The following is a 72,089-nucleotide window of genomic DNA, read 5'->3' on the forward strand; positions in this document are numbered from 1 at the left end:
AGGGCACTAATACCATCAGAAAGGCTCCACCCTCATGGCCTCATCTAAATCTAATTACCTCCCTAAGTTCCCACCTTAGGAACTTAGGGCTTCAACATATGAATTTTGTTGGGTGAGGGGACACAAACATTCAGTCATGGCAGGGTCACAGAATTTTTTAAAAATCTAATGATTACAAATTTTGGCAGGGGGCTTCTTGTTTCCTTTTCTTTCAGACATGCTCACCATGTTCAGTGAGATGTAGGCCTTTGAACAAGAACAAAATATAAATGCTCATATTTAGCTTTTAAATATTGGAGAAGCACACACAAGTTATACCAGAAAACTACAGAAAATGCATTTAAAATGAAAAAAGGTAGAGTTATTTCTTAAACAGGAAGGTGAATATACTTGGGTAGGCAGAAATATGCATGATGCATTTTCTAAGGCTGACATGGTGGCACTGTAATTAGAAACAGGTGCATATAAATTAGAAAAGAGAGAAGACTAATTGTTACTAATGAACCTTTTAAAGTAAAAATGTTACTTAATGAAATGCATAATTAAGCATTAATGGCCAAAAAGATGGGTAATCTTTCACTTGCACTAAATATTGACTTAAGGTGAAGCCTAACTTGTTATAAGCGATAAGAGCATCACTGCTCTTATATGTTTATAAAGACAAGCAAAACAATGACATAATTTTAGAATGCTGATTTTAATATGCATTGGAAAAGGTGACCATTTCTTGATTTGAAAGTGATAGAGGGGAATATTAAGAACATTACACCCAAGCTATAGAGTCAGACAGCAATTACAGGATTTCTATAAGCAAAAAGGACATTCCTCTATCTTAGAGCTAAAAAGATCTATTTACACAGGGTTCAAATCTTTTTCGATAGTTCCAGTTATTGCAATGCTTGTCAGCCTTGGATTCACATTGAATTACCTGGGGAGCTTTAAAAAATTCGTATGCCCAGGCTCGCCCCAGGCTAATTAATCTGAGTGTTCATTTGTAGGGGGTAGGGTGGCACCCAGACCTGAATATTTTTAAAGCTGCTAGAGATACTGAGTTCTGGGAAAGGTCTTTTGCAGAGTTTTCTAATGGATAATGTAGTATTCTTTGCTTTTCCCTTTGCCAGGGGTTCCTTTGCTCATCTTCCACTGAGAGTTATTTATCCTTCACAGCCCAGTCCAGCTGTCATTTTGCTGGGGAGCTCTCCCATGAATTAATCACCTGAACTTCACCTCTGTGCTACCTCCACTGTAGTTTGTAAAATAATTATTGTCCTTAGCACACTCTTCCAGAATTTGTAAATTAAGCCTGTCTTTTGTCAACCCTTTAAAAAATTCACAGGTTAGTAGAAAAGTTAGACTTAGGAAGCCAATTCAGCTTTGTATTCCCAGTGGCTAGTGGAGTGCTTGACCTACTATGTGACTGGGTACAATAGGGACCCAATATATGATTGTTGACTTGTTTGACGGAATATCCTTGATAACTCCTGCCTTGGCAACAACTTCACTTGATATATTCTTGTGATGTGTTTATGTATTCAGTAATTTTGCATACATGAATTGAAAATTTATGCCAGTTCTGTGTTGGCAGAGGTAAGGGAGATGTGTTATGAAAAATGTGAACTTGTTTGACTCAACACTTTTATTTTTCAAATTTGTGATGCATTTTAGAAAGTTATTTTCATCATCAAAATTTATAAGGAATGGTTAGTGCTTATGACCTTAAACCAATAAGTTATTCCTTATTTTCTTGTGTTCTATAACCCACAGAATAAAAGCTATACTTCAATCCGTGTCAAAGGAGAAACATTAACCACAAATTTCACTTTTTTAAAGAAGAGTGTAATTCATTTTTTTCCATTGTGGACGTATACATTTTCATATGAGAGTCAGCCATTTTGTGCTTGAAAGAGGAATGTTTCAAAAAAGTACGGTGTTAACTTTATTTCAATGAGAAATAAGGTGTCATAGGCTAAAAATTAAAAAAATCTCTTTAGGAATAATGAACTACTTGCAAAATTATTAGAAAATTATTTTTAAAGTTATTTAAAAAAGATATTAAAAGTAGCCTTCCAGTATACAATGATGGTACATCTGTTAAATAGAGTAGGTTTCTAAAAATGTTTGGAGTGGCCCCTGACCCCAGGCGGGCACCGGGGCTGGAGCCGGGGTTCCGGCCGCGATCGGCTGCAGCTCTGCCGGGAGATGGTGCAATTCGGCGGTGGGGCCACCCGCGAGTCCAGCGCTGCCACAACCCCCCAATGCGGCCGCGAGAAGCAGCAAGGGGGGCAGGCGACTGAAGATCTTACATGTGAAATCATTTTAAAGAATTGATCTAGGGACATGTTCAAGATATATATGCACCAATTTGGGGGAACGAATCATCCACCCATTCATTCAATGAACAGTTATTGCATGCCTACTGCATATAAGCGACTGTGCCCTGTGATAGGGAACTAAAGGGGAAGAAATCACCGGCAGAGCCAACCGTCTGTTCCCTAACTCAGACTGGCTTCTTAAACTCCACTAGACTCATCATCTCCTAGAAGACCAGAATTCTCGTGATCATGGAGGCCTCTCTGTCCTTTCTGTGACTGGAGCAATGCTGACCTCGGTTTCCTGGACCCATGCTGACTCAGATCCATCCTTTTGAGCAACAAAGGCAATGTCTACAATGTGCAGATCTGACCTGGGAGAGCCTCCTGGATGCCGCCCAGCAATATCCCCGCTCCCAGGCAGAGCTCAGAGTAACCAGAAGCAAGAAGAGAAGCCCATTCACTATCCACTCTGACAAACCACTCTTTCACCATGAAGTGCCTGTGTTTGCATATCACTGACATTTGTTGTACACAAAGAAATGAGGTATTGGATGCTATTTAGATGTTTCCTTCAATTTGAACAGGGAGAGTGATGCCTGTTGATTACTGGATCCACACAGATTAAACAGCACCCACCCACCAAAAAAGAATATGCACAGTTAATCAAAACGTCTACGGCTTCCCTGGTGGTGCAGTGGTTAAGAATCCGCCTGCCAATGCAGGAGACACGGGTTCGAGCCCTGGTCCGGGAGGATACCACATGCCATGGAGCAACTAAGCCCGTGCGCCACAACTACTGAGCCTGCGCTCTAGAGCCCGTGAGCCACAATTCCTGAGCCTGTGTGCCACAACTACTGAAGCCCACATGCCTTGAACCCATGCTCCAGAACAAGAGAAGACACCGCAATGAAAAGCCCGTGCACCGCAACAAAGAGTAGCTTCCGCTTGCCACAACTAGAGAAAGCCCGTGTGCAGCAATGAAGACCCAATGCAGCCTAAATAAATAAATAAATTAAATAAATTTATAAATAAATAAAATGTTTGGAGTAATCTCAGAATATACTATTAATTAAAAATACAAGGTGCAGAAGAATGTACACTGTAAGTTTCTTCTCAAGCAAGAAGTATTGGCTTGTATGGGTGAATAAATATGTGTCTCTGTGTGTTTATTGCTAATATTTTCAAAAAGGAACAGTGCCCCAAACTAATAAAATCATTCTTTATAAGGATGTGGAAGAAAGTGGGGAAGAGATAGTGATGGAAGCGAGATTTGTTTTATAGTTTTGGCTTGGGAATCATGTAAGTATTTCATGTAGTTAAAAGCAGAGATAATTTAAAAAGAAAACAGCAAATCAATCTGTAAAATAGAAAACAAACAGAAATTAATGAACTTAATTCTATGTCACAGAAAACGATGCAAAGAAGAATAATGTTCCGTAGTTTTAAAACATAGTATTTTGACTTTACATGACTAGTGGGATATATTGTAAAAACAAAAGAACCACAAAGAAATATTAAACTGCATTCACTGGTACTGCTGCTGGTGATATCGGCATTGTTAAAACTATTATTAATAGATACATAGATTAATAGATAGCATAAGGTGAATAAGTAATGATGTTAATGTTAGGAACCAGGATATTCAGAGTAAGAGAAAAAAAATTATAAAATAAAAAAGTTAAGTAAAAATTCTGTAGTTGTTAACTTGAATTGGAGATGCATGTATTTATTTATTTTTCTTTCCCTGAAAATATATGTTTTTATCATTTTTTTTACTTCCTCTTTTCCAATTTGTATTCTTTTATTTCTTTTTCTTCTCTGATTGCCATAGCTAGGACTTCCAAAACTATGTTGAATAATAGTGATGAGAGTGGACATCCTTGTCTTGTTCCTGATCTTAGAGGAAATGCTTTCAGTTTTTCACCATTGAGAATGATATTTGCTGTGGGTTTGTCATATATGGCCTTTATTATGTTGAGGTAGGTTCACTCTATGCCCATGTTCTGGAGAGTTTTTTATCATAAATAGGCGTTGAATTTTGTCAAAAGCTTTTTCTGCATCTATTAAGATGACCATATGGATTTTATTCTTCAATTTGTTAATATGGTGTATCACATTGATTGATTTGCATATATTGAAGGATCCTTGCATCCCTGGGATAAATCCCACTTGATCATGGTGTATGATCCTTTTAATGTGTTGGATTCTGTTTGCTAGTATTTTGTTGAGAATTTTTGCATTTATATTCATCAGTGATATTAGTCTGTAATTTTCTTTTTTTGTAGTATCTTTGTCTGGTTTTGACATCAGGGTGATGGTGGCCTCATAGAATGAGTTTGGGAGTGTTCCTTCCTCTGAAATTTCTTGGAAGAGTTTGAGAAGGATGGGTGTTAGCTCTTCTCTAAATGTTTGATAGAATTCACCTGTGAAGCCATCTGGTCCTGGGCTTTTGTTTGTTGGAAGATTTTTAATCACAGTTTCCATTTCATTACTGGTGATTGGTCTGTTCATATTTTCCATGTATTCCTGGTTCAGTCTTGGAAGGTTATACCTTTCTAAGAATTTGTCCATTTCTTCCAGGTTGTCCATTTTATTGGCATAGAGTTGCTTGTCGTAGTCTCTTAGGATGCTTTGTATTTCTGTGGTGTCTGTTGTAACTTCTCCTTTTTCATTTCTAATTTTATTTGAGTCTTCTCCCTCTTTTTCTTGATGAGTCTGGCTAATGGTTTATCACTTTTGTTTATCTTCTCAAAGAACCAGCTTTTAGTTTTATTGACCTTTGCTATTGTTTTTTTTGTTTCTATTTCATTTATTTCTTCTCTGATCTTTATGATTTCTTTCCTTTTGCTAACTTTGGGTTTTGTTTGTTCTTCTTTCTCTAGTTCCTTTAGGTATAAGGTTAGATTGTTTATTTGAGATTTTTCTTGTTTCTTTAGGTAGGCTTGTATAGCTATAAAGTTCCCTCTTAGAGCTGCTTTTGCTGCATCCCATAGGTTTTGGATCATCGTGTTTTCATTGTCATTTTTCTCTAGGTATTTTTTTATTTCCTCTTTGATTTCTTCAGTGATTTCTTGGTTATTTAGTAACGTATTGTTTAGCTTCCGTGTGTTTGTGTCTTTTATGTTTTTTTCCCTGTAATTCATTTCTAATCTCATAACGTTGTGGTCAGAAAAGATGCTTGATATGATTTCAATTTTCTTAAGTTTATTGAGGCTTGATTTGTGACCCAAGATGTGATTTATCCTGGAGAATGTTTCGTGCACACTTGAGAAGAAAGTATCTGCTGTTTTTGGATGGAATGTCCTATAAATATCAATTAATTCTATCTAGTATATTGTGTCATTTAAAGCTTCTGTTTCCTTATTTATTTTCATTTTGGATGATCTGTCCATTGTTGTATGTGAGGTGTTAAAGTCCCCCACTATTATTGTGTTACTGTGGATTTCCTCTTTTATAACTGTTAGCAGTTGCCTTATGTATTGAAGTGCTCCTGTGTTGGGTGCATATGTATTTATAATTGTTATATCTTCTTCTTGGATTGATCCCTTGATCATTATGTAGTGTCCTTCCTTGTCTCTTGTAACATTCTTCATTTTAAAGTCTATTTTATCTGATATGAGTATTGTTACTCCAGCTTTCTTTTGATTTCCATTTACATGGAATATCTTTTTCCATCCCCTCACTTTCAGTCTGAATGTGTCCCTAGGTCTGAAGTGGGTCTCTTGTAGACAACATATATATGGGTCTTGTTTTTGGATCCATTCAGCAAGCCTGTGTCTTTTGGTTGGAGCATTTCATGCATTCACGTTTAAGGTAATTATTGATATGTATGTTCCTAAGACCATTTTCTGAATTTGGGTTTGTTTTTGTAGGTCCTTTTCTTCTCTTGTGTTTCCCACTTAGAGAAGTTCCCTTAGCATTTGTTGTAGAGCTGGTTTGGTGGTGCTGAATTCTCTTAGCTTTTGCTTGTCTATAAAGCTTTTGATTTCTCCATTGAATCTGAATGAGATCCTTGCCGGGTAGAGTAATCTTAGTTGTAGGTTCTTTCCTTTCATCACTTTAAGTATATCATGCCACTCTCTTTTGGCTTGTAGAGTTTCTGCTGAGAAATCAGCTGTTAACCTTATGGGAGTTCCCTTGTATGTTATTTGTCATTTTTCCCTTGCTTTTAATAATTTTTCTTTGTCTTTACTTTTTGCCAATTTGATTACTATGTGTCTCAGAGTGTTTCTCCTTGGGTTTGTCCTGTATGGGAGTCTCTGCACTTCGTGGACTTGGGTGGCTATTTCCTTTCCCATGTTAGGGAAGTTTTTGACTATAATCTCTTCAAATATTTTCTTGGGTCCTTTCTCTCTCCCTTCTCCTTCTGGGACACCTATAATGCAAATGTTGTTGCATTTAATGTTGTCCCAGAGGTCTCTTAGGCTGTCTTCATTTCTTTTCATTCTTTTTTCTTTATTCTGTTCCATAGCAGTGAATTCCACCACTCTTTCAGGTCACTTATCCATTCTTCTGCCTCAGTTATTCTCCTATTGATTCCTTCTAGTGTAGTTTTCATTTCAGTTATTGTATTGTTCATCTCTGTTTGTTTGTTCTTTAATTCTTCTAGGTCTTTGTTAAACATTTCTTGCATCTTCTCGATCTTTGCCTCCATTCTTTTTCCGAGGTCCTGGATCATCTTCACTATCATTATTCTGAATTCTTTTTCTGGAAGATTGCCTATCTCCTCTTCATTTAATTGCTTTTCTGGTGTTTTATCTTGTTCTTTCATCTGGTACATAGCCCTTTGCCTTTTCATCTTGTCTATCTTTCTGTGAATGTGGTTTTTGTTCCACAGGCTGCAGGATTGTAGTTCTTATTGATTCTGCTGTCGCCCTCTGGTGGATGAGCAATATATGTTTTCTAGGTTTGTACACTGAGAAGCCATAGTGGCAATGACCACATAGTCACAGTGACTATTCCAGAAATCAGATAGAAGCTTCTAAATCCCGTTTCCCACTAAAAGAAACCAAGGCTCTTTAGAGAAATGACTGATTGCAAGTCAGGGCAGGAACGAGCCTGGGACATCTTGTCAGGCAGATAAAAGAAAGCTATTCAAGTGTATTATGATCATGTCAAAATTACACAGGAGTCAACCTGAAGGGCTCTCACTGGTCAAAGATGGGACAAAAGAATAACGACCACAATGCAGTGAAACACTTAATGATCCTCAAAGCAGTCAAAAAAGCATAAAAGCAAAAACACAAATCATTTTGAACACCTTTGGAAGTAGCTAGGGTAACAACTCATATTTTTGAAAATTGATAAAAGGGGGGATTCAATTATTTCTTCTGCCTTTTCTGTACAGACTATATTTCAGAATACCTAATAGTTTACAAGAGAGAGTTTATTTATGGAAAAATCATTGCTATTGAATGCATCCAAAATGCTAAATATTACCATTTTGTAAGTCTTAATAAAATAATGGATTAAGACAACAATCATAAATGGCTACTAGAATCATTACATGAAAGGTTGATGGGGAACTTGATAATGGATGGGCTGTTCTTAATACCACAATAAGTGATATTGAGGCATGTGCTTCCTGAAGTAAAACAATAATGAACATCTCCATGGATGAAATATTCTTGCCAAAAGGAAAAAAAAACTAATTAATTAAGTAAGCCAAAATCAATAAGGCCTCTATTTCTAATCCAACTTTTAGGAGATATAGAAGATAGCAGAACATATTAAATACCATTATAAGGATCCAATTAGCTAATACAGAGTGGAAAAATTCTATAGACAATAACCAGTTTCTTCAGCAAAGAGCATGAAAAAAAATAAGAGATGGGATTAAAAGGTATCTTATGAGACTTATCATCCAGTTGAATCTTGATTCCTGCTTTGTACCAAAAAATTCATAAAGACATTTTCAGACAATTGGGGACAATTAAACATGTGGTGGTTATTTGTTGACATTAAGGAATTATTTTAAATTATTGCAAAAAAATTTTTTTGTTGAGTGTGGTAATGATATTGTGATATGTTTTAGAAAGTTCTTTTCTGATAGAGATACATATTGAGGTATTTATATGTAAAATTACATGCTTTCTAGAATTTGCCTTAAAATAGAATAAAAGGGCAAAGGGTGAGGTAAAATTAGACCAGCAGAAAGTTAATAATTGTTGGAGAGAGTTGCATGGCATGTACATAAGAGTTCTATTTTTTTTTTAATATTTGAAAGTTTCCATAATAAAAAGTTAAAATATATAGCACTCAGCATGATCAGTTTGCATACTACTTAAAAAGATCAGTAATCTATTTTAGACAGACAGCAATAGGCCATTAGCAACATAACATCATTTATTGTCTATTTTGACCCTTACACAAAAACTTTTTTCAATTAAAAAACTAAAATATTTTAATTGAGGAATTATTATCATTCAATTATTTTATTAACTAACATGAGAAGAAAATGAGTTGGATTGAGCGTTTTATAAAATATAAGTTTAACCACAGCTCTTATCATTTAATAGAATTGTATATAAAATCTCTGGATGGATTCAGTGAAAAAGAGCAGCATGATTAATTATGTTTGCTCTGGGTGTAGGATGGTGGTAGCACATGTAGTGTATTTTTGCCTTCCCTGGTTTATAGCTTTTTCTCTGCTTCCAGATACCTTCAACACTCTCATGATCTCATGATGGAACATGTGATCTGTGACCATAAACCAGGAGGCTGGAATGGCAAAGATGAATGAGGTTCTAGAATTTATAATGTCATTTTTAATGCTGTCCTTGTTTATAGTTTTAGGCAAATTTACTTCTCCATTAACCACAACATATTTGAGATAATTTTTTTTCTGGTGACTTGTACTGCCACCTCATCTCAGGTTTTTTTTTTTTTTTCATATATATAAAACGCTAATGAGATCCATGCGTACAGCTCATTGCCATGGGGGAAGAATGAAACTAATTGGAAATAATAGGACTCAAAGCGACCATTTTGGACTTACTATGATTGAGCCTTACTCTAATTTAAATCAAATGTCTGTATGCACTCATGAATTGATCATTTAAAATCACCAAATTATGTAACATAATACAATTATAGAGCTTAAGAACTTTCAAAGAATGAAATAAAAACACTAAGAAACCACAAGAGATTATATTGAGGAAGTGACAACTTTGTTGTAAGACAAGACTTCTCAATTCTTCCAAAATCATAAAGTCTTAAATAATTTACAGGTTGTGGTGTAGAGATGATTATTTCTATTTATTAAAAAATATAATCAGTTTGATTGACATAACGTACATCAACTTTGGAGGAATGAAACCTAAAAAGAGGCAAATTAAGATAGAGTTTAGAGGCAAGGCCATTTTATTTCTAATTTCAACCCTGCCAATTCCATAACCTGTAATTGTCTCCAGAATGTTTCATGCATAAGAAAGTGCTTTCAAGTACCTTCACTTTTTGGGGTTGTGGTGAAAATTATATACCTTTAAAGTTAACCACCTCAAAAATAAATGATGGATTAAGTGTGACCTGTAGGTGTTTCTAGGCATGTGTGCCTCTCGAGGCCCACTTAACTTTGATAGGCTGTGGTATCACTCTTTTAGATAATGTTTATTTTTGATGCAATGTGTAAAATGATATCTGCATCTTTTTCTGAACATTTCTCTCATTTTGAATAAACATGACTGGAATTTCTTAAAGTGATTGGGGTGTAATCTACACATTTCTTACCTTCTACAGAACACAGAAAAACAATTCAATTTCAATCATCTCTAAATTATAGCTACCTCTTGGATTTTAAATAATTAAAAACAATAGATAATAACTCTTTAATCATTTTTCCTTTACTTGTGAAATAATTCAAATATCAACTCATTGATTGTCTAAATTAGTCCCAAAGGATAATATCTTCATATTGTGTCATGTTTCTAATGAAAGCTATATTTTACACATCAGAGATTTTAAGAGAGTTTGTAGAATATGTAATTCATGAGTTGATTCCCCACAGCTAAAATTCCTTAATTCTAGAGTGTGATAATTGTAGGCCTAATCCTAGAAGACCAAATGATGATGTAGTAGGTGAAAGAAGAAGGGAACCAGTGTTTTGAGTACTCACTCAGTGCCAGGAATTTCCAACATTGCTTATTTCAAATAATCTTTGTGAGAACCCTGTGAGAAGGATATTAATATCCCTACTTTCTACTTCACATGAGCAGAAATGGGGACTTGTGAGATGAAGCCACTTCTTGAAGTTTATACAGCTAACATGAAGGGATGTCTAAGCTTAGCTCTGATTCCAAAACTGACATCTCCTCAACTCTATCCAGTTCCTTACATGACCATTGACACTATGTTTTCTACTTTCCCATGGCCAATATTCACAGGCTCTCTTCCTCATTTCAGTTTTCTAAATGAAATACTGTTAGATGTATCCTTCAGAGACTTCTCATATAAGATATTTTGGGAAATTTGTACTCAGCTGGAGATGTTTGATTTGGTTGAGGATATATTTTTCATAGACAATAGTATGAGTTTTCACCATTCCTCAATTTTATCCTAGAGGAGGTTTCTTTATTTTGATTTTAAATACCCAAAATTATTTAAGTACTTGCTCATGACTCTCCTAGTTCGCCATGTTCTTAATAATTTGTATCACATACTAGTCTAGTTTTTTTCACATCCTGAACATAATTTTTTAAATAGTATAAAATATCAAGCATAATATATTGACTATATTGTTTTCTTTCTCCATTCCAGAAATAACACAATGCTTAAGATCATACTTAGGATTATTCTGTAGGCAATAACTACTATTTTATCTAATGAGAAAAAAATAATGAAAGAGGTGGAAATAAAGGAATGCTTCTTATAACGACTATCTCCCTTATCAACACCTGATTCCCCCATAGTCTACAGCATGTTAACAGAGCTCATTGAATAATTTCTGAGTGAGTTAAGCACTACCATTCACCAAATGCTTGTTCAAGTCACTTGGAAAAGGCAGAAAGAGGTCAAGCGATTTCCAGTGACTGCTTCATAAATAATATGGTACCTAGATGGATATTTTAAATTTTAGACCACTTGAGTATTTCATTTATAAAATTTATAATGGTCTATTTAGGGGAAAATAATAATATTTTTCACTTTGAAGGGATTAATGTCTTTTTAGAAATATAAATATCTGATATTTATTTTAGTTTGGGTTAGAAGGGTGTTAACACCCTTCATAGGAGTCACGTTATGAAGGAATTTTCCTAGGATCTAGAAATGTAGCTAAGGTGAGTTCTAAATATCCAGTTCAGTGTTTTGGTTGTCATGGTCTGATTACTCACTAACTTAGTGAGTCACCATGACACACTGATATATGCAAACCACTACAATTACTTTACAAATGAATTCCTTCAGAACCTTGAGACTAACTAATTTCACCATGCTTCTCAACTCTGTCAGCCTTCACATTCACATGCCATTCACATTCTATTTTCTCACATACTTTAAGCTTTGCACTGCCTTGTCCATCCTCTCCTCTTGGCTTACCCTCTTACTACTGATTTCTTTCGCAACACTTTCCACTGTGACCTGTGGAACTCTGTTTTCTAAACAAATTTCCTTGAATGTTGCTTATACATTTAACTCAGAAAAGTCAGTTTTAGGCCTTCTAGGACAAAGCCTACAAGAATCAGTTAGCCTAATAACCGGTATCTCATCTTGCCTTTCTCTCCTTCTAATAAACACTAAATACTGAATTTTAAGCTTACTAGAGATGTACATTAATAATCTAATTTCTCCAATTAAAAGTCTCCATGGGCTACACAATAATTTTCACACTCTATGGCATATACCATGCTTATTTTTTATCTCCTCTTAAATTCTCCCATTCTATGTGCACCATATAGTAAACTCATTTCAGAAAAACTGCTCTTCAAAGAAGCGGCCCTGTTCTGCTACTGAGTGTTTGTTAACACAGTTTGCCCACACTAGAATGTAGTTCTCCACCTTTCCTTACTTTTGAAGTCCTAACATTATTTAAGATCCAGTGAAAATTTCACCTTCTTCAAGAAGCCTTCTTAGATACAACTAATTTGAATCAGACATTCTTTCCATGGTACCTTGATTGTACTTTGTACTCTTTTACACAGTCTGTCTTGTATTATATGTGATATGTTTCTGTACTTGTTTTCCACCTGGTTGCAAGATTTTTAGGAGCAGGACTCTCCTTAAGTCATCTTTGAACCCTTGGAATGATAAAGAGTTTGGAGCTGGAGTCACAGCAGGCAACTTAGGCAAGAATATCTTTCTGGCAGGGAACAGAAAAGCCTTGAAAAGCACTCAACAAGAAGGTTATTGTAAGGACAACTAGTGAAATCACACAGACATCTAAATACCGGCACCAGAGTATGTACAAGACTCTTGGGAAATGGAACTGGGAAAACATTAGAAACTAAGGATTTTGTTTTTATCTCTTTCTCTCTCTCCCTCAGGGGGTGCATGCCCTCTCTCATTTCTGCCTCATGTTCTCCCTGTCAGATCAGCTTCCTCTAAATCTGATGGCACAATGCCCACACTGTTTTAGCATGGACTGTACATGACGTCGACTTTCAGCTTTCATCACTATCTAGCAATTTTCTCCATAGTCTCTTAGGTCAAATTTCCAAGGGAGGATTCTTATAGTTCTTGTTTTAGAGCCAGGCCATAATTTATTGTGGGCTCCTGGGAAGACTAAAGATTGGCTACTCTTGAGCCAGGTGTGCAACCTGATCTAAAGACCTGTGCAAGGAGAGGAAGGGGGTGGGGGCGAACAAGTAGAAAATATGACCATTAGTGTCACAGGGTCTGGTAGAGGGACTGATTCTTCCAAAGCCTCTGGAAAATGCTTAGCACAGTAGGTCTTCTAAGAAGTTATTGAATCAAATAGATACAAACCTAATGTGAACAAAATTTGGTTCAACTCTCACACCACAATATTTTTTTCTCCTCAAAGAGCATGCTTAGAGTAAGACACTTCATTAAGTACTTACCCATTCAAAGTTAATTCACTATTTAATCATTTTCTATTTATGAAATCAATTTATTCATATACAGCTTTGAGATTGCATGTTAGATGCATCAAGATTTGTGAATGACAGTTTTTCTTAAATCGTGCATAATTAGATATTTTAAGCTCTAGATTTTAAAAATTGAATAATTTTTGTCTAGAATTTCTTTCTGAAGATCACTGTCAGGCTGGAAAACATAAACACAAAAGAAGGTCTTTCTACTGGTTCCCATTATGTGGGTGGGTATCGTTTAGTTTATTGCTTTGTATCTAGATTTAGAGAAGTGCTATGGGATTTCCATATCCAGAGAAGCATTGCTGTCAGAGCAAGAGAAATGATAATAATAATAATAACAATAATAATGATTATTTTCCAAAAGTATGAAGGTTGAATGAGATAGTGTTTATCTGGAACATAGTGTTTCAATAAATGGCATTATTTTCAAACACATAGTTATCATATCAGTTTCCCTATCCTACCACTTTCTTCATTTTGCTCTCTTGAGGCTCTTTTCCTGTTCCCATATTTTCTAACTGATTTTCTGCAAAATTTTCTGCTTGTCTCCACCATCTCTTTATTATATCCTTCCAAGACATTCCAGTTTACTTCTGTGCCTTTGTTGTTTATTTTCTACCTCTTTTAAAATGCTCTGCATTCTCTTTGATAAATTCTATACTTGTTTAAGGGCCTGTTCAAATCCTACCATTTTCAGGGGAGATAATTCAGTGTAGTGGAGTGAGTCTCCACTATTCTTATCCCAGAACACTTGGGTTTGAATTCTCACCTACAAGTTATATGACCTTGAACAAGTTGTATAATCTCACTTTACTCATCTGTGAAATGGGGATAAAAAATGTTATAATAAAAGCTTTCACATATACACTAGCCCACGGGGATATTTTCCTTTCTGATTTTTTTCCCCTTGGTCTGTACACGTAATGGTATGATATCTTATGTTTTTCTTTTCTTGTCTTTAGGCTGGCCCAGGCTCTTATGAAAACTATGGCTCTAGATTTTTTTTTTTTTTTTTTGCGGTACGCGGACCTCTCCCTGTTGTGGCACACAGGCTCCGCACATGCATGCTCAGTGGCCATGGTTCATGGGTCTAGCTGCTCCACGGCACGTGGGATCTTCCCGGACCGGAGCACGAACCCACGTCCTCTGTATCGGCAGGCGGACTCTCAACCACTGTGCCACCAGGGAAGTCCGGCTCTAGGTTTTCAAAGAACGTATTAAGATAAAAATGTTCTGTTTTTTAGAAGATTAGATTTTAACCGTTGGAGTTAGCAGCAACCAGGTGACTATTGTTTAGTAGTTAGGGAGGCTTGGTTAAATTGTAGGACTTGCAGGGAATTGTTCCCATTCTGTGATCATGTATCCTTAAAGTAGTTTCAACTTCCCCAGAGAGGCATTATTCTGTTTCATGGCAAGTCCACCTTGGATAACTGCCATGATCTTCTCTTTGAGTTTAGTTTGAGGAAAACAGTGGGAGGGAAAAGACCAAAAGTGGCCTTTGCTCCCACTGTTGTAGCATGAATTATTTGCCTGGATAACTAGGGTCTAGGTGCTGTCATTATAGAGATTAAAGGCTGCTATAACACTTGCTGAGTCTCCCTCCTAGTTTAGGTACCAGCTGCCTCCAAGAATAGTGAGGCAAACTGCTGAAGATAGTGGTGTTGTGGGCTTCCAAGTGGCTTCCAAGTGAGGGTAGGAAACGCTGCTTGATTTAAATAATAGCAACTGAAACAAAGTCTATTTAGTCTGTGGGAATGCCATAAATGTGCATGCATTCTTGTGGGGACAAAATCTTGATCTTTATCACGGCATTGTTGTTTAAAGTTAATGTTTCTTTCATATGCCTAAAAAGGTTTTTTCTCTTTTTCTTATAGGTGGTTGAATAGAATATTAATTGCTCTATATCCCATTTCCTTAAAGAGATTCTGGTTTTTCATGTATGTGTCCTAATAAAAAGCTTACCATCTACTTAATGACTTCTTTATGTTGTAGCCAGGTGTCCCACAGGTGTGACTAAGCATCTACTACATCACCTGCCTCTGGCCACCTTCCAACTTTGGCTACCATTTATGAAAGGCAGAAGGGCACCGTGACTAAGGGTGTAGACTCTGGGGTTAGATCTCAACTCCACCATCTATTAGGTGTGACGTTGAGTCTGGTATAAAATCTCTCTCTCAGTTTCTCAGTTTTCTAATCTGTAACTCCTCATAGGGTTCCTAAGAGAAGTAAATGAGCTAATACTTTAAAAAGTGCATAGCAGATAGCAGACACTCAATACTTGTTACTTTTAATATTCTTATTACTATTGAGTACATAAAGCACCTGGCTTTTAATTCATGTAAAAAGTCTCTGGGAAGTAGGCTTGTCCTGCTTAAATAGATATGGAAATTCTGGTTTAGCAACATTAAGACACAGACACAAAGACATAGCTAGTAAATGGTAAAGCCAGAATTCAAATGCTAGGCTGACTCTGAAAGCTGCTCTCTAACCACTGTGCTTTATTGCCTAGGGTCTGTTTACAAATACTTCTTGACTGTGTACTATATGTTGGTCTTTTAAAATATTAATTAGTGCCATTTATGACACTCTCTCCAACTAAGATGTAACAAGTCCATATATTCTACTTCTGTCTTTCACTGTATGCCTGTAGTAGTGCTGAGCTAAAAATTGGCACTTGCTAATTCCTTTCAATGTACCTAAAGTTCTGACTCCAGAGAAGTCACTTCACAATGTCATAGCATCAGTCACAGATTTCCACCTCTCTGTTCTCTGGAAATAATGGTCAGTGAGTAAAAGGGGATAAAAACTGGCTCAGGCATTGGCTGGGGCTTCCCCTGACCTCCTTTCTTTGCAATTCTTCTTCCAGGTGTCATTTGGAGCAACTTGGAAGAGTTTATTCCCATGGTCTCTTCACTCATCTCTCTGTTGAGCTTGTAATAGCGTGTGGACAAAAGGTACAAAACTATTGATACCTAAGATTTAATTGAGTAAATATATAATCTGCTTTGAGATTGTATTTCCAGATTTTGAACCCCAGAACATACATGGAGTGGAGGTACAACCACCACTGTATTTAGTGCCGATGACCTAGTGAGTTGCAAGCAACTCTGAACACCTTAAAAGCTGTGGCAGGCTATTTACAATAAGCCAAGATGTGGAAGCAACCTAAATGTCCATCAACAGATGAATGGATAAAGAAGATATAGTATATATATATATATATATATATATATATATGTGTGTGTGTGTGTGTGTGTGTGTGTGTGTGTGTATATTATATATATACTTACAATATGCATATACATATGTATACACACAATGGAATATTACTCAGCCATAAAAAGGATGAAATAATGCCATTGGTAGCAACATGGATAGACCTAGAGATTATCATACTAAGTGAAGTAAGTCAGACAGAGAGAAAGATGTATATCATATTATCATATGATTTATATGTGGAACCTAAAAGAATGATACAAATGAACGTATTTACAAAATAGAAACAGAAACAGACTCACAGAAACAGAAAACAAACTTATGACTACCAAAGGGGAAGAGGGGGAGGGATAAATTAGGAGTTTGGGATTGGTAGATACAAAATATTATATATGAATATAAAATAGATAAACAACCAGGTTCTACTCTATAGCACAGGGAGCTATATTAAATATCCTGTAATAAACTATAATGGAAAAGAATCTGAAAAAGAATATATCTGTGTGTGTATGTGTGTGTGTATATATATATATATATATATATATATATATATATATATATATATAGCTGAATCACTTTACTGTACATCAGAAATTAACACAACATTGTAAATCAATGATACTTCATTAAAAAAAATGCTGTGGCAGAAGTTTCAGAATGTACCTCTGAACTCTCCAGTAGTTAAGTGGTCTTGACAGCTGCTGCAGCTTTGGAATTATTACCATATCTATATAGTGTAGGTCCACAGCTCAGTGAAATAATTTGGGATGACAATGAGGCAGTCACTTAAATGCTAAGCTTTTTATTTTCCCACTGTGAAAGTTTTTCTTTGTAACATATGGATGGTTTCATAGTCATATTTTGAATGATACCCTCTTAGCTAACCAAAAATTATAAACTCTAATGAATTCAAAATTATCCACGATGTGTTCTAAACACTGAAGTCCAGAAAAAAATTAGAAAAAATCATTTCATAAAAATTATGACAAATGTTCTGGACCAGAAAAAAATATTTGGACTTTACATGTATGGTAACTAGGAAATAATTATTTTTTCTGGCTTTAATCTATAAACACACAGTTAGGAAAATAAATTAGTTTCAGAGACTTTGAATTTAAAATTTAAAAGCCTTATATTTCCTTTATCCAAATTATAACAAAAAATTATATTGAGTAATAGAGCTTTAAATGGCTGGTAAACAGGAGTCTGGATTAAAAGAGAAAAAGGGAGAAAAGTCCATGTGGATTTTGCTTAAAAGATAATATCCTGGAACATCATTGATTCAGCATTTCTACTGTAATGAATACCCAAGGTGTTTCTGATATGGGTATTTTGGTGATTAATCTTTGAGAAAACTGAATTGAGAGCATATTATATACCTTAAATATACTAATGAATATTTGCCTCATTTTGTGTTGATTTCAGTGATATAAACCCTGATCTCAATTATGACAATGATAATGATAGATGATAATAATGAGTCTTTCAACAAATTTATTGAGCACCTACTATTTTCCAGACATTGTTCTAAATATTGGGAATGCAGCAGTGGAGAAAATGACAAGTCCTTGACCTCACCTCAAGGAGTTAACATCCTGGACGGGAGTGACAGAAAATAAACAAATTGATATATTATATGTCAGATTTGACAAGTGTTGTGAAGCAAAATATAGCAGAGTAAATGAATGGAAATGGGGCATTGCTCTATGATGATGAAGTGGAGTAGGGAGGGAAATGATGTTTATTGAGTACACGGTATTCATTAGGTGTTTGTTTGTTTGTTTGTTTGTTTGTTTATGTTAATCCTCAGAACCCAGAAAGTCAGGGTGTATTATCCGTATTTTATAGATGCCAACACTAAGATCCATGAAGGTTAAATGATTTGCCCAAGGTCTCAGAGGTAGCGACTGTTCAAGTCAGAATCAAGCCCAGGTCTTTTTGACTCTGCTCTACCATGCTGTTCTTCTTGATTTCTCCCTGAATATCTAATGAGTAAATATTTTTATTAACACTTTTCAAGATACAAAGTGTATTTTTATACACAATATTGTTTAATATTCATAATAATTTTAATGAAATAGTATTATCAGACCGATTTTAAAGAGGAGAAAACTGAGACTCATAGAGATTAAATGATTTCCCCAAATTAGCAAGTCATATCCACAAGTCTTTGACTCCAAAGCCTCTGCCCTTTCTATAAGCTAGAGGCCATACAGAAGTGATGTTACTTGGTTTTATGAAACATGACCTGTAGAGCTGAAAGACTGGAATTTGAATCCCAGTTCCACCACTTAAAAGCTATTTGACCTTGGGATTTTAAGTACTCTGTCTCAGTTTTCTCCTCTGTAAAATGGGGATAATGATAATATTTAACTTATTATGAGGATTAAATGAGCCAACAAGTCTAAATCACTTAGAACAATGCCTGGCACACAGTCAGTGTTATATAAAAGTTAGCTGTTAACATAATGTTGGGGAGAAGAAAGTAACCTATAATTATAAGTCACAAGTGGTACCCTATAATTAAGTGTTAAGTGATGAGGTTTTGACAATAATTACAGCAGAAGTTCAGAGAAGAGGTATGACCTACACATGCCTGTGGACTTCTAGATTCCGAGGAATATGTCAGAGTTTTCAAAGCCCCCTAATGGATGTCTCCTTCCCCAGCTTTTCCTTTTAAACATTTTGGTTAGTCTATTACTTGCCCCAACTCTACTTCACCACCTCAGGCAACTGCTATGTTAAACAATTTCCTCTGATTATTCTTCACTAATGCTCTCAGGAAAAGACTGCACAGGGCAAGCTCTCAGTCAGATCAATAAAGCTTGTGAATGAGATCTTCCAGGGAACCACTAGATAGGTCAAATGCCCATTCTCTGGAAATAGGGCTTTGTAAGAGCTTCAACCCATTCTGCCTCATCTATTGGCTTCTAGGTTGCTGGTTTTCTTTTTTTCCTTCCATGATTATTAGGTGCTCTTGGCTTTGAAGGCTACTGCATAGCTGGGCTGGGGAGAGGAGAATACAGCAAGCTCAGGTTCAAATGCCACAAAACTTGTTCTTACTAAAATTCAACAATTAAAAAAAAATAAACACTCCTTGTACTGCTAAAAATGTTTAGTTGATTTTCAGAGTTCTGAAAAAGTTGATTCCAACAAATTTTTTCAGTGTTCTCATTTGCTTTGATAGAATATTTTTGAAGGGTTCTTACTCCACCATCAATACTATTTTCTTAAATAATATAATTATTACAATAATGGTTTGAGAGTAAATAGCAGATTTTGGGTAAACCTGTGATTCAATTGGTGGGAGCAGATATGCCCAGGATTATGTGAGAGAACTACAGACTTTGAATATTCAGCACACCATGGACAGATCAGTGTGCTCTAGGGAGGGACTGGATGGTTTCTGTTTTGTTTCGTTTTTGTGAGTAGCTAAATAGATACGTCAAGAAAGCTTCTACTGTACACACTTATAAAGAACTAAAATGTTTTACTGTGGATCCACTTTCTAAGCACAAATCATTTCTGACTTTATTGAACCGTTCTTAAGTTTGAGATCAGTCTATCATATTCTAATAACGTTTCAAGGGGTCATAATACTTTGGGTTTTATATGTTTAAAGGAGGGAAACAGTTGAATGGCAGGCTCTGCGGTCAATTTGTAACAGAGACTGAGCCTGGGAAGGTCATGAACACTTTAAAAGCACCTGGGGAAATTCCCTGGTGGTCCAGTGGTTAGGACTCCGAGCTTCCACTGCCGTGGACATGCGTTCAATCCCTGGTCAGGGAACTAAGATCCTGCAAGACGTGTGGTGTGGCCAAAAAAAAAAAAAGAAAACCACCTGGGAATGTTTTTGTTCTCAAGTCAGTCTCATCTAACATTCACTGTTGGAGTGTCTCCTTCCTTTTTCCTCTCGCACAGCCTTGACTATTTCTGGGTGAGCTGCAGGGTAAATTCAGTCTTCTACTTGTAACTCAGTATTTCCATTGCTGCTGTCATTTTATTGGAGTAAAAATCACATACTGAATCTCTTATGTAGTTATAATAGTGATCAGGTCACGGTCAGATGCTTTTTTCAGTTCGAAAGAACTTGTCTACATCTCAAGTTATTTGAAATATATTATGGAGCACAATGTAAAATACATTATCAGATATTCTTAACTGCTATCCCACCTACCTTCTTGTCAGTTAAAGATATATTTCCCTTCCTTCATTTTTAAAAACAACTGTATTGGCATATATGTTCCATATAATAACATTTACCCATTTCAAGCATACAGTTCAGTGATCTTTATAAATTTTACTGAGTGGTGCAACTATCACCATAAATCAATTTTAGGACACTTTCATCTGCCTGATGAGATCCCTCATGTCCATTTACGTGTCCTCTTTCTCACACTCAGACTAAAGCAATCACTGCTCTACTTTTTGTTTTTATAAATTTGCCCGTTTTGATACAATATGTGTCTTTTCATGTCTGACTTTTTTCACTTTGCACAATGTTTTTGAGGTTCATTCCTGATATAGCAGATGCCAGCAGTTGGTTCTTTTATATTGCTGAAGAGTATCCCATTGAATGGATTTTCACATTTTGCCTATCCTTTCCCCGGTTGATGGACATTTAAGACATCTCTAGTTTTTGACTATTATGAATAGTATTACTATGAACATTCACGTTCAGGCCTTTGTGGGGATGCAATAACCTAGTTGAACAGACTATCCTCTCCCCAGTGAATTGCCTTGACACTTTTTCAGAAATCAGTTAACTATAAATATGAGTTTATTTCTGGACTCTTAATTTTGCTTTGTTGATCTACATATGTCTATCCTTATGTTAGTATCACACTCTCTTGATGACCAAAACTTTACAGAAAGTTTCAAAATTGGAAAGTAAAAGACCTCCAACTTTGTCCTTCTTTTTCAAAATTGTTTTGACTATGCTAGTTTTCCATTCCCATATAAATTTAAGGATCTGTTTACCAAATTCTACAAAAATGCCTGCCTGAATTTTCATAGGGTTACATTAAATCTATAGGTCAATGTAGGGAGAATTGCAATCAATAATGAGTCTTCTAAACCACAAATGTGGAGTTCTCCATTTACTTTCAGCAAAGTTTTGTAACTTTCTCTATACAAGTATTGTACTTTTGTTAAATTCATTCCTAAACCTTTTTTTTTTTTGATGCTGTTGTGAATGGATTGTAGTCTTAATTTTACTATTAGGTTGTTCATTGCTCATATATAGAGCTCAATAGATTTCATTTATTTTGATGCCTACCAGAAAAATTTATGTGATAGCTGAGTCCTGGCTGATTTAAAGTGATACTATAAATTCTTTTTTTTTTTTTTTTTTTTGCGGTACGCGGGCCTCTCACTGCTGTGGCCTCTCCCGTTGCGGAGCACAGGCTCTGGACGCGCAGGCTCAGCGGCCATGGTTCACGGGCCCAGCCGCTCCGCGGCATGTGGTATCTTCCCGGACCGGGGCACGAACCCGTGTCCCCTGCATCGGCAGGCGGACTCTCAACCACTGCGCCACCAGGGAAGCCCATAAATTCTTAAGGTGATTATAAACCTCTCATAGATAAAATCATATCTTATTCATTAGGGTATACCTGAAGCCCTTAGAGTAGGTCTTGCACACAGTGGGAGTTTATCATATTACTATTGAATCAACACATGCACCTTGGAACATTATTTTTTTCAGTTTAAAACAACTTGGTTACGGATCTACATTAGTCAGTTGTGTTGATGGAATCCTTACCTATAAAAGTAATGTGAGTTGAAAATTTACCATAGGCTCTTATCAAGTTAGGAATTAAGGGTGTTATTACTGGTGAGAAATGAGGTTTTACAAAGCTACATTATGTATTCACATTGGGGGTTTTGTGACAAATGTCTTTGTTTTAATAGAATCTACACTGTTGTTGGGTTGTTGTTGTTGTTTTTACTTGAGAGATGGGAATTGTTGGGGTACACTTGCTCATTTAAAATGTTTTAGGAAATCTCTTTTAGGTTTCAAACTTAGAAGTATTGCCAAAAGATAATGTGATGATTTGATGTGTCAGTTGGTCAGTACATCTAGATAGTAGTTCCTGAGTTTCTGCGACTGTCTTTATCTTTACTTACTTCTACCTCCATAATATTGAGTTTGGGTCGGGGGTGTATTTCTTAAATTTCAGGGCAGAGTAAACCTTGGACTGTCATACTAAATGGCCTTGTTCAAATATTTACCTCTGTACATAAGAAAGCTTTTCCTCATAAAGTGAAGTCTTAATAACATTTGCAGGATGCATACGGAAACTTTTTCTATGGATTGAATAGTAGATATTATGGTAGGATCGTCACTTGCAGACTACCAAGCATATATGATAGGGCCCATGTAAGAATGCCAGTGCCAGTTTACATCTGTAGTATTCATGTCTTGACTGATTGTACTGGATGTTTTTATTTTTTAATAAGGTGTTATATTATTACTATTTTCATTAAAACAAACTGGGATGGGTTTGTGCATCCATTTTGTACTTTCAGCTTCTATCAAGGTCTTATGCAATACTTGTTCAATGCCAGAGTTCTCACTAATATGTATTATAGTTAAATCTGAAAGATAACCAGCAATAACCTGACCCTTTTTGGATGCAATGTATCCAACACCTCCCATTCAAAGACAGCAGGCAGGGCCCTTGTTGATAAAACAGGTTGCACTAAGCCATGAAGTGAGAACAGCTAAATCTTTTGGTGTCAGGTAGGGGTGGGAGGTAACCTCTTGAGGTACAAGCCGATTGTGCTATGGTCCATGCCATAGCTTGTGAAATTCATAAAGTTATTATTAGTCATTGGGATCAAAAGGGAATGGAGATTTTAGATTAAGTGGATATGAAAAAAACTGTATGGAAAAAAAGAGGCTGACCGGTCCTGCTCTATAGGGTATAGAGAGAGATCTAATTGCCCTCCCTACAGTGGTACTGCCATTTATTGTTAGGTTATAAATCTAAAGCTATTTGTACATTTTGGCATTTGGTAACACTTTTTAATGTTTAATAGCTTTCAAAGATAAAAAGTGCATTAAGGGCTTCCCTGGTGGCGCAGTAGTTGAGATTCCGCCTGCTGACGCACGGGACATGGGTTCGTGCCCCGCTACGGGAAGATCCCACATGCTATGGAGCGGCTGGGCCCGTGAGCCACGGCCAATGAACCTGTGCGTCCGGAGCCTGTGCTGCACAACGAGAGAGGCCACGACAGTGAGAGGCCCGCGTACCGCAAAAAAAAAAAAAGGGGGGGGCATTAAAAATGACAAATTAAGTAGTGAATTTCTGATTCTTAAGTGTAACTCATACAGGATGTTTGTGGACACTTACCAACCAACAAAGTTTATGGAGGCACATGCAGAGCAACATAACTGACCACATGAAAACCTGAAGGCAGAAAACTGAACTATCTACTTCAAATATTAATAGTTCCTTTAAGAACATTATGCCTGAAGACCACAATTTAACATGTGAGTCTGTGGAATGTGTCTTTATATATCACTCTGGGAGGCATGGCATTTAATTTGTATCTAATGACTACTCTTCTAAATTAGTTCTGCCCCTTTTCAATTAAATTTTATTGTACACCTATGACACAATTCTGTTTATATGTCAGTTCTACAAGTTTGCGATCAGTTAAATAATATCAGTTTTATATCCTGTCATCAGATACTTCAAATAAAAAACTGATATTTCTATGCAATTTATAGAAGTTAAAACAAAACTTTGGAAGTTTATTCTGTCAAAGCTGAAACAGTCGACGTTATTCTGAATATTACCATAAATTCAGTTAAAAAATTCAACATTGTTGGTAAAATCATTTGTTTTTCATGTAATATGCATATGAATTTTGGTGGAGCACAAGGTCATGGCAAAAACAATGTTCTCATTAAATTAAAATTTGACTACCGGATTTCTTGTAGTGCAACATTCTGTATAATAGAAGCTGAAATTCTACAAATTTATGTAATTGTTACACAGATTTACAAATATCTTAATATAAAAATAGGGAACTACAAATTTTTTGTGATGTAGCTAAATTCAAATTTTAAATAAATACTGTAACATGGGGTTATCTATTTTTTCTTTTTGCTGTCCATTATCAAATAGATTTTAAGAACATTTGAAGCTTTGAATAATTTCTTTGTAAATCAACTTAAGTTTAACTGTAATGATATAGAAATTTTATCTAAACAAGTTCTAAATTTTTATTGCATTTTTGTCAAAATGAGTGGAAAATTTTAATCAATGTAGTTAATGAACATAGTTCCCAAAATGTCAGCATTTAAAACTTTTAGCAAATTTCAATCATTGCAGAATTTTATGACATAGAACTTTTTCCAATGACAAAACTGAACTTATGATTTCAAATGGAGTATAAGATTTAAATTTGAAATTCTATAATTTCATATTGAAGTATTGAAGTATCTTGACTTGTAAGGAAACTCTTTTGATGAAGCTTCTATTTTTTTTTTTTTTTTTTTTTTTTTGCGGTACGTGGGCCTCTCACTGTTGTGGTCTCTCCCGTTGCGGAGCACAGGCTCCGGATGCACAGGCTCCGGATGCGCAGGCTCAGCGGCCATGTCTCACGGGCCCAGCCGCTCCGTGGCATGTGGGATCTTCCCGGACCGGGGCACGAACCCATGTCTCCTGCATCGGCAGGCGGACTCTCAACCACTGCTCCACCAGGGAAGCCCAAGCTTCTATTTTTAATTAGATAAATTGATATTCTGTGCTAGAACGAAATGAAACTGAGAAGGACTATGATTTTGCAGCATCCAAGTATGGCAAAGCAGTAAAGAGAATCATAAAAAGAGATGATTTATTTGATGAGATTTGTCTTGTAAAAATATTTGTTAAAAAAAACACTTTGAATGAAGCAAAAAAAGCTGTACTTATGCGGGCTTCCCTGGTGGCGCAGTGGTTGAGAGTCCGCCTGCCAATGCAGGGGACACGGGTTCGTGTCCCAGTCTGGGAAGATCCCACATGCCGCGGAGTGGCTGGGTCCGTGAGCCATGGCCGCTGAGCCTTGCGCGTCCGGAGCCTGTGCTCCGCAACGGGAGAGGCCACAACAGTGAGAGGCCCGCGTACCACAAAAAAAAAAAAGCTGTACTTATGAAAATATTTGGGTTGAAATTGATACATTTCAGTTCAAAATTATTATTGATAATATCCTTTTTTAGCAGAAATTGCTTGGAGTTTACCAAGCATCTCAGCACCCATACAGATATAATATTTTAAAATATTATAAGGAGTATCTATAAGGAGTATCAATTGAAGATGTCAATAATTATAAAATGTTTAAGAAAATTGCAGGCAGTTTTATGAAAACCATGGAAAGAGAATAAGATTATATAGAAAAATCAGTTCTTCAGAAAAGTACTAGGATACAGTATTAGAGAAAAATATTATTTAAAAATGGGTTAAAATGAGAATAATTTTTTGCTTTTGTTATTTGTTAATGTTCAGAATCTCAATATGGGTTTTTAAAATTTTGTTTAATGTGCTAGATATGTGTTACTTTTAGAAAAAATTTATTTTCAAAAATGGTATTTGGATAATACTATTTAAAGTATTAAACAATCCAGTAATATATTACAAATAATTTGTTGGTCAATAACATTTCAAAATATTATGTAATTTACAATAAATTATTTTTAGCGCCCTATTTTTCTTTGTCACTTTTTTTTTTTTTTTTTGCGGTACGCGGGCCTCTCACTATTGTGGCCTCTCCCGTTGCAGAGCACAGGCTCCGGATGCGCAGGCTCAGCGACCATGGCTCACGGGCCCAGCCGCTCTACGGCATGTGGGATCTTCCCGGATCGGGGCACGAACCCGTGTCCCCTGCATCGGCAGGCGGACTCTCAACCACTGAGCCACCAGGGAAGCCCTATATATCTCTTGATTCAATGTCTAGGCAGAAAAAGTGATATGATTCTTTTGTTTTGATCTTAGAAATCTTTCTTGACAATTCCTTTCTTGCAAGTCCCATTTAAGAATGTTTAAGAATCCTTTCTGCCTGTGCCTCAGTTCCAGACCTTTTGATTTCTGTATTGGGCAGTGTTTATTGTCAACCTTTAGTTTTCATCATTTTCACTTTTTAAATTTGTTTGTTTTATTTTTCCCTCCAAGAGAATGTATTCAGTATTTCAGAGACTCCTCCCTTAGTGACAAGGTTTACAAGGTTTAATTCACTTATATTTTACTCTGAATTATCTAAAACAGATAACCATATATTCAGATCAATGCCTACTAACAGGACTACTTATTTACATTTTAATTTATTAACTATTTTAAATCTTGAAACTGCTATCTCTTATTTTTCTGACCATCCTAATTTTAGGATGATCTCGTTATATAGGCAACTATTTGTTGAATTCAGCAAGACCATAATTGTACCAAGAAAGTTAATTAATTTGAGTTTTGTCATCCTTCTGGAATATCAGGGAGGTTTCAATCTATTAGAATATTCCACTAAAAATAATACCATCAGCAATTATGATAAGGTTCACCCATGGAAACTAATTTCTGATTATCCCACAACTAATAATCTTATCTATAAAAATTGTAACATCCAGGTTGATAATATACAGCTACTAGTTATGTGAAAAAAAACCCAAAACTAGTTATAATGGTAAAAATTTTTTTCCTAGTGTTATTTTAAACCTTATAAATATGACACGAATACCCCCTATAAAGGATAAAGGCTTTTCTGTAATCTGCAGAGTATAAAATATTCCTGATGGCACCACATCACAGGAAATAACTTATAACATGTTTTTACTCAACAAATCAATCAAGGAAAAATTGTTTTTTGCACTACTTGGGTTAATTATACTTTTTCTATTGTAACCTGAGATACCCAAGATGTATACTGACAAAACTTACCAAAATTTCAGGCTGTGTGCATGTGACTTGGTATATTTATGTGGTGGTAATATCAACTCACATTGGGAACCTTGAAGAGAGGTAGGAGGATGCCATCTGGGAAGGGTTTATATGTGATATTTCTATATTGGTAGTATCTAAGATAAATTATTCTCTCATGTAGCTATTGACATGCAGATCTACCGAGAGAGGGTGGAGATACTGGTTTCCATTGCTTTGAGCACAGGTTTCTCTCTTGGCTTTAGGTCCTTAAATGATGAATTTGAAACTAGTTTTACAATTGCAATAATGGCAAATGACACTGTATAGACTGTGTATGCTATACAAACACAACAAAAAAGCTTTAGACTTGCTTGTCTAGAGGTGCTAGACCACAGAATCACTTTAGGTATTTTACTCACTAAAAAGGTAACATTTGTGTGCTGGTTAATAACCCTATTGCATTTGGATCCTTAAGTGAAATTCAGTAATAAACCAGTTGGATGTCCAAGATGGGAAAAACCAACCCATAGGATATTGCTCTTGTTTTGGGCTGGTCCAAATAGAAACTTGTGTAAGAGTTGCTTTATAAACATTTGCTATGTCATTTCTACTTGTTGCCACTGTCAACTGTGTTGTTAATAGGGCCTTAAATTCTTTTGAGCAGCCATCATACTGTAGGTTCATATATAAGATAATTCTACATCAAAAAAACTTGAATAACCTGAGTAATTATAATGGAATTTTGTGAGAATGACACTCAAAACCAATATGGTGGTGTAGACTCTAAAATCTGAGGATTTACTTATCCTCTTTGTGCTCATCTTGCTGCATCAGGCTGAAGGAGCACAAGAAGAGGGACTGGAAAAAGATTTCTTTCTAACTTACAACAGCACTTTTCCAGGATATGTGAAAGCTGAATGATGGGCTTCATCACAGTTGACTCCAATTAACTAAAGCTGATAAATGACCATGAACTTTACAGGTCTTCAGTACACCAGACCCCATTAGATCTAAATGAAGACTTTTTCTTGATGAATGAGCAATGGGATTTTTCCTCTGACTGAAAATTTAATTTAATTTATTTTTTATTTTTTAATTTTTATTTATTTATTTATTTATTTTGGGCTGTGCTGGGTCTTCGTTTCTGCGCGAGGGCTTTCTCTAGTTGCGGCAAGGGGGGGGCACTCTTCATCGCGGTGCACGGGCCTCTCACTATCGCGGCCTCTCTTGTTGCAGAGCACAGGCTCCAGACGCACAGGCTCAGTAGTTGTGGCTCACGGGCCCAGTTGCTCCACGGCATGTGGGATCTTCCCAGACCAGGGCTCGAACCCGTGTCCCCTGCATTGGCAGGCAGATTCTCCACCACTGCACCACCAGGGAAGCCAAGATTTAATTTTATTTTAAAAATATTAACATGTCAAAATTCTTTTGTATGTGTATGTGTGTGCATATATATGTGTGTGGCTAGGTCTATGAGTTTTAACCCTTGTATAGATTCGTGCCATCACCACCATAACCAGGCCACAAAACAATTCCATCACACCCCAAATTCTCCTACTGCCCTTTTGTAGTCAAATATTCTCACCTCAACCCTCGCTGACCATTGATTTTTTCTCTGTTTCACAATTTTGCTTTTTATGGGATATTATATATACAGAATCATAGGCTATGGAGCCTTTGAAGCTAGCTTCTTTCACTCAGCACAATGCTTTGAGATCCATATTGTTGCACTTGTCATAATTTGTTTCTTTAATTGATGAACTGTGGTCCACTGTGTGAGTATAACAGTTTGTTACCCATTCACCTATTGAAGGATATTTGTTTTTTTCTTTCCAGTTTTTGGAGATTATAAATAAAGCCACTATAAGTATTTATGTACAGATATGTTGTGTGAAATAAGTTTTCATTTCCCTAGAATTAATACCTACGAGTGGGATTGTTGGGTCATATGATAGACATAGGTTTAATTATTTAAGAAACTACCAAACTGTTTTCCAAAACATCTGTACTATTTTGCATTCCCACCAACAATGTTTTGAGTTCTGGTTTCTCTGTGTATTCACCAGCAGTTGGTACTGTTAATTTTCTGAGTTTTAGCCACTCTAATATGTTTGCAGAGATAACTCATTATGGTTTTAATTTGCATTTCCCTAAAGACTAGTGAGCATTTTATTATGTGCTTATTTGCTATCTGTATATTTTCTTTGGTAGAGTGTTAGTTCAAGTACTTCGCCTAATGTTAAAAAACTGGATTGTTATTAATGAGTTTTGAGAGTTTTAGAAAAATATAAATTCTGGATACAAGTCCTTTGGGAAAATTGGAACTTAAGAAACTATGTACAGACAATATGTATTTATTTGATTTTATCCAGAGGGCAAATTTTCAATGCTTAACTAGAATAAGCACCATGAACTTCTTCCTTCTTTTTAGCAATTAACCCCCGGCTTTTTCCCTCATCAACTACTCTGTGAATTGTGTTACTGACCTATGTTCCATTGCCTGGCAAGTCAATACATTTGGATTTAACAACAATAACAACAATCTTGTGGTCTTTTAAAAACTTTTGACAGTATTAATTCAGAATCTGCCTTGGACATGTTACTTAACTTTACAGGGTCTCATTTACCTCACTGTAAAATAAAGTTGTGTCTTAGAATTTTGGTGAAGATTAAATAATGCAATGTGTATAAAATGTTCAGTTAGAGCCTGGCACATGCTGAAAGTTCAATACATATGTCTTTCTGTTCTTTCAATAGTATTAGTTTTGTCTGCTTTCATATACTTTAAGCATATAATTTAATATTGCAAGGTAATGAATGCATAGTGAACAAGGTTTAGACAATCTGGCAGAAAAATAAGAATCTCAGCAAAGGGGATTTTCCTGATTTCTAGTATTCTCTGCCAGATATTGTGGTTCTGTGACTAGCTGTTTAGGAAGTAGGAAAATTGGCCTGTCAACCTTATTCTGGACAATTGCATAATTTTCTTCCTTAGTAAACTCAATTAGAGCTACATCCATGTATGGCAGGAGGCCAAAAAAAATGATTAGAGCTCATAAAGGCATTGGCAGTCCAATAATTATATAATAAAGAGCAAGCAAGTGCTTCCACAATCATGGAAGAAATGTAAGGTGCTTAGTTAAATAGTTTTTTGGTGTTAATCAAAGACTATTTTTCTGACAGTAAATTGTTAGTTGTGATTTTATTTACACAGAGTAACCAGATTCTCTTGGATTTTCCTAATGTAAATGTAAGGATTTTAAGGAACGATTATAGAAGTTATTTTAAAAGTTATTTTAAAAAGTATCCAAGCATATCATTTAACTTTGGAAGATAATTAAACAGGGATAAACTGTAGAAAAATAGACAATCCATGCTGAAGAAAAAGCACCTAGTAGACCAATTCCAAGATTCACTCTTAGTAAGGCCATTTGAGAGAGGGAGAGGGAGAGAGTTAATCATTGTTAGGTTACATCAGTGGTTTGCTGCACATTGGGCTCACCTAGGGAAGGATCTTTAAAAGATATTGGATATTGATGCTTGGTTTCCAACCCCAGACATGCTAATTTAATTGGTATGGGGTTTCATCTGGATGTTGGGAATTTAAGAACTGTATCAGGTGATTCTAATGTGCAACAAAATTTGAGAACCACTGGATTAGGTATAAATGAAAAAAAAATCTGGTTAAAGGCCACTCTTGACTGACATCTGTGTGGGAAGGAAATAGTGTCCCATAACATGACTTTAAATTAAACTTCATCAGAAACTTGCTTAAGCATTCTGCCAGAATTGTTAATTTCTTCCCCAAAGGAAGAAAAGATTGGCTTACATACCAGGTTTGAGACAGTAGGAATCAAAAAACTTGATTCTTGACGTATCTTTGGTTCTCAATGCCTCACTCACTAGCTGTATTATATCGGGAACTTGTTAACTTTGCTTTCAGTTTCCTTATCAGTAAATAATGGTACAGGACTAGATACATCTTATAATGTTTTCTAGCTCTAAATTTCTGTAATTTTATAAAGTAACAAAAATAATGACTACTATTATATGGATAGGATAAAAAATGAACAAAACATAAAATAGTAAATTTTATTAAACATATACCTTTAATATATGTAACCTGAATAAGCTGAGCCATCTTGGTGCTGGCAGCAGCGTGGAGTTGTGTTTAAAACACACCCACACATACACGCATGCAGTCACATATGCACACACACACACATACATGCAGACACACACTGAGAGAAGACTCCAACACCAGAACTCTTGAAGACTGAGAGAAGTCAAATGATGGAGTTGTCTTTCTTAATACACATAAAAATGTCCTAAAAATACTCTTTAACCATTTTACCCCCATATCACAAAATAGCTATTTCCACTAATGGAAATTAGCTATTCCCATTTTCTTTTCTAGGTCTTTACCCCAAACACCAACCTGCTCTTTAGAACTCCTCTTCAGCCATCAGGACTTTTTTTCTTTCACGATTGGCTCAGTAAGTCTGTTAGTCAAAATTTCTTGTACTAAATCTGGGTTCCAGAGAACTTGGAACTGTTTGTAAGAAAGAGGTGCCAAAAGTCCATCTGAATATCATTCCCTTCTTGTCCAGGAGGATATGTTTATTGCAGAGAAGGAATCGAAAGTGTTCATTGACTACTCCTGGCCGCAGTGGGTCACCAGGTAGTCCTCCATTCCACAGTCAAGACAGACACATCTGTTTCTACCCTTCCAAAGTTCTGGGCAGTCCTATTCTGTTACACATGTTAAACCACAATTTGAAGCATCCTAAAGAGCCAGAAAATTAGTGCCTAGCTGATGGATTAATCCTTTTGTAAATCTTGCTACATACTAGAAGCAGATTAGGAGAAACAGGTCCTAATGGGACCAAAGTCTGGGCTGGCTTCAAGATGGTCCTCTAAATGGGGCCAAAGGAATCACTTATTTCTATTCACCTGAATTGTGACAGTTGGGAATCTGATATCAAGAGATTGAATCACATCTGTTACTTTGGATTTCCAGGGACACCTTGGCAAGTTTATTATAAAATCAAAATTTGATTGTGCTTCCTGAGGATTGCCATGGTGGCCATTCTCTTTCTCCTATTCTAACTGGCTTTATTAACCATGATAATTCAAGTCTATGGTAAATCTGCACTGTCCATTCCTTTGAAACTGATCTAACTCAGCTGCTTTTGGTTATCCAAATTGTGCTGCACCACAATTGTGCTTGCTGCTTCATTATCTGACCTCCTTACTAGACAGAAGTGCAATTTGTCTCTGAGAAGATTATCATTGATATAGCATAAAAGCAAAATATTGTTAATTTTTAACATCTCTAGCTGGATTTTTGAATCCACACTAAAACCATAGTCCCCCAAAGTTAGCCTTTGTAGAGTTTTCTAAATTCTTTAAACTTCCATTAATATATTAAGGTATAGGTCTGGTGAGCTTGAATGTCAAGTGTTCTATAAACCAGGAGCAAAGACAATTTTCTGCTATGCAGGAAGGGAGGATAGGCTTCCCTGTATAAACTTGGTGGAATGAAGGGAGGGAAGATGAGTGAGAGATAAGCTGAGAAGTTAGATTTGGAGGGAGGTGGAGTGTGGCTAATGAGTATCTGGGAGAAGCTTCAGAGGAGACTTGGAGCTATGTCCAACACAGAGTTGGGGAGCTAGTGAAGCCTTGGTGGGGTGATGGGTAGTTAGTTGAGCCTAAGTCAGGGCTCCTATCTCCCATAGCCTATATGTGGAGGCTGGGATCTTGAATCTCTGTATCCTGGTGGATGATGGAGGAAGAAGTAGAATGTGAAGTGTTGAAAGAATTTGTGGGGCTAGTGAATTCAGGAATGAATGTAAGGGTATGATAATTTTATGAACAGAGGTAGATGGCTGGGTCCATAAACTTTGGTCTGGAACAGACAGATTAGCTGCACTTCAGGAAAGCAGGGCTTGACCAGCAACCCTGCAGCAGAGAGCAGTGGTGGACCAGAGGATGGATTAGACCTGTTTTCAACATCTTGAGGACCCCTCCTGTGCCACCATGAAGTCAAGTAAGCCCTACCACAAAGCCAGATGCCATGCTGGTAGAAGCAGGGAGAAAAGAGAATTCCTGAAAGACAAAGTATTTACCTAAGAGATGAGTTATTCCAAATAATTTTAAATCTACAAGAGCATAAATCTACCAGAGTATACTGACATGAGGTTCCCCACAACCCATACTCTGCCAAGTTCTCCACTATTCAATGGGAGCTTATAAAAAAGAGAAATCAGTTCTGGAAAATAACAGAGCTATATTTCCTTTTCATGTTTAAGTAGTATTTTCATCCATCCTACACATGAATTCTAACAATCCTCCACCTTGGAATATACTCTTTCTGGGTAGCTAGACAATTGATAAAAAACAGGTGTCTTTGTGTCTGTGGGTCTACACATAATTCCTAATTTTAGATCTTTCAACTTTTACTCAGACTCAGAAATTTTTCAGTGAAAAAGGTTTGCCATCTTTGTAGTGTTTTGGTGGCATGGGTCAATTGTTCATCCACATTTATTCACTCAAAAAATATTTACTGAATTCCAACAAGGTATCAAAAAATACCCCTGCTCTCAGGGATCTTATACATTACAGGTGAGAGGCAATAAATAAGAAAGAAAAGTAAATGTATTCCAGAGTCCAAGATTAGAATGTATGTTAGACCTGTGTTTCTGAGTCTGGCATGGTTATTCCTGGAAGCAAGCAGTCTTTCCCCAAGGTTCTAGGTGTGCCCTGGCAGCAACTTGCCCTCCAGGGAACCCATTCTTTGCCAGAGGAATAGAGTGAGGGCTCTGAACCACTCCAGTTTTCTCTGTCACTGTCCTCTTTTTCAGAAAGGATTCTAAATAAGAAATTGGATGTCTGTGCAGATGGGCTCCCCAGCCTGGAACGTCACATGGGGATTTCTTTGACTTCCTCAATTTAGTGAACTCACATAATACATTGTAATCACATAAATCAGCAATTCTGTAGCCCAGCTTGCCAGCATGGCAAAGGCCCAGGCTGAGGATTTACTCAAGCAGCAAGTGATCTTTTCTGCTTGGAAGGCAGGAAGGGCAAAGACAGGCATGTTATTAGTTATTTTAATATTTTGTCCCTGTCACATATTAATATATTTACTTTTATCATTTCAAAATGGATCTTTTTAATCTCAGTCTAGTCAGTCACTTTCTCCTGTCCTCATATATTTATATATCTGTTTTGTTTATATGCATATATATGAGATATATGTACAAATTCAGTTAATTTCCTCAATAAATTTGGAATGAGGTCAAGTATATACATCAGTAAGAAAACAGAATTAAAAGCCTAATAATTTCAACTAGATAAGAGATGTTCTAATTCTGATAAAGGTAAATCCATCCAGCACAAAGATTTCTCCCTTTGCCTATAACTGTATTATTTTTCTTTAGAGCCTCTTTTTTCCCACAGAGTAATGTGGACACTTCCTCCTGTATCTCCCTGAATGTTCTAATGCTATAAATTGTTAGAATTCTTTAAAGGGGAACATGTATAATTTTGCTTATAAATTGGACCCTGTACTTCAAAGTATTAGAAAACCCCACCTTAGTATATAAAATATACAGAAATCTTTCATCAGAGTTGGATTTATTGTAATTTCACATGGCTTTATTTTTAATTAGCTTAGTGAGGCATCACATCACTTCTGAAGGCTAATGACCTAAATTAGCCATTAGGAGAGTTGATTTTTCATGATAAAATATTTCAAAAATATAGAATAGTATGTGAAATAATATGAAGAATATCCATGTAGCTACTGCCCACCTTTGTGAAGTCTTAACCACTCACCATATTCCTATCAGATTAAAAAAAAAACCTATAAATATACGTTAATATTTATGTTCCTCCTCAAATCAATTCCCCTTTTCTGAATCCTTTCTAAAAGTTATTCACTATCTCAAAGTTGTTTTTATTATTCCCCTTCATATTTTTTTAGTTTTATTACATACATATGTAAATATAAATAGCACAAATATTGTTTAATTAAAAATTTATATAAATGTTATACTATAAAATCTTTTATAAGCTACTCTTTCTTTACTTGTTATATTTTTGATATATATGCATATTAATAAATGTAGCATTTTTCCATTTATGAAAACTACTATACATTATTCCAATGAATGGATAGCTATACCACAATTTACTAATTTATTGTTTTGTTGATGGACATTTAAAATATGCCCCTTTTTTTCATTTAAAACCAGTGATACATAAAACAAGCTACAAGGATATATTGTACAACAGGGGGAATATGGCCAATATTTTATAATAAATATGAATGGAGTATAACTTTAAAAAATTGTCAATCACTATATTGTACATCTGTAACTTATATAATATTATACATCAACTCTACTTCAATAAACAAGAAAATATTAATAAAATAAATAAGTAAAACCAGTGATACAAAGAACATTCTTGCACATGTCTCTACTATGTACATATTCTCAAGTGTTCTCAAGTGCAGGCCATTGCTCCATCAGGATGACCTTCTTGACCCAATTCTCCCCTGGATTCCTGCATCTACTCTATTTCCTAATCCCTTCTTGCTATGGGTGATAACAGCTCTGCCACTACTAGCCCTGGGTTACTTTTTATTTCTTAGGGGTTCCCTTATTTCCATAACTCTGTGAGCATCCCCTTTGCGAAAAGGATAGTGACAGATCCAAGATATTTTTTCTGGGAAGGTTTGCTGTTGTTTTTGTCATGCATCCAGCCTAGGCCACTTCAGGGTTAATTTCTTAAATCAGGGATTCTCAGGTCATGTGGTAGTGTACATTTAAATTCTATTGCATCATTTTCTCCAGATATATGCCCAGGAGTGGGACTGCAGGATCACATGGTAACTCTAGTCTTAGTTTGTTAAGGAACCTCCATACTGTTTTCCATAGTGGCTGTACCAATTTACATTCCCACCAACAATGTAGCAGGGCTCCCTTTTCTCCATACCCTCTCTAATATTTATTATTTGTAGACTTTTTTGATGATGGCCATTCTGACTGGAGTGAGGTGATATCTCACTGTAGTTTTGATTTGCATTTCTCTAATAATTAGTAATGTTGAGTATTTTTTCCCATGCCTTTTGGCCATCTCTATGTCTTCTTTGGAGAAATGTCTATATCCGGAGAAAACTATAATTTGAAAAGATACATGCACCTCAGTGTTCACAGCAGCACTATTTACCATAGCCAAGATGTGGAAGCAACCTGCATAAAGAAGATGTGGTATGTGTGCATATATATATATATATATATATATATATATATATATATATGAATGAAAATAAAAAAGAATGAAATAATGTCACTTTCAGCAACATGGATGGACCTAGAGATTATCATATGAAGTGAAATAAATCAGACAGAGGAAGACAAATATATGATATCACTTATACATGAAATCTAAAAAAAATGATACAAATGAACTTATTTACAAAACAGAAACAGACTCACAGACATAGAAAACAAATCTATGGTTACCAAAGAGGAAAGGCGGAAGGGATAAATTAGGAGTTTGGGATTAACTTTATATAAAATAGATAAACAACAAGGACCTACTGTATAGCACAGGGTACTATATTCAGTATCTTGTAATAACCTATAATAGAAAAGAATCTGAAAAATAATATATATGTATGTATGACTGAATCACTGTGCTGTACACCTGAAACTAACATGACGTAAATCAACTACACATAAATTAAAAAAAATAAATGTGTATATAGCACAGAATGCTACACTTTCTCAGAGGAGAAAATTTTCTATCCAGAGCCCATACAAAACCAAGTATATATATTTCCCAGTGCTGATGGATGGATATATTTTTATTTCACTAAAGGTGTAAACTTCTAGAATACAAGCATTCTATGTGTCTGTGTGCATACTGTATGTGTGTTTATGTGTGTTGTGGTGTCTAGGGGGGTGAGGAAATAGGGGTACCAGTTCTAACTTTCAGCTTCCCTCAAGCCAAAGACCTCTTGCTCTGTTCCCTGCAGTCATGAAGATCCAAGTCTCTGCATTTATAGGGATTGGAAGAACTCCTTAGATGCCAAACTGACAACTCACACAACATAATTCCAGTTTCCAGTTTCCTTTTTTGGGGGGGCACTGAGGGACTTACGTTATTTACTTATGAATGTATCTATGTTTTTCAAAGCATATTTGTTATAACTTATGCAATATTTCCAGTTGTTTTGGGGGTGATATATTGCATTTTTACATTTTTAATTTTACTAGATATCACCTAAATTGTTCTCCAAAAAGTTGTACCAATTTGTACTCCCACTAGCAGTACCTATGGCCTCTTGTCCTCTCCAACACTTGGTAATGAAAGAGTGGAACAACGACAGCAAAAAGACTCAATAATAAGGTATTGTCATATATACAATGGAATATTACTCAGCCATAAAAAGGAACGAAACTGTGTCATTTGCAGAGATGTGGATAGACCTAGAGATGGTCATACAGAGTGAAGTAAGTCAGAAAGAGACTTACTGCATTACTGTATTAATGCATATATGTGGAATCTAGAAAAATGGTATAGATGATCTTATTTTCAAAGCAGAAATAGAGACACAGACATAGAGAACAAATGTATGGATATCAAGGGGGGAAAGAGGCATGGTGGGATGAACTGGGAGATTGGGATTGACATATATACACTGCTATGTATAAAATAGATAACTAATGAGAACCTATTATATAGCACAGGGCACTCTACTCGGTGCTCTGTGGTGACCTAAATGGGAAGGAAATCCAAAAAAGAGGGGATATACTTCCTATTTAGGGCATCTTTTTGGGTTTTCAGGCCAACAATCTCTGAATAAGATTTTCCTTTCCTTTCCTATAGTATCAATATTAATAAATCCCATAAGTCTAAAAAAATAACAAAATGAAAAAGAGGGGAATATGTATACATATGGCTGATACACTTCTCTGTACAGCAGAAACTGACACAGCATTGTAAAGCTGTGTTATTATATTCTAATAAAAAATTTTTAAAAAGTATTATCAGATATAAAAATTCTTTTTCAAATAAGTTATTTATAAATTTGTCAAATAAGTTATTTATAATTATAAAGTGGCATTTCATTGTCAGTGTGCATTTATTTCCCTGATTACACATGATATGACCATCTTTTTATAAACACATATTAGACATTTTAGTCTCCTCTTCAGTTAATTGTTTCTTCATTTTCTCTCTTCATTCCTGCACCCTCCCCATTGAATTTCTGTCCATTAATTTGTGGATTTAAAAAATATATATTCTCATGCTACTCCTTTGTGGCTTATCTGTGTCACAAATATTTTTCCCCAACTTGTGGAGTTTATTTCATTCTTCTTAAGATGTTATAAATTCCTCATCTTTAAATACTTAAAAAGTATTTATGATCTTTGTAAAACATTGTTTTTGCGCTGATACTAATTATTATTTTTAAATTTATTTATTTATTTTTGGCTGTGTTGGGTCTTCGTTGCTGTGTGTGGGCTTTCTCTAGTTGCGACGAGCGGGGGCTACTCTTCATTGTGGTGCGTGGACTTCTCATTGTGGTGGCTTCTCTTGTTGTGGAGCACGGGCTCCAGGCACATGGGCTTCAGTAGTTGTGGCACATGGGCTCAGTAGTTTTGGCTCACAGGCTCTAGAGCACAAGCTCAGTAGTTGTGGCACATAGGCTTAGTTGCTCTGCAGCACGTGGGATCTTCCCGGACGAGGGATGGAACCCATGTCCCCTGCATTGGCAGGTGGATTCTTAACCACTGAGCCACCAGGGAAGTTCCCCTGATATTAATTATTAAGATGTGCTATTAATCTCAGACTGTGTAACTTGTACCCTTTTCTTTATTTCCAAAAAAGGATGCTCTTTCTCATCATCTTTTAAAATTGTGAGTTGTTATGCATGGATATTTCCATATTTCGATGCCTCTGACTGTTCAATAAATGGTGCAATACTTACCCTCATAGGTTGTGGCTATGATGAATTTTAGTCTAAGATTTAGTCTTTGCACTTTCAATAATAACTACACTTTATATATCTGCTTCCCTGTATAGAATGTTATAAGAAAAATAACAAAACTGAAACAAGAATATCATGGCTGCACTATAATTTATTATGATTATTGCTAATAATCAACAGCAGTAGAAATTATATGTGACATTTATTTTTATTATTAATTAACAATTTTTGGAAATAAAAGTAAATTTAGAAAATAGAGAAAAGTAGAAAGACATTGTCTGTAATCTTATCCTCTGAAAACAATCATTATTAAAATTGAGTATTTTCCCCCTTAGCTTTCTTTTCTTTTACTGTGTTTTTATTTATTATTATTTAAAAAAAATTTTGACTGCACTACATGGCTTGTGGGATTGAACCCAGGCCCTCAGCAATGAAAGTGCAGGGTCCTAACCACTGGACTGCCAGGGAGTTCCCTTAGCTTTCTTTTCTATGCATCAGATTCCCCCCAACATAGATGGAATGAGACTATATATACAATTTTATATCTTGATCTTTTTACTTAATTGTACATCATAAGTATTTATTCATAGTATGGCAAATACAGTTTCTACTTTACTTGAGGCAGTTTAAGGAATAATTTCAAGATAAAACATTTAAAGATACAGAGGAAGAGTCCATCTAATTGAAGCAGATTCTCTCTGGCACCATCATATTATAACACTTGGACTGTGAATTTAACATTTCTCTCAGTTGAGGTGAAATGGGTAACTTGCAGGTACTATTATTATTTTTTATGACAAAAGAAAACATTCTTACTAATACAGAAAACAAGGGGCATGTGTTAACGTACATAGACAGCATTTTTCATGCAATTAAACTTAATGTAGAAGTTTATTAAACCTGGTAATATAGCTGGGGTGACCATATACTTTATCTGCTGAACCAAAGAGCTTTTGCGAGCATATGGATGTATGGGTGTTCTGTTAATAATTACTGGAACAGTAGGACAGCAGAAGAAAACTGGAACTGTCCTAAGAAAAACAAAATGTGTGCTCACTCCTAGTTATATGGCTGACATGAATTTTCCCTTTCAGAGCTCAATCCTTGATCTCTTTTACACAGTAATGCATTCCTTCCACATGTGGCACCATTTTACATACATAATACATGGAAATGTGGCAACATTAACCTGATATTGTTGCAAAAATGAAGATTTGTCAGAAGAACTGACTTTTGCAGTGAGCAGTAAAGAATTCAAGCACAATTACTCTTCTATTTAAATATGTTTAGGATGATTTGAAGCAGAGTTGACTCTATGGTGTTTTTTAAAATTTTCTACTCTTTGAAAATATAATTCATCTTAGCTACATTTTGATAAATACTGTTAGCTGCTCTCAACATTTTTCTCTTTGTACATAGTAATGGACTCTTAATCTTTAGGTGAGCATAGGGCTACCAGAAATAAAGACCTCATTTCTCGAAATAAAAAAAAAAAAATCCCTTTTAAAATTGAGTAAAAAAAAAACAAATTTAGGAATAAATCTGACCAAGGAGATAAAAGACTTATATGCTGAGAACTATAAAACACTGATAAAGGAAGTTGAAGATGATTTAAAGAAAGGGAAAGATATCCCATGCTCTTGGATTGGAAGAATTCATATTGCTGAAATGGCCATACTACCCAAAGCAATCTACAGATTTAATGTAATCCCTATCAAATTACCCATGACATTTTTCACAGAACTAGAACAAATAATCCTAAAATTTGTATGGAACTATACAAAAGACCTAGAATTTCCAAAGCAATTCTGAAGAAAAAGATCAAAGCAGGAGGCATAACCCTCCCAGATTTCAGACAATACTACAAAGCTACAGTTATCAAAACAGTGTGGTATTGGCACAAAAGCAGATATATGGATCAATGGAACAGAATAGAGAGCCCCAGAAATAAACCTACACATCTACAGTTAATTAATCTTCCACAAAGGAGGCAAAAATATACAATGGAGAAAAGACAGTCTCTTCAGCAACTGGTATTGGGAAAGCTGGACAGCCACATATAAATCAATGAATTTAGCATACTCCCTCATGCCATACACAAAAATAAACTCAAAATGGCTCAAAGACTTAAATAGAAAATGACACCATAAAACTCCTAGAAGAGAACATAGGCAAAGCATTCTCTGACATAAATCATAGTAATGCTTTCTTAGGTCAGTCTCCTAAGACAAAAGAAATAGAAGCGAAAATAAACAAATGAGCCTAATCAAATCTGTAAGCTTTTGCACAGCAAATAAAACCATAAACAAATAAAAAGACAACCTACAGAATGGTAGAAAATATTTCCAAATGATGGGACCAACAAGGGCTTAATTTCCAAAATATAAAAACAGCTCAAACAGCTTAATATATATATTAAAAAAACCCAATTGGAAAATGGGCAGAAGACCTAAATAGACATTTCTCCAAAGAAGATATACAGATTGCCAACAAACACATGAAAGGGTGCTCAACATCACTAATCATTAGAGAAATGCAAATCAAAACTACAGTGAGGTATTACCTCACACCAATCAGAATGGCCATCATCAAAAAATCTACAAATAATAAATGCTGGAGAGGGTGTGGAGAAAAGGGAACACTCTTGCACTGTTGGTGGGAATGTAAATTGATACAGCCACTATGGAGAACAGTAGGGAGGTTTCTTTAAAAATAGAGTTGCCAAGACAATATTGTAAAGCAACTATACTTCAATTTAAAAAAAAAATGGAGTTGCCATATGATCCAGCAATCCAGGGCATATATCTGAAGAAAACTCTAATTTGAAAAGATACTTGAACCCCAATGTTTGTTGTAGCACTATTTACAGTAGCCGAGACATGGAAACAACCTAAATGTCCTTCGACAGATGAATGCATAAAGAAGATGTGGTATGTATATGTATGTATAAATATATATATATATATATATATATATACACACATATATATATATTTGTATCCACACACAATTACTCAGCCATAAAAAAAGAATGAAATAATGCCACTTGCAGTAACATGGATGGACCTAGAGATTATCATACTAAATGAAGTAAGTCAGACAGAGAAAGACAAATATCATATGATATCACTTATACATGGAATCTAAAAAATTGATACAAATGAACTTATTTATAAAACAGAAACAGACTCACAGACATAGAAAACAAAATTATGGTTACCACAGGGGAAAGGGGGAAGGGATAAATTAGGAGTTTAGGATTAACAGATATACACTACCATCTATAAAATAGATAAACAAGAGGACCTACAGTATAGCACAGGGGACTATATTCAATATCTTGTAATAACCTATAATAGAAAAGAATCTGAAAAATAATATATATGTATAACTGAGTCACTTTGTTGTACACCTGAAACTAACACATTGTAAATCAACTATACTTCAATTAAAAAAAGACTTCATTTCTCTGCTTCCTTTGCACCTAGTGATGTGAAAAAAATCTGTTCAATTGGATATAACTGGAATCCATATGGTCCACTTTCATGGAAAACATGAGAGTCTTTCCTCCTAGCCTTTCTTTCTGTGAGAAAGTCCAGACATGATGGCTTGAGTTGGAGTAGCCTTCTTGGGCTATGAAGTGCTGCCATATATTGTGGATGACAGACTAGCAAGACAGAAGGACCCAGGTCCTTAAGCTGTATCAGTCCTTGACTCCCCATGTATTTGGAGAGAGAAATTAGCTTGCTTTTTTGTTTTTGTTTTTTTTTTTTGCGGTACACGGGCCTCTCACCGCTGTGGCCTCTCCCGTTGTGGAGCACAGGCTCTGGACGCGCAGGCTCAGCGGCCATGGCTCACGGGCCCAGCCGCTCCGCGGCATGTGGGATCCTCCCGGACTGGGGCACGATCCCAAGTCCCCTGCATCGGCAGGCGGACTCTCAACCACTGCACCACCAGGGAAGCCCTGTTTAAGTCATTCTTATTTTTTATTGTATGTCACTTATAACTAAATTATTACTAATACAGAAATTGGTAAAAAAAGAAAAAACAGGTCTTACATATGAAAAATCTAAAATGAGACATTGGTTTAATCTGCTTGAGAATGGCAGGGACTCAGATATTAAAGCTTAGAAATCTTGTGATCTTTATTAATTACATCATGGCAAAATATTTAATTAAATTTCACCAATAATTTTATGGAAGGTAATCTTTGGGCTGACTGAAGCTATAGCATTGAGAAAAGTGGTAAGATAAATTCAAAATTCTGGTATATATTGGTTGTTTCTTGTTGCCTAGTGCTAAAAAAGGTGATAAACTCAGGCTAGAGTGAGCTAGCCTTCAAGTACAGTTGAAACACAACTCTTCCAAGAGAGGCTGTGTTTCCAAGCCCTATTCAAGCACCTTTCAATAGGAGTTCTATGCCAGAAAATGAGGTCCAGTATTGCAGCAGGGATCAGATTAGATATTGTCTTCCCACTTGAGCCAATTATTTCCATTGGCTTTAAGGGATCTGCCTTTAAGGGAGTGAGAGGGAAATATTTATTGTATGAAGCCAGTGAATATAAGATCAGAATTCCAGACTTAAAATACATTTTGAGATAAGATTTTTGGCATGGGTTATATGCATAAGAAATTAATGTGAAGCAAGTAGATATAAATTCTACTAAAATTTTGAGGGATTTTTTTTTTTTTTTGCCAAAGAAAAAAGGAGTCTGTTTTGTGAATGTCAGTTTAACCCCTCGTGAGGAGCCTGTGCAACCTCCCCCTACTCTCTCCTCCACCATCTAAGCCAGCAAGAAACAGGTGACAAAGACTGTGCAGCTCCCCAAGCAGGACAAGTTCTAGATGCACATCTCAGATGTGGTCTTGGAGGAAAATGAGCAGAGAAGCACCTCCCAGCCAATAATGTCAGAAGCCACAAAGGACAGTGGAGAAAGAAGAAGGAAGATTTTCCCAGAGAACAGAATCAGTTGCTTCCAGGTGGGTTAACCAAGGAACTTACCAAACTGTTCTTTCCTTCTGGCAAAGAATACATGGTACTAGATAGTAAACAAGCTTAGGAACCTCAGTTTTAATACTTTCATTTGGAAAAATACCCAACATTAAATCCACTACTAAAAAATATCAACTGCTTTTTGTCCTCTAGTGGATGCCATTATATAGATAGTAACATGGCATTATTTTTTGTTCTTTACTTCTATCCCTTGAATATTTACTGGCATGAAATAATTATGGCTTACTCTCTTTCAACTTCACCTAATCTAAATTCATTTGTAAATATTAAACTTATATGCCTATATATCAACTTATAGTTTACTTCCTTTGCTTAAAAATAACTTTTACAGCTTGTCCCTTGATTGCAATCCTATCTACAGTATAGAATATATAGCATGTTGTCTATAATTTCCATTATGTGTATGCATTTTATCCCCCCACATAACTAAGCTCATGGAAGGCAGAGATTTTTGCCTTGCTGATCTGATCAATATCCTCAAGATATAGACAAGTTTTCCCTTATGGAAAGTCTGCTGCATTTTCTTAACATTTATGGAAATCCTTTCCTATAATTAGTACATATATATTCTTTTAGAGACAGAACTCCTAGTGACTTAACAATACTAAAATAACAACTTAAAACCTTTATTAGATCTTCAGTGATGTGAGTGGTGTACTCTTGTATACTGAGAATAAAAACTGGAGAAGCTCTGGTGTTGCCAGTTATTCATGCTTTATAACATCACCACTAAAAACTGGTAGGCTTGTGTCAACTGGCTGTGTAAAGCCACATGAATTAGGTAGGGACTTATAACTTGATGGCTGTTTGATGGGGGTGACACGAATGGAAAAAGATACCTCATATTTCTTATACGTATTTTGAGTATTTTTTAACATTTAAACATTTAAACATTCTTCATCTGTTTAGGGAAGGGATTGACTCTTTTAGAAAACCCTGAGTTCTTAGGCTTTATATCATGATTCAGTTGATCCACATTGAAGAAAGTGAAATAATAAATGTACTTGGAATTTTTATTAAAACATACTTTAGGGCTTCCCTGGTGGCGCAGTGGTTGAGAGTCCGTCTGCCGATGCGGGGGACACGGGTTCATGCACTGGTCTGGGAGGATCCCACATGCCACGGAGCAGCTGGGCCCGTGAGCCATGGCCACTGAGCCTGCGCATCCGGAGCCTGTGCTCTGCAATGGGAGAGGCCACAACAGTGAGAGGCCCGTGTACCACAAACAAACAAACAAACAAACATACTTTAAAGATTCTTACATGTTGTTTCATAATTGTGTGTTCTAGAATACATGGTCTCATTTTTTAAATATAGGGTTTAATATGACATTTTATGACTGAGCTATATCTGGAAAAGATTTACTTTTTTAGAGTTGGTTTCTAAAAGGGCCACTTAGCTGCTGGTGGCCTTTGAAAATGTGAGACCTTCACTCCTTATTAAGATTGACATTGGAAAATTGTTTCCTTACCATTCATTCTCTGGGTAAGAGCTTTCTCTTATAATTTCTCCCAGGCAAATAGCATTATGCCCCATCTACTACAACATCTGTATGCTTTTTGGTAAGAGGAAGGGAATTTATCCACCTGATAGGGGATAGAAGAGCACTACAGACTGCTCCCATTTCCAGAAAAGCAGTCCTAGAGAAGATTCTCATTTGTCAGATGCTGATGAGCTCTAGGCTGTTGAATCATGTTGTCCTGAAAGCTTCACAGAGGCAAGTATTCCTTAGGGAGGTTTAGCTCCGCCTTAAAAGGTTCAGGATGAGTTGAAGACAGCAAAAACATAACACTCAAATCCTGTAAAGAAGAATAGAATTGTAGTAGGTGTTGACTGGAACAGCTCAGATCAATAAGAAAGGCATTAGATAATATCTAGATTCTCTTTAAAATAATAATTTGGCTTTTAGGACTATCATTATACTATTATATTTAGCTGTATTAACAAGGGGTCTACTTTGATTTATGAAAAAATCACTGTAGGAAAAGGGATCTAGTTTCTCTCAATAGTTTCCTTAGAAGCATACCATTTTATAAATCTGTCGTCATTGCTCTTTTGGAGGTAACATGCTAATTGTAGGTAAAATATATGAGGAAATGAGTTATTCTTTGAGGACAGTTTACAACACAATTCTTTAAAATGGGCCAACAATACTGCCTGGGATTCAGTGGCATGTCTTGACAGTTTCTGCATTAATTTGGCTTTCACCTTTGCAGATGTCCTGACAGGTATGCTGAGACAAGTAAACAAATAATTTGTTCAGGGTATAGAGTGATGGATTGTATTCAAAACACGGAAGGCCTAAAGAGGGCTTTACTCTGGCAAGAATTGAAATTCACCACACCATAGTCAGCAGCTTATGCAGCCTGATGAATTTTAGATCTCAACCCTGGCTGTGTATCACAGTCACCTGGGACGTTTTTAAAAATACCAATACCTGATCTCAATAGATACAGAAAAAGCTTTCAACAAAATTCAACACCCATTTATGATAAAAACCCTCCAAGAACTAGGCATAGAGGGAACTTTCCTCAACATAATAAAGGCCATATATGACAAACCCACAGCCAACATCACTCTCAATGGTGAAAAACTGAAACCATTTCCACTAAGATCAGGAAGAACACAAGGTCACCCACTCTCACCACTCTTATTCAACATAGTTTTGGAAGTTTTAGCCACAGCAATCAGAGAAGAAAAAGAAATAAAAGGTATCCAAATCAGAAAAGAAGAAGTAAAACTGTCACTGCAGATGACATGTTATTATACATAGAGAATCCTAAAGATGCTACCAGAAAACTACTAGAGCTAATTAATGAATTTGGTAAAGTAGCAGGATACAAAATTAATGTACAGAAATCTCTGGCATTCCTATATACTAATGATGAAAAATCTGAAAGAGAAATTAAGGAAACACTTCTGTTTACTACTGCAACAAAAAGAACAAAATACCTAGGAATAAACCTACCTAAGGAGAAAAAAGACTGGTATGCAGAAAAGTATAAGACACTGATGAAAGTAATTAAAGATGATACAAACAGATGGAGAGATATACCATGTTCTTGGATTGGAAGCATCAACATTGTGAAAATAACTATACTACCCAAAGCAATCTACAGATTCAATGCAATCCCTATCAAACTACCAATGACATTTTTCACAGAACTAGAACAAAAAATTTCACAATCTGTATGGAAACACAAAAGACCCCGAATAACCAAAGCAATCTTGAGAAAGAAAAATGGAGCTGGAGGAATCAGGCTCCCTGACTTCAGACTATACTACAAAGCTACAGTAATCAAGGCAGTATGGTACTGGCACAAAAACAGAAATATAGATCAATGGAACAAGATAGAAAGCCCAGAGATAAACTCACACACGTATGGTCACCTTATCTTTCATAAAGGAGGCAAGAATATACAATGCAGAAAAGACAGCCTCTTCAGTAAGTGGTGCTGGGGAAAATGGACAGCTACATGTAAAAGAATGAAATTAGAACACTCCCTAACACCATACACAAAAATAAACTCAAAATGGATTAAAGACCTAAATGTAAGGCCAGACACTATCAAACTCTTAGAGGAAAACATAAGCAGAACACTCTATGACATAAATCACAGCAAGACCCTTTTTGACCCACCTCCTCAAGAAATGGGAATAAAAATAAACAAATGAGACCTAGTGAAACTTAAAACCTTTTGTACAACAAAGGAAACCATAAACAAGATGAAAAGACAACCCTCAGAGTGGGAGAAAATATTTGCAAATGAAGCAACTGACAAAGGATTAATCTCTGAAATTTACCAGCAGCTCATGCAGCTCAATATCAAAAAAAACAAGCAACCCAATCCAAAAATGGGCAGAAGACCTAAAGAGACATTTCTCCAAAGAAGATATACAGATTGCCAACAAACACATGACAGGATGCTCAATATCACTAATCATTAGAGAAATGCAAATCAAAACTACAATTAGGTATCACCTCACACCAATCAGAATGGCCATCGTCAAAAAATCTACAAATAATAAATGCTGGAGAGGGTGTGGAGAAAAGGGAACCCTCTTGCACTGTTGGTGTGAAAGTAAATTGATACAGCCACTATGGAGCACAGTATGGAGGTTCTTTAAAAAACTAAAAATAGAACTACCATATGCCCCAGCAATCCCACTATTGGGCATATACTCTGAGAAAACCATAATTCAAAAAGAGTCATGTACCACAATGTTAATTGCAGCTCTATTTACAATAGCCAGGACATGGAACCAACCTAAGTGTTCACCGACAGATGAATGGATAAAGAAGATATGGCACATATATACAGTGGAATATTACTCAACCATAAAAAGAAACGAAATTGAGTTATTTGTAATGAGATGCATGGACCTAGAGTCTGTCATACAGAGTGAAGTAAGTCAGGAAGATAAAAACAAATACCGTATGCTAACACATATATATGGAATCTAAAAAAAAAAAAAAGGAAAGGTTGTTAAGACCCTAGGGGAAGGACAGGAATCAAGATGCAGATGTAGAGAATGGACTTGAGGACACAGGGAGGGGAAAGGGCAAGCTGGGATGAAGTGAGAGAGTGGCCTTGACATATATACACTACCAAATAGATAGCTAGTGGGAAGCAGCTGCATAGCACAGGGAGATCAGCTCGGTGTTTTGTGTGCATCTAGAGGGGTGGGATAGGGAGGGTGGAAGGGAGACGCAAGAGGGAGGGTATATGGGGATATATGTATACGTATAGCTGATTCACTTTGTTATAAAGCAGAGACTAACACACCATTGTAAAGAAATTATACTCCAATAAATGTTAAAAAAATAAAATAAAACCAATACCTGGACCCTGCCCAGAGTAATTCTAAGTGAATTGGTCTCAGGTGAGGCCTCAAAGTGACTATTTTAAAAAAGTTGCTCAGAGATTCTAATCTGCAGCTGGGATGAAGAACCACTATGCTCTATGCATGAGCACTTAGTGTGTGTGGGGAAGCTGATATTAGTATATTCTAAACATAATAATATACAATGCATCTATGCATCAAGCAGAGCTGTGTGTGTGTGTGTGCGTGCACGTGTGCACACACGTGTGCGTGCGCACTTGGGGGGAGGTGGTATTGCGTGTTGTTCTTCTTTCATTAATGCCCAACCTTGGATAGAACTCTTTGTTCTCTAAGAGCATCTTCACATTCATCAGGAAGAAACTGTCAATGTATCTTACAGATAATCATTGCTTTTCACATCCCTATAACATACCATCAGCAGAAAAACAATGCCGTTGAACGAGTGAGCCAACACTTGAAACAGTGTTTCCAAAGCTATTGACATAATGGCAGGGCACTGCTACCTTGCCTTGGTAAAGTTGTCTTAATCAGGCTCCCACTGCTTCCTCAACGTGACGCATTCTACAACAGCTGTGGATGAAGCTATCCCTGCCTAATGTTTGTGACCCAGCAAAGCCTCTCTGCAGAAAGCTCCTGAGGGTATATCTCCACCATGCTAAAGTAAAGGTAGAGTGCTTTTTATAACAGGAAAAGAATCCATGCTACTATTCTACATAAAAATTCTTTAGTAGTTCCCTGTTGCCCTCAGATGCTATAAGACCATTTACTGCCTGTCTTTCTTACCTGGCCAGATTTAATATCCCACCACCGCCCCTCCTCAACCCTAATCCTCCAAGGTGAAAATGGGGAAGATAATTGCTCACTTCCTAGAGCTGTATCAAATTAGAATTCCCTAAAAGTACTTTGTACAGTGCCTAGAATGTAATAAAAGCTCAGTAAAAGATTAAACATACACACGCACACACACAATGAGAAATAAACAACATCAACAAATCTATTCCTGTCATCATAAAGCATTTGCTTCTTCCTTCACATTTGGGGAGCACCATTTGCATATCTCTATTATAATGCTTATCACACTGTGTTGCAGGTGATGGTTTGCCAGTCTGCTTAACAGCATAGGTACGTAATTAAGGTTTCATGAAATCAAATGTCACTGATTTTGGATTTGCAAGGAATGATAGTTTGGTTTTTTTTGGTCAGCCATCAATTCTTTCTCAAATATTCAGACCCTTAAATATTAATGCAATAAATGAATGAATGGTTCCCTTTATAACCAAGAATTGGTAAGAACTATGTATGCAGTTCACAAAGTGATGTGAACTGACCCATAGATGGCTCAAATTTTTTTTTTTTTTTCGGTACGTGGGCCTCTCACTGTTGTGGCCTCTCCCGTTGCGGAGCACAGGCTCCGGATGCACAGGCTCAGCGGTCATGGCTCACGGGCCCAGCTGCTCCGCAGCATGTGGGATCCTCCCGGACCGGTGCATGAACCCGCGTCCCCTGCATCGGCTGGCTGACTGTCAATCACTGCACCACCAGGGAAGCCCTGGCTCAAAATTTTGAACCTCAGCATTTTAAGAGTTTTCCTCCACAAAATTAATCTCTAACTCTCTCTAAAACTACTAGAGGAAAATTTAAACTAAAGGCTGGGAAATCACTTTAATAAGTCTTCCTTAGCACTGTAGTTGAGATTCAGTTGCTGAAGTCTATTTCGTTGAAAAGGAATGAATTATCAAGGCACACCTGTTTAGATTTTTCTCTTTTAACAGGGCTGATAGTGTAAGTAGGTCAGCTCTGAATGTGGTTACCAGAGTTTGATATTATAGGTTTTTATGGTATAACTGTTAGTTTTCCTTTTATGAAAATAGACATGTTGGAGGATGGTTAGTCATTCACACTGAATTTTCAGTCTAGCTTAGTAAATCAGAATAAATTATTGTCTTTAGCAGAGTTGGCTTTGAGCAAAATTTAAGGGTGCATCTAGCTCATTCCTCTGGGACTCTGGTGCTTGCATGGTGTTCTAGAACAAATTCCCAAATCCCATGGCTTGGGTCCTTGGGCCTCAATATGGTGAAAGGCACTGGAGCTAAAGAGCTCCTGGTATAACATTCATTCAGTAATTATTTATTGAATTCTTACCATGTGCTGGGCGATTTGACTGGTTAAGCAAAAATAATTAATTGGGCAATTTCCAGCACTATGGCAAAGGGAGAGGTGAGCGCTGGGGATCAATGCCGCTTCATTGGGCACTTCTTACGTTTCAGTGCATGATCACAGCTTGTGTCACCCACTGGGAGTACCACAGGGCCCTGCCACTCCTCAGCTCTGTTACACTATGTACTTGTCTAACATCCCTCCTTCCTTCCTTCTCTCCTTCCTTCCTTCCTTCGTAGTTGTTCATCGTCTTCAGTCTTAGGCTCTTTACATTGTCAACTGTATGAGGGTAAGAATCTCATATATATTGCTCTCCATTTTATCAACGCTTGGCAGAAATTGCATACTAGTGTTATTCAGAATAGGGATATGTTCTGGTTCTAGATGTGCAGCTTGAAGCAGGTTCTTTTTCCTCTAGCTGAATGCTTCTTTATATCAAGACAAAGACTTGGTAGCATAAAAATAACATATAAGAAAGGGGATTAGCATGAGCCAAAAGGGGAATTAGTTGATGGTTACAGTTGACATTCCAGGCAGTGTTTGGTACATGCTGATGATGGACAGGGAAAGGTGAGGATGTTCTGAGAACCTATAGATCCTCAAAAATTCTGGTATAAACTTGTTTGGTTAGAGGAAAACTAACCAGGTGAGTAAGTGGTTGTTTCATAGGCCTGGTCAGGTGTAATCCTGACTCTTGTGAGTGACCAGGCATTTAGGTGCCAGGTGATGTGGGTAACCACAGCTGAAGATTTGAGCTGTATAATGACAGTGAAGGTCTTTCAGAGGCCAGGCTGCTCAGTAAAAGAAAACCATCAATTAAAAAAACAAACTAAATACATACTTGGATTTCAAATCCAGCATTGACATCTGAAGGTACCCTGCTATATATAATCAAGTTTAGCAGCCTATTTTATAACTCTACAGATATAAGACATATCGAGTAAGGGGAGACTTCCAAGGACCTTTTATATAAAGATAAAATTTAATAAGTGAATACTGAAGTTCCAAAAGGCAGCTGGAATGCTAGGAAGGGAGATTAGTAGCCTTCCTATCAGGATTGGATATATGGAAGCCCCGGTAATTGCTACCACTATTGAGTGGGACCGGGGCTCCAGACCTCTGGTCCAGCTCAGACTGGAGCCCAGTCTGCTGATAGAAGGGGTCTATTATGTCTGCTGAGACAGCCAGGGGAAAAGTATGACAAGAAAAGGTGATCTACTTCCCATTCTCATACCAGATTGCAGAGTCCATGCTCAAATACTTTCTCAAGAGATTGACTATAACAGGGTCAGGGCACAAAGTAAATAACTGCTGATTGGCAGCAAACAGATCAACAAAACACTGTTAGTATAGACTGCTTTAAGGACACAGGAATGACTTCATTATTCAGAATTCTTTCCTGTACTGGTTTTTTTGGTTGTCTGTTGTTGTTGTTTTTTATTATTATTAAAATTTTACTTACATTTCCAATATTCCAAATAATTTATATTGGGTTATATAAGATACAGAAGTAAAATTATACTTTGATTACAAAATAGTCCACAGACTGTAAAGAAACTACCACCCACAATTTTATGCAGTGCTTATTCATTCCCCATACATTAGTCATCCACATTAAAAGGGTTAGCTTTTGCAAAGAGAAGTTCACTTTGTTTTTCCTTTCTTTCTTTCTCTTTTTATTTTTCAAATCCTACTTTCTTGGAATGCTCAAGGCTTTTTCCAGCAATTAAAGATAAAGCATAAAAATGATCCTGGCCTAACAATTTTGACAAAGGAAAAATGTGCTAAGAGATTCAACTATGTTATCTAAAGGATATTAGTAGCAAATATTCTTCTGAAGTGCACATAAAAACACATTCAGCACCTTTCATTCAGTCACATGGTATTGACAATAACTTTTAACTTGTGTTTACTCCAAAGTTTAAAAGGGAATCAGAAAAATATTTAATCTATTCAGTTCTTTTTGTCTTGTGCCAAAGTATATCTCACAATTTCAGGGAGTCAAACTAGTTGAATAAAAAGAAAAGATCAAAGACAATGTTTAGAACTTTGGTAAGAAACACATAGAGGAATTTTAAATAATATCCAAAATAAACAAGTGGGCACACTTGCCTTATATTAGGGCACAACAGCACAGGCAGTAACTACCAAACACTGCCAGAGCTGTGTATAAGGAAATATTCAAGTATAAATGGGATCAGAAACATACCCATGGGTATGTAGCATATCTTTCAGCACTTGCAACACTTGCTTCTGCTCCAACAGAGCTATCAGCCATGAACTTTAGTGTGCTAAACTATCTGGGGTCTATCCTCTAGGGTAGAAATTTAAGTGACACTGCACCATGGGTTGGGGATAGTGGAAGCTGTCAATCATTGTTAAGACATGTCCAGGCCTAAGACACTATATTCTTATGGTGTTCAGCAACTGGTGCTTCTATCTTCCTTTGGGATAGGCAACTAACTGGATTAAAATAGGAACACATTGACTGAGCTATGTTTATTATAGATAATGATTTGTCAGTATCAAATATTTTTCTAGGAAAAGTAAGCAGTTGTTTATTTATCTGCACTCTCAAATAATACTGCTAAGTGCTTTGTATTTCTGTTATAGGGTTCATTTTATCCTGCTCTGTGTCCTGTTTAGCTGTGTACATGTATGTTTCTTCAACTAGATGCTAAACGAACTGGAGCTGAGCAACTGCTTAATTAATGCTTATATTCTTCACAGTTGGGACATCATTATTTCAGCTTTCCCAGGCCCCAGAAATGGCTGGGACTCAGGTAGGGTTGCAGAGGCTGAGCTGCTGGGTACCAGGAGTGGCAGAAGCCTGTTGTGTGGAATAGTGGAAGGAGATGTAGCCTGAGGAAAAGTGAGAATCATCTGCAAGAAAATGACCCATGAACTTGTCCTATATGTCATCAGATTTAAAGACACTGTGTGTGACACTCTAGTCAGGAGGTTGAAGCAAGAGGTCTGGGGCTGAGGATAAGGTCATGAAACAAGATATAAAATGGGAGAACATTAGTGCTTAAGACTGGGAGCAAAGCAAAGGTTCCAGGGCTCAAAATTATTGGATGTTGAGACAAAGGAGCCGATTGGTTTAAAGGTACCAGATTAGGCCAACCAAGGATAGTTTATTACTTATTGTAGGTACACAGTGAACTTCTTTTGGATGAATCAAAGTAGTTGTATATTCCACAAAGAGTGATAATAAGGTGGACTAACCCCAACCCTAGGCTCTTGACTGAGTGAAAAAATGATAATTTGATCAGTATGCTTCTCATCAGAAGGAAGGTTTTTTGGGTAATATTTGGTCTAGAAGCTATTCCTATTGTACCCCCAAATAAAAATTCCCCCTGTTGCAAAGGGAATGTATTTGGCAAGAACAGCTTTAGCAGGAGTATTTTATGGAAAATATATTGTAGGGGAGCTATATCTTCTGAAATTACCCATATCTGTACAGTCACATGGCAGATTGTATTTTCCAAAGATGGTCTCTACAAATTATCCCATCTCACATGCAATTTCCACATTGTGAGACTGACAAGTCTCCCATCAATTGGTAGGGCCCATTCCCCTCCCTTTGAACTGGGAAGACCTTTGTTATTGCCTTAACTAATAGAGTGCAGTTGAGTGACGCTATGTGACTTCAGAGGCGAGGTCATAAAAGTGTCTTGCATGCTCACATTGTCCCCTTGGGACATCCATTCTCAGATATCAACCATTAGGAAGGCAAGCAGCCACATGAAGGACCACATATAGGTGTTCTGGCCAATACCAGCAGCTGAAGTCCCATCCATCCCACAGTCATCATATCTACCAGATATGTGAGTGAGTAAGCATTCAGATGGTTCCATCCCCAGCTAGGACATCCTCAGCTTCTTCTCTCACTCCCCCAGCTGATGGTGCATGAGATGTTGCCACTGACTTCTGCTCACATTTCTAGTTGTGATCAAAATAAATGATGTTTGAAGCTACTAAATTTGGAGTGGTTTTTTATTCAGCAATAGATAACTGGAACAAATCACAAATAGAAACAAGCATAGTTTGTGTTATAGAAATACAACTTTGATGAAAACACTTAGTCGAAGACTATTCTCATGAACCTGGTTTCATTTTTTTCTATGCTCTTACCAAGGGAGAAATTCATCATATGAATGTAATACTTTTTCATCTTTGATGAACGTTAGTTTCAAAATAAGAAAAAATATTAGCAACAATTTATGCTTATAATGTAAAATGTATTTCTAAAACTGACTCCTGAATATTAAAAAGTATTTTTTTTTTTGCCTCTGAATGTCACTGGACATGTTGCATTGATGATAAAACAAACACAATCTTAGGCAGAATTTTTTTCCAATACTTTACAAGGACAATGATAAAATGCTCTCCCTAGACACTAGTTTTTTCCAGAAATACAATTTGTTAATGTAGAAATGTCAGAACAAAGTGACTTATAATTCAATGCAGCACTAATTTGAGTATTTTAAAAACTTAATTACTCATTCAAAAGAAATCTCCAGTTTCCTGTGAATGTCTTCCATTTCAAGGAAAGTGAACATTTCCATTATAACATCTTGGGTTAAAAAAAAAAGAAAACATCTAACATTTATGTTTTAATTGAGTTAAGTGCTTAAGATTTCAGTGATACTGTATGTGATTTGCCAGGGAAAATAAAAATATCTTCAGATGAGAAAAGTGCTATAAGACCTGTTTAAAATATTCTTGAAATAACTAGGTATTGTGCATTTGAGAAAGCATTCTTCAAAAATCTAAAAGATTATCCATTTCAATTTGACTCAAATGACAACTAAAAATGACTGCAAGCTCCTAAAAAGGGGCATGATAAAATCGAAATGACACTTGAGAAAGATGATTAATAGTGCTCCATGTGTGAAACATACACACTGTGATTCTCAAGAGAGTGAGGTTGGAGGGGGTACAGGACATGGACAAACTTGTTCCCTGAAGGATTAGAAATATTTCTCCCACAACTTCCCATCTTTCAAGGGTGAACCAGTGGAATAATGGGGAATGCTGAGAACTCTGAAAAGACTTGGGCCAGGTTGTGGGAACAGAAACTAAAGGACAGGACAAAGAAACATGGGATAGGAAAAAAAGACTTGGCAGAATGGAGTTTCTATTTGGTTGTGGTAACTCTAATGAAGATTTAAGTTAAGAGTTCGAAGGGAGTAGTGGTATAAGAAAATGGGATATAAGAATGGGAGATAAAGAAAAATTGTCTTGAGCTACTTATTTTAAAAAAATAGCCTTTTGTATCTGAGCAATGAATTGTTTAGAGTTTTTAAAAGGAAAAAAAGAATTGATTCTGGAAGAAGCTGATATTTTTGTATTTCAATAAAACCTGGTTCATCTTCATGTACTGGGAAGCTCAATATAATTTCTATACAGAGTTTTTACTTTGAATTATGCTATTTAATGTGACAAAATGAGTCATTTTCCATTGAAATATGAAAATGTTAGTTTGGAGCATAGAGAATAATATTTTAAGGGCTGCTAATTTATTCTTGGTAATGTTCTTTTTACATTAGTAAGTACACCAGTGTTTTTTTTTTAATAGAAATGCTATATTAACTTCAAAAAAATCCTATGAACTACTTTTGATAGACATGTTTTTCTTAAGAATGTAGCTATTGGATATATTATGGTTTGCTCTAAGACCTCATCTGTTACCAGTGCTGCCTCTGATCTCCTCAGTTCTTCCAGGTTTCTCTCCCTCCACCCACATATGGCCTGCCTCACCCTCTTATCCTTCTGTTTATCACTGTCATCAGTCCCTACACACCCATACTCCCTGGCAGTTGACCAATAACCCCACTATGATTACTTGGGGAAATACTGTGACAGTGTTGCCAAGACCTGTTTCCTCCATGTTTTCCTCTGGTGTGAAGAGTGCGGTTTCCTCTGTTAACGCTGTTGACTTCAGTTTTTGGTAATGTTTCCAATTCAATTCAAAATGAAGTTCATAAACACCCTTCACAACCTGGATGAAGAGGTATATATAGAAAGGTTTACATAGTTAGCCTGATCTCTGTTTTACAGCCTTGAGTATGTTAAAGCCCAGCATTCAGAGAGGGTGCTATATGATTGGGGGGGTGTTATATGATTGGACTCTGTTTAACTTTACTACCAATCAATGTTTCAGCCTTAAGAAAGTCTATCTCCCAAAGAAGTGCTTGGTCGCTAAATGTCAAAACATTCTCCTTTTGGAAAGAACAGTTTCTTTTGTGTGCAAAAGGTCTTCCTCTGACTCACTCAGTGTGTACTCCTTAGCATTAAAAAATAAACAGAAGCGACATATCCTTAAAATAGCTATCTGAACTTGAGTCACCTGTGCATCCCTGAAACTCTCTAAATGAACGAACTGTCAAACATCACACAGAGGTGGAAATTAAAACTACTGAACTTAAGGTATTAGAGACAATATAGGGCTTCTTCAGGGCAGTATGTCTGCCAGAGTTCACACAGCTGCTGTGTCGCTGCATTTCTTCCAGTGTATTAAAACGTTCCCTTTGAATACACAGGCTCCATGCTACATTACTTGACCTCCATCTGGGTGATTTGAAGCCTCCAAACCATCATCCAATTAGAGCTGACACTCTTCTAGTTAGCTACTGTATTTGGAAGAAGAGCCAGTACAAAGGGGAATTTAAGAAAAAGATGTGTTGCTTCGCCTGGAGAAATGAACAAAGTTAATCATGGCTTTGTGGAATTGTGAACATTTATTAACTGAGTATTTTAGTTCAATGCAATGTTTATCTGTGAATTGGTTAAAAGCTGTAATGTTGGTTGCCAAACTGCCTGTTTAACTTACTATAACAGGAATGTTTCTGCTTCTCTGACTGCCAACCCCTTCCTTCAAATGACAGCCTTTTATAAACCTTGGTAGCAATTAAAATTTGCTCTTCTGGCCTCCTTGCAAATTTCTCTTTCACTGACTCTATGGTTTTAGCCAGTAGTGACCAGAGGTGCCAAAGCCCCTCTTTCCTGCTGGAGTCCAAAATAAATGCAGTGGAACAACCATCTCCCACTTTACCCTGAGCATCCATCCCCTTCAACAGACTAACATTCAAGGTGAAGATTTCACATACAAAGTTAGGGTATTCTTAGAAGGAAACGACAATAGAGTTGAAGTTCTACTTCACTTGGATGCTACTTTTACACTAGCTCTTCAAGTGACTCTGCATAAGTTTTTCTCTTGAGAACCCTCCCATCTTTCCACAAGAATAGATATGATTCTCTCAAGTTTAAGTGAGACCCTGGACTTCAGCTGGACGAACGTTGATGGTCACCTCTGTGCTGTCCTACAGGCTCTAGGTATATAACTGGCTGTTTTATGAGAAAAGGTGGAAGTGAATTCTCCAATCCCTGGGCACTCTTCCTTTGGCCCTTCTATTGTCCTTGCTTGACGATCTAGTTAAATAAGCACATCTCTTCAAGAGAAATCTAAATGTTTGTTTGTTTGTTTGTTTTTGGACAGGGTAGCCTGTCCAATAGTGAGGAGAGATTTCCTCTTCTCTATTTGCAGGGTCTTCCTTGCCCTTGTTTTTTAGGGACAATAGGGTCACTTGATTGGGCTAAGAAACTTTGGGCCCTTTCCAGCTCCAAGATGCAATGACATTCCAGGAGCACACACTTCTTAAAAAAACTGAAGTATAGTTGATTTACAATATTGTGTTAGTTTTGGGTGTACAGCAAAGTGATATGGTTATATATACATATTTTTTTCAGTTTATTTTCCATTATAGGTTATTAGAGCACACACTTTTTTAATGAATATTCTTTTTGTTACCCAGGGAATATCTCCTGAGTTGATTAAATTATTTTGGTGGAGAATCTGATGAGCTGGAAAAGGAAGGGTTTGCTTATTTAATCTGCTGTATTTATCTCTCACTGCACATGAACTCTCAGCCTCTGCTCAGTAAGTGTGATCTCCCGAACATAATCAGTTTTCACCTTTACAGTTTGCACTCGTTTTACCACTAACACTGTCTTCCATAAAGAGATCACTTCACAGATAGGTTCCCTCTTCCTTAGAAGGTCTTCCCTTCTTCCTCATGCTTGTAATGACCTTTATCCCATATATCCTTGCTCAGCACAAATTGTCTCTGCTACTCTTTTGGCATCTGCTTTGTATTAGTCTCTTGGGCGGCCATAAACAAAACAAAAACACAGACTGCATTGCATGGCTTAAATAACAGAAATTTATTTTTTCACAGTACTGAAGAATCAAAGTCCCAGATCAAGGTTCAGCAGGGTTTGATTCCTGGTGGCAACCCTCTTCCTGGCCTGCAGATACCAGCCATCTCATGGCATTCTCACAAGGTCTTTCCTCTGTGCACACATAGAATGAGAGAGGGTGAGCTGTCTGATGTCTCATAAGAAAACTAATGCTATCAGATCAGGGCCCCACCCTTATTATTTCATTTAAGCTTAATTACTTCCTTAAAGGCCCTATCTCCAAATATAGCCTGAGTGTTAGGGCTTTAACATTTGAATTTGGAGGGGGAATAAATATTCAGTTCATAAGACATTCATTTTGCTATGTGTTTATAGTTTCTCTCTCTCTCTCTCTCTCTCTCTCTCTATATATATATATACATATGTGTATATATGCATATATACATATATTCTATCAAGGAACTGTAAGCTTTTATAACTGTGTCTTGTACATTTTTATACTTTATCTTTTGTTGGTACTGGATTCATGTTTTCTGACACGAGCCATTCAGATACTAATTTCCACATTCATTTTTTAGCATACATTATTTAATTTAAAAAATCCCCAATTTTGGGCTTCCCTGGTGGTGCAGTGGTTGAGAGTCCGCCTGCTGATGCAGGGGATGTGGGTTCGTGCCCCAGTCTGGGAGGATCCCACATGCCGCGGAGCGGCTGGGCCCGTGAGCCATGGCCGCTGAGCCTGTGCGTCCAGAGCCTGTGCTCCGCAACGGGAGGCCACAACAGTGAGAGGCCCGCATACAGCAAAAAAAAAAAAAAAAAAAAAAAAAAAAATCCCCACTTTCAAGGCTGCTTTAAAATTCTAGAGGATTCTTTGGAAAATTAAAAAAAAAAACTGTTGGAAAATCTCTACCTTATCTAAACTTGAAGGCTTGAAAATGTCAAGAATCTTCTCTTTTTGCAAAGATCTATTTTTGTTCATGTCCATTATATGATATATTTAAAGAATTTCATAGATCAGGTAATTTATGTTAACTTTTAATTTTTTCTTCCTAATTCTGAATTTCAGTGCCTCTGTTGGAAAAATATTTCTCTGCATAATATTTTGTTTTTGTTATCTGCTAGATCACATGCTTAACTCTGATTTTCTACACTGTCTTGTAATCTTTGAATATACTAATACCATAGGTATATTCGAAATTGGAAAACTGAAAAATATAGAATGAAATACATATAACAGTGTTTATATTGGCACTAATGGACACATAGTACATTAAACCATTAAATTCATGCTACAGGGCATTGTAAAAAGAAAACTTTCCTGAACTATTTTTCAAATGCTTCCCATTTCTTTTCCAATGAACATAAATTTTATTTCCTAATTTTCATTAGCATCTAGCTCTCCAGCAATCTTGACTTCAAACAAAATTTTCTCAATTAATTAAGTACATTTTATTTAAAGACTTTTACTTTGAAAAGACTAATCATCATTAAAATTACACTGGATGTTTCATATAAAGACACTGTCTGCAAATACTGATTAGAATGCTGTAAGCAAAAGAAGAAAAAATTAAAACATTGTGGATAAGTGCCATTTAAACTCAATTTCAGAATTTTTAAATCTCAGAAAGGGAGATACTTGAGGTAATATATTAGATTAAACCAAAATGATGGAATTATTTAGCTAAGTGGATTCTTAGCTTAAGCAAAGCTCTAATGACTCCATTTTATTTAGTTAGTTTTTAAACTTGCATTGCAAATTTGCATTTGTAGCAAAACAATTTATGGAGATCCCAGAATTTTATTTAAGATGCCATATTGGTTATTGTTATAAGTTTTGGTCTCTTAAAGAATACATGAAGGAATGCCTGAAGCTGCTGGCAGGATTAACATTAGTACTATTCAGTGAATTCAGTGAGTTCATATTGATTAAACAAGACAGATGATGTTATTTAATCATTGTTTCTACCTGTCAAGAATCACTAGCATTTAATGTATACTCCACTACATTAAGGAAGTTGATAGTCAACAGTTATATGTGATATAAATGTCAGGAAATGAAGCTCTAATTTTTCCATTAATGGGCATGTCTATAATATATTTAGTACTGAAATTTTGTACCCATTATTGCTCTTGATTTCTTTAAAACAGACAGTTAATATCACAAACTATTTAGTATTTAAGGACTGAGAGTTAAAAAGACAGATATAACTGTCTCTATGACTATAAGATATTAAGTGTGGAATTCTAATTACTGGACTTGATGGGGAAAGAAATCTGATGAAATAAAAAAGTAATTATTACAAAATTGTTGATAGTGTAGGTAAATGACTTGTCCCTAAAATTAAAAAGTCAAACCTAGTTAATTATATCTTAGCTAATAAAATTGCAGTGATAAGGTTTATAGATTGGTGAAAAATTAATGAAAGATTTAATGAATTTTCTGGTAAATTGTATAAGTTAGAAGTAACTTAATAAGGAGTCTGGAAATGTTTAGAAGAGATTAGATTTACTAAGATATAAAGTAAGGCTAGAAATAGTGAAACTCCATTTCTACACAAGAGGAACTTAAAATTAAATCTGTGCTTTTAAGTTGTATCTCATTGTCTAAAATAGTCTAGTACAATGTAGTATTTAATAAATAATTATTGCATAAATTAACATTAAAATTAGTTACTGTATGAAAATAAAGGTGGTGTGTGTGTATGTGTGTGTGTGTGTGTCTGTGTGTGTATGTGAATTCTAAGGGCTATAGGCAACATTTCAAAGTGGTTAATTAAAAAAATTATAGTAAGAACATTTAACTTGAGATCTACCCTTTTAATAAATTTTTATGTGTACAAAACAGTATTATTAACAAGAGGCATGATGTTGTATAGCAGATCTCTAGAACCTTTCTTGTATAACTGAAACTTTATACCCAATGAATAGAAACTCCCAATTTCCTCTTCCCCCCAGCTCCTGGAAACCACTATTCTACTCTCTGCTTCTATGAGTTTGTAAGTGGAAGCATGCAGTATTTTTACTCTGTGACTGTCTTATTTCATTTAGCATAATGTCTTCCAGGTTGATCCATATTGTCACATATTGCAAGATTTCTTTCTTTTCAAAGGCTGGATGATATTCCACTGTATGTATATATTACATCAAAAAGATCCATTTATCCTTTTATGGACATTTAAGTTGCTTCTACATCTTGGCTATTGTGGAGCAATGAACATTGGAGTGCAAATCTCTTTGAGATCCTGATTTCGATTTTTTTTTGGTTAAATACTCAGAAGTAAAATTGCTGGATTATATGGTAATTCCATTTTTAATTTTTTGAGGAACCTCTATATTGTTTTCCATAGCAGCTGCACCATTTTACATTCCCACAAAGAGTGTACAAGGGTTTTAATTTTTCTACATCCTTTCTAACATTTGTTATCTTTGGTCTTCTGATAATTGCCATGCTAACAGATGTGAGGTGATATCTCATTTTAGTTTGATTTACATTTCCCTGATGTTCCTGTCTTACTAGTTGTTTGACATAAGGTGTCCAGCACTGTAGCTTGCTGGTCGTTGAGTGAAGGTGGGTCTTGGCGTTGAGATGGAGATCTCTGGGAGATTTTCGCCTTTTGATATTACGTGGAGCTGGGAGGCCGCTTGTGGACCAGTGTCCTGAAGTTGGCTCTCCCACCTCAGAGGCACAACACTGACTCCTGGCTGCAGCACCAAGAGCCTTTCATCCACATGGCTTGTAAAGAGCCGTTTCCGTGGCTGCCCCCACCTTCTCTGCAGGATGTCTACATTTCCCTGATGATTAGTGATGTTGAGCACCTTTTCATGTGCCTATTGGCCATTTGTATGTCTTCTTTGTGAAAATGTCTATTCAAGTTCAGTTTTTTACCCGTTTTTAAAAATCAGATTATTTGTTCTTCCTTCCTTGCTTCCCTTCTTCCCTCCCTCCCTCCTTTCTTCTTCCTTTCCTCCTTCCATTCTTTCTTCCTTTCTTTCCTTTCAATTGAGTTGTAAGAATTCCATATATTTTTGATATTAGTCCCTTATCAGATATATGGTTTGTAAATATTTTCTCCCATTCCATCGATTGTCTTTTCACCCTATTAACTGTGTCCTTTGCTGTGCAGAAGCTTTTCAGTTTTATTGCATTCCCATTTGTTTACTTTTGATTTTGTCACTTATGCTTTTAGTGTTATATCCAAGAAATCATTGCCAAGACCAATGTCACTAAGCTTTTCTCCTATGTTTTCTTCTAGGAGTATTACAGTTTCAGGTTTTACATTTAAGTCTTTAATCCATTTTTGAGTTAATTTTTATGTATAGTGTAAGATAAGAATCCAATATAATTCTTTTGCATGAGGATATTCAGTTTTTCCCAATATTATTTGTTGAAGACATATCCTTTCCCCATTGTATATTCTTGGGATCCTTGCCAAAGATCAGTTGATTGTATTTGCATGAATTTATTTCTGAGTTTTCTTTTTTTTTTAACTTTAAATTTTATATTGATCTATAGCCAATTAACAGTGTTGTGATAGTTTCAGGTGCACAGCAAAGCAACTCAGCCATATATATATACATGTATCCATCCTCCCCCAAACTCCTTATTTCTGAGTTTTCTATTCTGTCCCATTGGTCTATATGTCTGTCTTTATGCCAGAACCATACTGTTTGATTACTGTAGCTTTGTAATATATTTTAAAATCAGGAAGTATGAGCCATACATATACATGTATCCATTCTCTCCCAAACTCCCTATTTCTGAGTTTTCTATTCTGTCCTATTGGTCTGTCTTTATGCCAGAACCATACCATTTGATTACTGTAGCTTTGTAATATATTCTAAAATCAGGAAGTATGAGGCCTCCAGCATTGTTGTTTCTCAAGATTGATTTGGCTACTTAAGGTTCTTTGTGGTTCCATGTGAATTTTAAGATTGCTTTTTTTATTTTTGTAAGAAATGCCATGGGACTTTGATAGAGATTGCAATGAATTTGTAGATCATTTTGGGTAATATAGATATTTTAACAATATTAAGTCTTCCAATCCAGGAACATGGTTTGTTTTTCTACTTGTATGTGTCTTCTTTAATGTCTTTCATCAGTGTTTTATTGTTTTTAGTGTACAAGTTTTTAGCCTTATTGATTAAGATCGTGCTTAAGTATTTTATCCTTTTTGGTACAATTCTAAATGGGATTATTTCCTTAATTTCCTTTTCAGATAGTTTGTTGCTAGTGTATAGAAATGCAACTAATTTTTGAATGTTGATTTTGTATCCTGCAAGCTTCACTGAATTTGTTGAATAGTTCTTTATTTTTTTTGAGTGAACTCTTTAGGGTTTTCTTTATATAAGATCATACCATCTGCAAACACAGATAATTTTACTTCTTCCTTTCTGATTTGGATGACTTTTATTTCTATTTCTTGCCCAATTGCTCTGGCTAGAACTTCCAGTATTATGTTGAATAGGAGTGGTGAGAGTGGGTACCCTTGTCTTGTTCTTGAACTTAGAAGACAAGCTTTTGGTTTTTCATCATTAAGTATGAAGTTTGCTGCGGGCTTTTGATTTATGACCTTTATAATGTTGAGGTTATTTCCTTCTATTCCTAGTTTGTTGAGAGTTTTTTATCATGAAAATGTGGTGTATTTTGTCAAATGTATTTTCTGCATCTATTGGAATAACCATATGGTTATTTTTTTAACATCTTTATTGGAGTATAATTGCTTTACAATGGTGTGTTAGTTTCTGCTTTATAACAAAGTGAAGCAGTTATACATATACATATATCACCATGTCTCTTCCCTCTTGCATCTCCCTCCCTCCCACCCTCCCTATCCCACCCCTCTAGGTGGTTACAAAGCACTGAGATGATCTTCCTGTGCTATGTGGCTGCTTCCCACTAGCTATCTAGCTTACATTTGGTAGTGTATATATGTCCATGCCACTCTCTCACTTCGTCCCAGCTTACACTCCCCACTCCCCATATCCTCAAGTCCATTCTCTAGTAGGTCTGTGTCTTTATTCCCGTCTTGCCCCTAGGTTCTTCAGAACTTTTTTTTAAAAATATTCCTTATACATGTGTTAGCATACGGTATTTGTTTTTCTCTTTCTGACTTACTTCACTCTGTATGACAGACTCTAGGTCCATCCACCTCACTACAAATAACTCAGTTTCGTTTCTTTATATGTCTGAGTAATATTCCATTGTATATATGTGCCACATCTTTATCCATTCATCTGTTGATGGACACTTAGGTTGCTTCCATGTCCTGGCCATTGTAAATAGTGCTGCAGTGAACATTGTGGTACATGACTCTTTTTGAATTATGGTTTTCTCAGGGTAAATGACTGAGAAAGCCCAGGTAAATGAGCTTTCTCAGGTAAATGCCTGGGCTTGTCATATATGGCTTTTATTATGTTGAAGTAAGTTCCCGCTATGCCTACTTTCTGGAGGGTTTTTATCATAAATGGGTGTTGAATTTCATCAAAAGCTTTTTCTGCATCTATTGAGATGATCATAGGGTTTTTATCCTTCAATTTGTAAATATGGTTTATCACATTGATTGGTTGGTGTATATTGAAGAATCCTCACATTACTGGGATAAACTCCACTTGATCATGGAGTATGATCCTTTTAATATGCTGTTGGATTAACCATATGATTTTTATCCTTCATTCTGTTAATGTGTCATGTCACATTAATTGATATTCATATGCTGAATCACTCTTGTATCCATCCCATGGATAAATAAATCCCACTTGGTCATGGTATGGATCCTTTTAATGTATTGTTGAATTCAGTTTGCTAGTATTTTGTTGATGATTTTTGCATCCATGTTCATCAGGAATATTGGCCTGTAATTTTCTTTTCTTGTAGTATCCTTATCTGGCTTTGGTACGACAATAATGCTTGCATGAATGAGTTTGTAAGTGTTCCCTCCTTTTCAATTTTTTTGAAGAGTTTGAGAAGAATTGGCATTAATTCTTCTTTACATGTTTGGTAGAATTCACCCATGAAGCCATCTGGTTTTGGGCTTTTCCTTTTTGGGAGGTTTTTGATTACTGATTCAATCACTTTACTAGTTATAGGCCTGTTCAGACTTTTATCTCTTTATGTTTCAGTCTTAGTAAGTTATGTGTTTCCAGGAATTTATCCACTTTTTCTAGATTATCCAATTTGGTGGTATATAATTTTTAACAGTAATATCTAATGTTTTTTGTTAAAATTGCTGCTCTAATCTTTGCTATTTCCTTCCTTCTGCTAATTTTGGGTTTAGTTTTTCTTCTTTTCTAGTTCCTTGAGGGGTAAAGTTAAGTTGTTTGTTGAGATATTTCTTCTTTTTAATATAGGTATTTATTGCTATAATCTTCCCTCTTAGTACTGCATTTCCTGAATCTCATAGTTTTTAGTATGTTGTGTTTTCATGTTTGTTTGTCTGAAGGTAGTTTCATTTTCTCTTTTGATTTCTTCTTTGACAAATTGGTTGTTCAGGGGCATGCTGTTTAATTTCCACACATTTGTGAAATTTCCAGCTTTTCTTCTACTATTTATTTCTAGCTTCATTCAATTGTGGTTGGAACAGATACTTGGTATAATTTCAGTCTTCTTAAGTTTGTTAAGACTTGTTTTCTGACCTCACATATTCTCTATCCTGAAGAATGTTCCATGTGCACTTGAGAAGAATGTATATTCTCCTGCTGTTGGGTGGCATGTTCTGTATATGTCTGTTAGGACTGTTTGGTCTTCTGAGTGATCAAATTTTGCCTTCTGTACTTTGTCCCTCTCTATTTATTTCTCCCCTTCCCTAATCAGGATTTTTATATTGCCTTTTATCTGTTCAAAACATAAATTCTCCCAACACACATACTTAGGCACCTCTTAAAAGTGCATTTTTCCTTCCTAAAATGTCTCATATTCCCAACTTAAATTTCTACTCCCTTTTTCTACTCTAGTTAAAATACTCATCTGTATAGTTGAATTCCTGGGCTAGATGATTTTCTGACTATTATATATAATAAGATTTGGTTTAGGTCTCCCAGTCTCTGCATATTTGGGAACTGAAAATGGAACAGGATGCTTACCTAGTTTTACTCAATTTTGGCACCAAAAGTTTTCCCAATTACTAGATAGGGTTATCATGGACCAGGGGTTTAGTGCACACCCACATTCACATGCACAGAGCCCCTCACTGCCCTAATAATCACTATCTAATCTGCTTTATTTGATGTTGTATATATTATAATATATGTATATATATATATATATATATATACACACACACACACACCCATATAATGGAATATTATTCAGCCATGCGAAAGAAGGAAATCTTACCATTTGCAACAACAGAAATAATCTAGAGGATATTATCCTAAGGGAAATTAGCCAGATGAAGACAAATACTGTATGACCTCACTGATACACAGAATCTGAAAAAGCTGAACTTGCAGAAAAATAAAGTCAAATGGTGGTTAGCAGGAGGTGGGGTTGGGTGGTGGAAAAGACGGAGACATGCTAGACAAAGGGTACAAGCCTTCAGTTATAAGATGAATAAGTTCTGGGCTTCCCTGGTAGCACAGTGGTTAAGAATCGGCCTGCCAATGGGTTTGAACCCTGGTCCGGGAAGAGACCACCTTCCATGGATCAACCAAGCCCATGCGCCACAACTACTGAGCCTGCATTCTAGAGCCTGCGAGCCACAACTACTGAAGCCCACACACCTAGAGCCTGTGTTCTGCAACAAGAGAAGCCACACAGTGAGAAGCCTGTGCACTGCAGAGAAGAGTAGCCACAACTAGAGAAAGTCCGCGTGCAACAACGAAGACCCAATGCAGCCAAAAAAAAACAAAAAAAAAGGCCTTGACAAATTATTAAAAAAAAAAAAAAGATGAATAAGCTCTGGGGATACAATGTACAGCATGGTGACTCTAGTTAATAATACTGCATTGTGTACTCTAAATTTGCTGAGACTTAAATGTTCTCACCACGTACAAAAATAAGGTAACTATGGGAGGTGATAGATGTGCAAATTAACCTAATTGTGGTAATCAATTTACAAAGCATATGTATGTAAAACCCATCACATCGTACACTTTAAATATGTACAGTGTTATTTTTCAATTATCCTTCAATAAAGCTGAAAAAATAAAAAAAACCCACAATCACTTTAATATGAAAATATATGCATTATATTTTAAAATCGTTTAAAATATTCCCCTTAAGTTTTCATGTGTTTTCCCTTTAAACAGAAAAATTCAGAAGGTAAGGAGGAAATAATATTGTAATATATACCTGTACTGTAGGTAATAATATGCTCACAGTATTTGCCATCTAGTAATAAGCACTTGTAACACTGTAGTATGTTAACATCTTTCCTCCCAGTTGTTTTTCTACATGTAATAATATTGAATTTGTATCATTGTTATCTTGGAATTGTTCTTAAAGTCTCAAAACCAACCAAGCAAACAACCAAACCTCCAAACTAACAGCAAACAAATAAAAAAATGCACAGGTAACATGTACATCCACTCTACAAGAGCTTTCAAGGTGGCATCAATAATATTTCCATAAGATTATTAAGGGGGCAGAACTAGCCCCCTACCCTTCATCTCTCTTCCTTTCCCTAGTCTATATGAATACTTTACTCAAGGGATCTTATGAACTTTTAGAGATGTGAGCTGTTGGCCTCCTCAGAGGAATGACACATGCAGCACGGTTCCAATAGAATACCTTGTAAGCTTGGAGGGGGAGGGGTGACCAGGAAAGGGGAGATAGGTATCTTATTCCCCAGCTGGGCACTTATGCATCAGATGTAGTGACCTGGCCTCTGTGCCTTTTTGAAGTGGGAGTGGGGAAAATAATTCAAGAGTGGCTGGGGGAGGAAGATAGAGAAGTAAAGCTGTTTTTCACTCTCATTTTTTATTGGGATGAAGATGTGTCCTTTTCTAGTGGGTCAAGGGAACATCAAGGAAAGCATCTGAGGTCAGTAGTCTGTTTCATGGCCCACCTGAGAGAACTGGCCTTTGGGACGGGGACGCCTGATGAAGGGTTTTGGGTGAAAGCTAGTGGAGTTAAGACGCAGCTAAACTGGAGTGAATTCCCCATGTCAGCAGACTGCTCAGTGAGGGCGTTTCTCTCAGGGCCTGCTGAGAACCTGTGCCAGAAGCCCTTGGGAGCATTACAGCTCTGAGGGGCTAGAGCAACGGCATTAATAGTACACCTTTGCTCTACTTCTGTAATCTCTCTTCCTACCCATTTCTGGAAGTGCTAGAAGCAAACCAGCAAAGAAGAGGGGAAGAGCAAAGGAGAGCCCTTGTCTCCATTCCAAGCTCCCTCCTGCTGGAGGAAAGGCCAAGATGAACACAGCACTGAAGGCAACATGGAGATTTTAAACTCTATTAGACTAGACTGAAATTCTTAACATTTGAGAATGACTGGAAGCTATAGGATCTGTCCGAGATGTCATTAAAGGATGGGAAAAGGAAATTCAACAGACCATGTCTGAAGGCAGTGAATGGAGAAAAATAAAACCACACCATCTTTGTATCCCACTGAGTTCAGGGCTGTTCAGTGGGCCAGTCTTATGTGCATATAGGCAGCTGAGGTTACACTGTTGATTTCACATTGTTGTTTTGCTTTTCAAAATTTAACTGTGTTGTCAAAATATTTTTCTATAATATTAAAAAGTCTCTAGGGCTTCCCTGGTGGCACAGTGGTTGAGAATCTGCCTGCTAATGTAGGGGACATGGGTTCGAGCCCTGATCTGGGAGGATCCCACATGTCGCGGAGCAACTAGGCCCGTGAGCCACAACTACTGAGCCTGCGCGTCTGGAGCTTGTGCTCTGCAACAAGAGAGGCTGCGATAGTGAGAGGCCCGCGTGCCGCGATGAAGAGTGGCCCCCGCTTGCCACAACTAGAGAAAGCCCTCGCACAGAAACGAAGACCCAACACAGCAAAAATAAATAAATTAATTAATAAACTCCTACTCCCAACATCTTCTTAAAAAAAAAAAAAGTCTCTTATTTATGTGCATTTATGTTTTGAGGTGGTTATAAAGCCTCAACTCACAGAGGAGAGGGTAACCTTACTCATCTTGCTGCTGGTACTCAAAGAACAGGACACTTGATCCTCCAATCCTGAAATTACCTCCTTAGAGAGAAGGTAGTGGAGAAGGGGTGTGTTTGTGTGTGTGTGGCCTTGTCCTCTCTTATCTGTCCTAGTATCTTTCATGGTAGCACACTGAAATAAGATGTTTTACATAAAGTAAAAGGAATTAAACATAATATTAAAAGACAGTGTGGTCTATTTTATAGACTGTCTTCAACTCGTTCTTTATTCCTCCAATTTTACTGTTTTAAATAAAGCAGTGCATAAACATCTTTGTGTAGAAACTTTAACTTCATTTAGGATTATTTTCTCAGGATGGATATCTATGAATTGCAACTAGAATAGATAGAATACATTTTTTAAATGCTGATTATATATAAAAATATCCTCTTAGGGATTTGATATGAAAGAAAATGAAGACAACAAAAATCATGTTACATACCATCATCCAGAGAAGGGCATTACAACTATTTTCTTAAAATATTTTGCCTATGCTTAAATATTTTAAAAGTGAGATCATGATATAAGGTAAGATTTGTATACTACTTCTCCCCAATTAATATTATATCATGAGAATTTTTCCATATCCAAATATTTTCTGAAAATTTGGTTTTAAAGACTAAATAGTATTTTACTGATTTGATTTACAAAACTTTAGTTTTCTTTTTCTTTATCATGAATAGTTAGATTGTTTCAATTGTTTGGGGATTATGATGCTGCATTGAACAGCCACGAATAAAACTTTTTCACATATATATATATATATGTGATTTTTTTCTTTAACCTGGAGTCCTAGAAATGGAATTCTTGCATCAAAAGTTAGGAATATTTTGTTACCTTGCTTTCAAGAAAGTAAGTACCAAATTTTCAGTCCTACAATGTATGAGAGGCATATATTTTTATTCTTATTTATACCCCACTTGGCATTGAGAATTACATGAAAAATTTTGCAAGTTTCATGAGGAAAACTGATATTTTAATGTTCTTATCTTTGATTATTAATGAGGTTGAACTTTTCATTGAATGTTTATTAGCCGTTTGTGTTTCCTCTTGTGTGTTCTCTGTTCATATTTTTTGCTAATTTAGCTATTTGATGCATTTGCATTTTAAAAGAGGAACTCATTAACACAAATAAATCACTAATTAGTGAACCTATGTAGGAAATACTTTCCAAGCAGAGGGGAGTCTTTCTTGTTTGCCTACTCTTTAAAAAAATATATTGATTATCTACTTGGTATAAGGAACTGTGCACTGTGGGAAATAAATTGGAGAACAAAAGTTTCTGG

This window comes from Mesoplodon mirus (assembly GCF_964341445.2).
Source record: "Mesoplodon mirus genome assembly, chromosome: 8".
NCBI lineage: Eukaryota > Metazoa > Chordata > Mammalia > Artiodactyla > Ziphiidae > Mesoplodon > Mesoplodon mirus.